The sequence below is a fragment of the Triticum urartu genome, chromosome 7A (genome assembly GCF_056163025.1).
Source record: "Triticum urartu cultivar PI428250 chromosome 7A, HENAU_Tu73, whole genome shotgun sequence".
In the NCBI taxonomy this organism is placed as follows: Eukaryota; Viridiplantae; Streptophyta; class Magnoliopsida; order Poales; family Poaceae; genus Triticum; species Triticum urartu.
Window position 1 is genome coordinate 72,770,617 of NC_141879.1, and position 72,089 is coordinate 72,842,705.

A 72,089-nucleotide genomic window follows, 5' to 3' on the forward strand; every position below is an offset into this window, starting at 1 on the left:
AGTAGGAGTCCTACTGCTACTAGGAGGAGGACTCCTCCTTGGCGCGCCTTGTTGGGTTTCGTAGTAATTTCAAAAAATTTCCTACGCACACGCAAGATCATGGTGATGCATAGCAACAAGAGGGGGAGTATGATCTACATACCTAGTAGATCGACAACGGAAGCGTTTGGTTGATGTAGTCGTACGTCTCCACGATCCGACCGATCAAGCACCGAAACTACGGCACCTCCGAGTTCTAGCACACGTTCAGCTCGATGACGATCCCCCAGACTCTGATCCAGCAAAGTGTCGGGGAAGAGTTCCGTCAGCACGACGGCGTGGTGACGATCTTGACGTACTACTGCTGCAGGGCTTCGCCTAAGCACCGCTACAATATTATCGAGGACTATGGTGGCTGGGGCGCCGCACACGGCTAAGGAATAGATCACGTGGATCAACTTGTGTGTCTCTGGGGTGCCTCTGCCTCTGTATATAAAGGACTAAAGGGGGGAAGGCTGGCCGGCCAAGGAGGGCGCGCCAGGAGAGTCCTACTCCCTCTGGGAGTAGGATTCCCCCCCCCCCCAATCCTAGTTGGAATCGGATTCGCGGAGGGGGGAAAAGAGAGAGAGGGGCCGGCCCCCTCTCCTTGTCCTATTCGGACCAAGGGAGGGGAGGGGCGCGCGGCCCATGTAGGGCTGCCTCTTCTCTTTTCCACTAAGGCCCATCATGGCCCATTTAGCTCCCAGGGGGTTCCGGTAACCTCCCGGTACTCCGATAAAATCCTGATTTCACACGGAACACTTCCGGTATCCAAACATAGGCTTCCAATATATCAATATTTATGTCTCGACCATTTCGAGACTCCTCGTCATGTCCATGATCACATCCGGGACTCCGAACAAACTTCGGTACATCAAAATGTATAAACTCATAATATAACTATCATCGTAACCTTAAGCGTGCGGACCCTACGGGTTCGAGAAGAATGTAGACATGACCGAGACATGTCTCCGGTCAATAACCAATAGCGGAACCTGGATGCTCATATTGGCTCCTACATATTCTACGAAGATCTTTATCGGTCAGACCGCATAACAACATACGTTGTTCCCTTTGTCATCGGTATGTTACTTGCCCGAGATTCGATCGTCGGTATCCCATACCTAGTTCAATCTCGTTACCGGCAAGTCTCTTTACTCATTCCGTAATACATCATCTCACAACTAACTCATTAGTTGCAATGCTTGCAAGGCTTATGTGATGTGTATTACCGAGAGGGCCCAGAGATACCTCTCCGACAATCGGAGTGACAAATCCTAATCTCGAAATACGCCAACCCAACATGTACCTTTGGAGACACCTGTAGAGCACCTTTATAATCACCCATTTACGTTGTGACGTTTGGTAGCACACAAAGTGTTCCTCCGGCAAACGGGAGTTGCATAATCTCATAGTCATAGGAACATGTATAAGTCATGAAGAAAGCAATAGCAACATACTAAACGATCGGGTGCTAAGCTAATGGAATGGGTCATGTCAATCACATCATTCTCCTAATGATGTGATCCCGTTAATCAAATAACAACTCTTTTGTTTATGGTTAGGAAACATAACCATCTTCGATTAATGAGCTAGTCAAGTAGAGGCATACTAGTGACACTTTGTTTGTCTATGTATTCACACAAGTATTATGTTTCCGGTTAATACAATTCTAGCATGAATAATAAACATTTATCATGATATAACGAAATAAATAATAACTTTATTATTGCCTCTAGGGCATATTTCCTTCAGTCTCCCACTTGCACTAGAGTCAATAATCTAGTTCACATCGCCATGTGATTTAACAGCAATAGTTCACATCACCATGTGATTAACACCCATAGTTCACATCGATATGTGATCAACACCCAAAGGGTTTACTAGAGTCAGTAATCTAGTTCACATCGCTATGTGATTAACACCCAAAGAGTACTAAGGTGTGATCATCTTTTGCTTGTGAGATAATTTTAGTCAACGGGTCTGTCACATTCAGACCCGTAAGTATTTTGCGAATTTCTATGTCAACAATGCTCTGCATGGAGCTACTCTAGCTTATTGCTCCCACTTTCAATATGTATCTAGATCGAGACTTAGAGTCATCCAGATCTGTGTCAAAACTTGCATCGACGTAACTTTTTACGACGAACCTTTTTGTCACCTCCATAATTGAGAAATATTTCCTTATTCCACTAAGGATAATTTTGACCGCTGTCTAGTGATCTACTCTTAGATCACTATTGTACTCCCTTGCTTAACACAGTGTAGGGTATACAATAAATCTGGTACACAGCATGGCATACTTTATAGAACCTACGGCTGAGGCATAGGGAATGACTTTCATTCTATTTCTATCTTCTGCCGTGGTCGGGCTTTGAGTCTTACTCAATTTCACACCTTGCAACACAGGCAAGAACTCTTTCTTTGACTGTTCCATTTTGAACTACTTCAAAATCTTGTCAAGGTATGTACTCATTGAAAACACTTATCAAGCATCTTGATCTATCTCTATAGATCTTGATGCTCAATATGTAAGCAGCTTTACCGAGGTCTTTCTTTGAAAAATTCCTTTCAAACACTCCTTTATGCTTTGCAGAACAATTCTACATTATTTCCGATCAACAATATGTCATTCACATATACTTATCAGAAATGTTGTAGTGCTCCCACTCACTTCCTTGTAAATACAGGCTTCATCGCAAGTCTGTATAAAACTATATGCTTTGATCAACTTATCAAAGCGTATATTCCAACTCCGAGATGCTTGCACCAGTCCATAGATGGATCGCTGGAGCTTGCATATTTTGTTAGCACCTTTAGGATGGACAAAACCTTCTGGTTGTATCATATACAACTCTTCTTTAATAAATCTATTAAGGAATGCATTTTTGTTTATCCATTTTCCAGATTTCATAAAATTCGGCAATTGCTAACATGATTCGGACAGACTTAAGCATAGATACGAGTGAGAAACTCTCATCGTAGTCAACACCTTGAACTTGTCGAAAACCTTTTGCGACAATTCTAGCTTTGTAGATAGTAACACTACTATCAGCGTCCGTCTTCCTCTTGAAGATCCATTTATTCTCAATTGCTTGCCGATCATCGGGCAAGTCAACCAAAGTCCATACTTTGTTCTCATACATGGATCCCATCTCAGATTTCATGGCCTCAAGCCATTTTGCGGAATCTGGGCTCACCATCACTTTTTCATAGTTCGTAGGTTCGTCATGGTCAAGTAGCATGACCTCCAGAACAGGATTACTGTACCACTCTGGTGCGGATCTCACTCTGGTTTACCTACGAGATTCGGTAGTAACTTGATCTGAAGTTACATGATCATCATCATTAGCTTCCTCACTAATTGGTGTAGTAGCCACAGGAACGGATTTCTGTGATGAACTACATTCCAATAAGGGAGCAGGTACAGTTACCTCGTCAAGTTCTACTTTCCTCCCACTCACTTCTTTCGAGAGATACTCCTTCTCTTGAAAGGATCCATTCTAAGCAACGAATATCTTGCCTTCGGATCTATGATAGACGGTGTACCCAACGTTTTCTTTTGGGTATCCTATGAAGACGCACTTCTCTGATTTGAGTTTGAGCTTATCAGGATGAAACTTTTTCATATAAGCATCGCAACCCCAAACTTTAAGAAACGACAACTTTGGTTTCTTGCCAAACCATAGTTCATACGGTGTCGTCTCAACAGATTTAGATGGTGCCCTTTTAACGTGAATGCAGCTGTCTCTAATGCATAACCCCAAAATGATAGTGGTAGATTGGTAAGAGACATCATAGATCGCACCATATATAATAAAGTACGGTTATGACGTTCGGACACACCATTACATTGTGGTGTTCCAGGTGGCGTGAGTGGTGAAACTATTTCACATTGTTTTTAACTGAAGGCCAAACTCGTAACTCAAATACTCTTCTCTACGATTAGATCGTTGAAACTTTATTTTCTTATTACGATGATTTTTCACTTCACTCTGAAATTCTTTGAACTTTTCAAATGTTTCAGACTTATGTTTCATCAAGTAGATATACTCATATCTGCTCAAATCATCTGTGAAGATCAGAAAATAATGATACTTGTCGCGAGCCTCAATATTCATCGGACCACATACATCAGTATGTATGATTTCCAACAAATCTGTTGCTCGCTCCATTGTTCCAAAGAACAGAGTCTTAGTCATCTTGCCCATGAGGCATGGTTCGCAAGCATCAACTGATTCATAATCAAGTGATTCCAAAAGCCCATCAGCATGGAGTTTCTTCATGCGCTTTACACCAATATGACCTAAACGGTAGTGCCACAAATAAGTTACACTATCATTATTAACTTTGCATCTTTTGGTTTCAATATTATGATTATGTGTATCACTACGATCGAGATCCAACGAACTATTTTCATTGGGTGTGTAACCATATAAGGTTTTATTCATGTAAACAGAACAACAATTTATTTTCTTACTTAAATGAATAACCGTATTACAATAAACATGACCAAATCATATTCATGCTTAACGCAAACACCAAATAACACTTATTCAGGTTCAACACTAATCCCGAAAGTATAGGGAGTGTGCGATGATGATCATATCAATCTTGGAACCACTTCCAACACACATCGTCACTTCAGCCTTAACTAGTCTCTGTTTATTCTGCAACTCCCGTTTCGAGTTACTAATCTTAGCAACTGAACTAGTATCAAATACTGAGGGGTTGCTATAAACACTAGTAAAGTACACATCAATAACATGTATATCAAATATACTTATGTTCACTTTGCCATCCTTCTTATCTGCCAATCACTTGGGGTAGTTCCGCTTCCAGTGACCAGTCCCTTTGCAGTAGAAACACTTAGTCTCAGGCTTAGGACCAGACTTGGGCTTCTTCACTTGAGCAGCAACTTGCTTGCTATTCTTCTTGAAGTTCCCTTTCTTCCCTCTGCCCTTTTCTTGAAACTAGTGGTCTCGTCTACCATCAACACTTGATGTTTTTCTCGATTTCTACCTTCGTCAATTTCCGCATTACGAAGAGCTTGGGAATCGTTTCCGTTATCCCTTGCATGTCATAGTTCATCACGAAGTTCTACTAACTTGATGATGGTGACTAGAGAATTCTGTCAATCACTATCTTATCTGGAAGATTAACTCCCACTTGATTCAAGCGATTGTAGTACTCAGACAATCTGGGCACATGCTCACTAGTTGAGCGATTCTCCTCCATCTTTTAGCTATAGAACTTGTTGGAGACTTCATATCTCTCAACTCGGGTATTTGCTTGAAATATTAACTTCAACTCCTGGAACATCTCATATGCTCCATGACGTTCAAAACGTCTTTAAAGTCCCGATTCTAAGCCATTAAGCATGGTGCACTAAACTATCAAGTAGTCATCATATTGAGCTAGCCAAACGTTCATAACGTTTGCATCTGCTCCTGCAATGGGTCCGTCACCTAGCGGTGCATCAAGGACATAATTCTTCTGTGCAGCAATGAGGATAAACCTCAGATAACGGATCCAATCCGCATCATTGCTACTAACATCTTTCAACACAATTTTCTCTAGGAACATATCAAAATAAACACAGGGAAGCAACAACGCGAGCTATTGATCTGCAAAATACTACCAGGACTAAGTTCATGATAAATTTAAGTTCAATTAATCATATTACTTAAGAACTCCCACTTAGATAGACATCCCTCTAATCCTCTAAGTGATTACATGATCCAAATCAACTAAACCATGTCCGATCATCACGTGAGATGGAGTAGCTTCATTGGTGAACATCACTATGTTGATCATATCTACTATATGATTCACGCTCGACCTTTCGGTCTCCGTGTTCCGAGGCCATATCTGTATATGCTTGGCTCGTCAAGTATAACCTGAGTATTCCGCGTGTGCAACTGTTTTGCACCCGTTGTATTTGAACGTAGAGCCTATCACACCCGATCATCACGTGGTGTCTCAGCACGAAGAACTTTCGCAACGGTGCATACTCAGGGAGAACACTTCTTGATAATTAGTGAGAGATCATCTTATAATGCTACCGTCAATCAAAGCAAGATAAGATGCATAAAAGATAAACATCACATGCAATCAATATAAGTGATATGATATGGCCATCATCATCTTGTGCTTGTGATCTCCATCTTCGAAGCACCGTCATGATCACCATCGTCACCAGCGCGACACCTTGATCTCCATCATAGCATTGTTGTCGTCTCGCCAATCTTATGCTTCCACGACTATTGCTACCATTTAGTGATAAAGTAAAGCATTACAGCGCGATTGCATTGCATACAATAAAGCGACAACCATATGGCTCCTGCCAGTTGCCGATAACTCGGTTACAAAACATGATCATCTCATATAATAAAATTTAGCATCATGTCTTGACCATATCACATCACAACATGCCCTGCAAAAACAAGTTAGACGTCCTCTACCTTGTTGTTGCAAGTTTTACGTGGCTGCTACGGGCTTAAGCAAGAACCAATCTTACCTACGCATCAAAACCACAACGATAGTTTTTCAAGTTGGTGCTGTTTTAACCTTCGCAAGGACCGGGCGTAGCCACACTCGGTTCAACTAAAGTTGGAGAAACTGTCACCCGCTAGCCACCTTTGTGCAAAGCACGTCGAGAGAACCGGTCTCGCGTAAGCGTACGCGTAATGTCGGTCCGGGCCGCTTCGTCCAACAATACCGCCGAACCAAAGTATGACATGCTGGTAAGCAGTATGACTTATATCCCCCACAACTCACTTGTGTTCTACTCGTGCATATAACATCAACACATAAAACCTAGGCTCGGATGCCACTGTTGGGTTTCGTAGTAATTTCAAAAAAATTCCTACGCACACGCAAGATCATGGTGATGCATAGCAACGAGAGGGGAGAGTGTGATCTACGTACCCTTGTAGATCGACAACGGAAGCGTTTGGTTGATGTAGTCGTACGTCTCCATGGCCCGACCGATCAAGCGCCGAAACTACGGCACCTCCGAGTTCTAGCACACGTTCAGCTCGATGACGATCCCCGGACTCCGATCCAGCAAAGTGTCGGGGAAGAGTTCCGTCAGCACGACGGCGTGGTGACGATCTTGATGCACTACCATCGCAGGGCTTCGCCTAAGCACCGCTACAATATTATCGAGGACTATGGTGGAAGGGGGCACCGCACACGGCTAAGAATATGATCACGTGGATCAACTTGTGTATCTAGGGGTGCCCCCTTCCCCCGTATATAAAGGAGCAAGGGGAGGAGGCAGGAGTAGGACTCCTACTAGGAGGGGGAAGGAAGTGGGGAGGGAGAGGGAAAGGGGGGCGCCGCCCCCCCTCTCCTAGTCCAATTCGGACCAGGGGGGAAGAGGCGCGCGGCCCACCTTTGGCTGCCCCTCTCTCTTTCCACTAAGGCCCATATGGCCCATTACTTCTCCCGGGGGGGTTCCCGTAACCCTCCGGCTCTCCGGTTTTCTCCGAAATCACCCGGAACACTTCCGGTGTCCGAATATAGCCGTCCAATATATCAATCTTTATGTCTCGACCATTTCGAGACTCCTCGTCATGTCCGTGATCACATCCGGGACTCCGAACTAACTTCGGTACATCAAAACTCATAAACTCATAATATAACTGTCATCGAAACCTTAAGCGTGCGGACCCTACGGGTTCGAGAACAATGTAGACATGACCGAGACACGTCTCCGGTCAATAACCAATAGCGGAACCTGGATGCTCATATTGGCTCCTACATATTCTACGAAGATCTTTATCGGTCAGACCGCATAACAACATACGTTGTTCCCTTTGTCATCGGTATGTTACTTGCCCGAGATTCGATCGTCGGTATCTCAATACCTACTTCAATCTCGTTACCGGCAAGTCTCTTTACTCGTTCTGTAATACATCATCTCGCAACTAACTCATTAGTTGCAATGCTTGCAAGGCTTATGTGATGTGCATTACCGAGAGGGCCCAGAGATACCTCTCCGACAATCGGAGTGACAAATCCTAATCTCGAAATACGCCAACCCAACATGCACCTTTGGAGACACCTGTAGAGCACCTTTATAATCACCCATTTACGTTGTGACGCTTGGTAGCACACAAAGTGTTCCTCCGGCAAACGGGAGTTGCATAATCTCATAGTCATAGGAACACGTATAAGTCATGAAGAAAGCAATAGCAACATACTAAACGATCGGGTGCTAAGCTAATGGAATGGGTCATGTCAATCAGATCATTCACCTAATGATGTGATCCCGTAAATCAAATAACAACTCTTTGTTCATGGTTAGGAAACATAACCATCTTTGATTAACAAGCTAGTCAAGTAGAGGCATACTAGTGACACTCTGTTTGTCTATGTATTCACACATGTATTATGTTTCTGGTTAATACGATTCTAGCATGAATAATAAACATTTATCATGATATAAGGAAATAAATAATAACTTTATTTTCTTGTTACGATGATTTTTCACTTCACTCTGAAATTCTTTGAACTTTTCAAATGTTTCAGACTTATGTTTCATCAAGTAGATATACTCATATCTGCTCAAATCATTTGTGAAGATCAGAAAATAATGATACTTGTCGCGAGCCTCAATATTCATCGGACCACATACATCAGTATGTATGATTTCCAACAAATCTGTTGCTCGCTCCATTGTTCCGAAGAACAGAGTCTTAGTCATCTTGCCCGTGAGGCATGGTTCGCAAGCATCAACTGATTCATAATCAAGTGATTCCAAAAGCCCATCAGCATGGAGTTTCTTCATGCGCTTTACACCAATATGACCTAAACGGTAGTGCCACAAATAAGTTGCACTATCATTATTAACTTTGCATCTTTTGGTTTCAATATTATGATTATGTGTATCACTACGATCGAGATCCAACGAACTATTTTCATTGGGTGTGTAACCATATAAGGTTTTATTCATGTAAACAGAACAACAATTTATTCTCTTACTTAAATGAATAACTGTATTACAATAAACATGATCAAATCATATTCATGCTCAACGCAAACACCAAATAACACTTATTCAGGTTCAACACTAATCTCGAAAGTATATGGAGTGTGCGATGATGATCATATCAATCTTGGAACCACTTCCAACACACATCGTCACTTCACCCTTAACTAGTCTCTGTTTATTCTGCAACTCCCGTTTCGAGTTACTAATCTTAGCAACTGAACTAGTATCAAATACTGAGGGGTTGCTATAAACACTAGTAAAGTACACATCAATAACATGTATATAAAATATACTTATGTTCACTTTGCCATCCTTCTTATCTGCCAATCACTTGGGGTAGTTCCGTTTCCAGTGACCAGTCCCTTTGAAGTAGAAACACTTAGTCTCAGGCTTAGGACCAGACTTGGGCTTCTTCACTTGAGCAGCAACTTGCTTGCTGTTCTTCTTGAAGTTCCCCTTCTTCCCTCTGCCCTTTTCTTGAAACTAGTGGTCTTGTCTACCATCAACACTTGATGTTTTTCTCGATTTCTACCTTCGTCAATTTCCGCATTACGAAGAGCTTGGGAATCGTTTCCGTTATCCCTTGCATATCATAGTTCATCACGAAGTTCTACTAACTTGGTGATGGTGAATAGAGAATTCTGTCAATCACTATCTTATCTGGAAGATTAACTCCCACTTGATTCAAGCGATTGTAGTACTCAGACAATCTGAGCATATGCTCACTAGTTGAGTGATTCTCCTCCATCTTTTAGCTATAGAACTTGTTGGAGACTTCATATCTCCCAACTCGGGTATTTGCTTGAAATATTAACTTCAACTCCTGGAACATCTCATATGCTCCATGACGTTCAAAACGTCTTTGAAGTCCCGATTCTAAGCCATTAAGCATGGTGCACTAAACTATCAAGTAGTCATCATATTGAGCTAGCCAAACGTTCATAACGTCTGCATCTGCTCCTGCAATAGGTCCGTCACCTAGCGGTGCATCAAGGACATAATTCTTCTGTGCAGCAATGAGGATAAACCTCAGATCACGGATCCAATCCGCATCATTGCTACTAACATCTTTCAACACAATTTTCTCTAGGAACATATCAAAATAAACACAGGGAAACAACAACGCGAGCTATTGATCTACAACATAATTTGCAAAATACTACCAGGACTAAGTTCATGATAAATTTAAGTTCAATTAATCATATTACTTAAGAACTCCCACTTAGATAGACATCCCTCTAATCCTCTAAGTGATTACGTGATCCAAATCAACTAAACCATGTCCGATCATCACGTGAGATGGAGTAGTTTCATTGGTGAACATCACTATGTTGATCATATCTACTATATGATTCATGCTCGACCTTTCGGTCTCCGTGTTCCGAGGCCATATCTGTATATGCTTGGCTCGTCAAGTATAACCTGAGTATTCCGCGTGTGCAACTGTTTTGCACCCGTTGTATTTGAACGTAGAGCTTATCACACCCGATCATCACGTGGTGTCTCAGCACGAAGAACTTTCGCAACGGTGCATACTCAGGGAGAACACTTCTTGATAATTAGCGAGAGATTATCTTAAAATGCTACCGTCAATCAAAGCAAGATAAGATGCATAAAAGATAAACATCACATGCAATCAAAATATGTGACATGATATGGCCATCATCATCTTGTGCCTTTGATCTCTAACTCCAAAGTATCGTCATGATTTCCATCGTCACTGGCATGACACCATGATCTCCATCATCTTGATCTATATCAATGTGTCGTCACATGGTCGTCTCGCCAACTACTTCTCTTGCAACTATTGCTATCGCATAGCAATAAAGTAAAGCAATTATTTGGCGCTTACATCTTATGCAATAAAGAGACAACCATAAGGCTTCTGCCAGTTGCCGATAACTTCAACAAAACATGATCATCTTATACAACAACTTATATCTCATCATGTCTTGACCATATCACATCACAACATGCCCTGCAAAAACAAGTTAGACGTCCTCTACCTTGTTGTTGCAAGTTTTACGTGGCTGCTACGGGCTTAAGCAAGAACCAATCTTACCTACGCATCAAAACCACAACGATAGTTTGTCAAGTTGGTGCTGTTTTAACCTTCGCAAGGACCGGGCGTAGCCACACTCGGTTCAACTAAAGTTGGAGAAACTGTCACCCGCTAGCCACCTTTGTGCAAAGCACGTCGGGAGAACCGGTCTCGCGTAAGCGTACGCGTAATGTCGGTCCGGGCCGCTTCGTCCAACAATACCGCCGAACCAAAGTATGACATGCTGATAAGCAGTATGACTTATATCCCCCACAACTCACTTGTGTTCTACTCGTGCATATAACATCAACACATAAAACCTAGGCTCGGATACCACTGTTGGGTTTCGTAGTAATTTCAAAAAAATTCCTACGCACACGCAAGATCATGGTGATGCATAGCAACGAGAGGGGAGTATGATCTACATACCTAGTAGATCGACAACGGAAGCGTTTGGTTGATGTAGTCGTACGTCTCCACGATCCGACCGATCAAGCACCGAAACTACGGCACCTCCGAGTTCTAGCACACGTTCAGCTCGATGACGATCCCCGGACTCCGATCCAGCAAAGTGTCGGGGAAGAGTTCCGTCAGCACGACGGCGTGGTGACGATCTTGACGTACTACTGCTGCAGGGCTTCGCCTAAGCACCGCTACAATATTATGGAGGACTATGGTGGCTGGGGCGCCGCACACGGCTAAGGAATAGATCGTGTGGATCAACTTGTGTGTCTCTGGGGTGCCCCTGCCTCTTTATATAAAGGACTAAAGGGGGGAAGGCTGGCCAGCCAAGGAGGGTGCGCCAGGAGAGTCCTACTCCCTCTGGGAGTAGGATTCCTCCCCCCCAATCCTAGTTGGAATCGGATTCACGGAGGGGGGAAAATAGAGAGAGGGGCCGGCCCCCTCTCCTTGTCCTATTCGGACCAAGGGAGGGGAGGGGCGCGCGGCCCATGTAGGGCTGCCTCTTCTCTTTTCCACTAAGGCCCATCATGGCCCATTTAGCTCCCGGGGGGTTCCGGTAACCTCCCGGTACTCCGGTAAAATCCCGATTTCACCCGGAACACTTCCGGTATCCAAACATAGGCTTCCAATATATCAATCTTTATGTCTCGACCATTTCAAGACTCCTCGTCATGTTCGTGATCACATCCGGGACTCCGAACAAACTTCGGTACATCAAAATGTATAAACTCATAATATAACTGTCATCGTAACCTTAAGCGTGCGGACCCTACGGGTTCGAGAACAATGTAGACATGACCGAGACATGTCTCCGGTCAATAACCAATAGCGGAACCTGGATGCTCATATTGGCTCCTACATATTCTACGAAGATCTTTATCGGTCAGACCGCATAACAACATACGTTGTTCCCTTTGTCATCGGTATGTTACTTGCCCGAGATTCGATCGTCGGTATCCCATACCTAGTTCAATCTCGTTACTGGCAAGTCTCTTTACTCGTTCCGTAATACATCATCTCACAACTAACTCATTAGTTGCAATGATTGCAAGGCTTATGTGATGTGTATTACCGAGAAGGCCCAGAGATACCTCTCCGACAATCGGAGTGACAAATCCTAATCTCGAAATACGCCAACCCAACATGTACCTTTGGAGACACCTATAGAGCACCTTTATAATCACCCATTTACATTGTGACATTTGGTAGCACACAAAGTGTTCCTCCGGCAAACGGGAGTTGCATAATCTCATAGTCATAGGAACATGTATAAGTCATGAAGAAAGCAATAGCAACATACTAAACGATCGGGTGCTAAGCTAATGGAATGGGTCATGTCAATCACATCATTCTCCTAATGATGTGATCCCGTTAATCAAATAACAACTCTTTTGTTTATGGTTAGGAAACATAACCATCTTCGATTAACGAGCTAGTCAAGTAGAGGCATACTAGTGACACTTTGTTTGTCTATGTATTCACACAAGTATTATGTTTCCGGTTAATACAATTCTAGCATGAATAATAAACATTTATCATGATATAAGGAAATAAATAATAACTTCATTATTGCCTCTAGGGCATATTTTCTTCACGCCTATAGGGCCGGCCGGCCTCCTCCCCTTGCTCCTTTATATACGGGGGCAGGGGGCGCCCCTAGACACACAAGTTGATCCACGTGATCATATTCTTAGCCGTGTGCGGTGCCCCCTTCCACCATAGTCCTCGATAATATTGTAGCGGTGCTTAGGCGAAGCCCTGCGACGGTAGTGCATCAAGATCGTCACCACGCCGTCGTGCTGACGGAACTCTTCCCCGACACTTTGCTGGATCAGAGTCCGGGGATCGTCATCGAGCTGAACGTGTACTAGAACTCAGAGGTGCCGTAGTTTCGGCGCTTGATCGGCCGAGCCGTGGAGACGTACGACTACATCAACCAAACGCTTCCGTTGTCGATCTACAAGGGTACGTAGATCACACTCTCCCCTCTCGTTGCTATGCATCACCATGATCTTGCGTGTGCGTAGGAATTTTTTTGAAATTACTACAAAACCCAACAATGTTGTCATCGGTGATACTGATATGAAGGAATCAGGGTATGGTATTTTTCCTACCATCCTTTCAGTATTTCAATCCCCTGATTGGTTAATTGACACCGGTGCCAATGTACATGTTTGTGCTGACGCCTCCATGTTTTCTTCTTACCAGGCAACAGGGACTTCACCCGTGCTGATGGGGAATGGGTCACATGCCATCGTTCGAGGTGTTGGTACGGTCGATTTGAAGTTTACTTCGGGGAAGACTGTGCGTCTGAAGAACGTTCATCATGTGCCGTCCATCAATAAAAATCTCGTTAGCGGTTTCCGTTTATGTCGAGATGGTTTTAAATTGGTTTTCGAATCCAATAAAGTTGTAATTTCTAAGTGTGGACAATTTGTTGGAAAAGGCTATGAGTGCGGAGGCTTGTTCCGCCTATCTTTGTCAGATATTTGCACTAAAGTTATTAATAATGTTTGCCACAATAATGAGTCTGATATTTGGCATTCACGACTCTGTCATATTAACTTTGGTTGCATGACGCGGTTAGCCAATATGAATTTAATTCCGAAAATCTCTACTGTCAAAGGCTCCAAGTCCCAAGTATGTGTGCAAGCTAAGCAACCTCGCAAGTCCCATAAGACTGCAGAGGAAAGAGACTTGGCGCCACTAGAGCTTATACATTATGATCTTTGTGAGATGAATGGCGTGTTGACAAAAGGTGGAAAGAGATACTTCATGACGTTGATTGATGACTCCACTAGATATTGTTATGTGTATCTTCTGAAATCAAAAGATGAGGCTTTGACTTTCTTTAAAAACTATAAAGCTGAGGCAGAGAACCAACTTGATTGAAAAATTAAACGGCTTAGGTCCGATCGTGGTGGAGAGTATTTTTCCAATGAATTTGATTTGTTTTGTGCGGAACATGGTATAATCCATGAGAGGACGCCTCCCTACTCACCCCAGTCAAATGGGGTAGCCGAAAGAAAGAACCGAACTCTAACTGATATGGTTAACACCATGTTAGACACTTCGGGTCTATCCAAGGAATGGTGGGGGGAGGCGCTAATGACTGCGTGTCATGTCCTAAACCGAGTTCCCACAAAGCATAATACCATGACTCCATTTGAGGAATGGAAAAGGAAAAGGTTGAAACTCTTTTACCTACGTACTTGGGGTTGTTTGGCGAAAGTCAATATACCAATTCCCAAGAAGCGCAAGCTTGGACCAAAAACCGTGGATTGTGTTCTTCTGGGCTATGCTTTTCATAGCATCGGCTATATATTTTTGATAATAAAATCTAAGGTATCCGACATGCATGTTGGTACGATTATGGAATCAAATGATGCAACTTTCTTTGAGGACATATTTCCTATGAAGGATATGTCGAGTTCATCAAATCAGGAGATACCTACTCCATCTAGTGAGGAATTCATTGTAATTCGTGAACCCACCATTGCGATGGAACACGTTGAGAATCCTGTTGAGGGTAACAATGGAACTCCTATGAGGAGTAAGAGACAGAGGACTGCAAAGTCTTTTGGTGATGATTTCATTGTGTACCTCGTGGATGACACACCCAGGACTATTTCAGAAGCCTATGTATCTCCTGATGCTGACTACTGGAAGGAAGCTGTACGTAGCGAGATGGATTCCATCTTAGCTAACGGTACCTGGGAGATCACTGACCGTCCTTATGGGTGCAAACCTGTAGGATGTAAGTGGGTGTTCAAGAAGAAGCTTAGACCTGATGGTACGATTGAAAAGTACAAGGCACGACTTGTGGCCAAGGGTTATACCCAGAAAGAAGGTGAAGACTTCTTTGATACTTACTCACCCGTGGCTAGACTGACCACTATTCGGGTGCTACTATCACTGGCTGCCTCACATGGTCTTCTCGTTCATCAAATGGACGTTAAGACGGCTTTCCTCAATGGTGAGTTGAAGGAGGAAATTTACATGGATCAGCCAGATGGTTTTGTAATACCTGGTCAAGAAGGAAAGGTGTGCAAGTTATTAAAGTCTTTATATGGCCTTAAACAAGCTCCTAAGGAGTGGCATGAGAAGTTCGAAAGAACATTAACTGTTGCCGGCTTTGTAGTAAATGATGGTGACAAGTGCGTGTACTATCGCTATGGTGGGGGCGAAGGAGTTATTCTTTGTCTGTATGTCGACGACATATTGATCTTTGGAACCAAACTTGATTTAATCAAGGAGGTTAAGGATTTCTTATCTCGCTATTTTGAGATGAAGGATCTAGGAGTAGCTGATGTTATCTTAAACATCAAGATGTTGAGAGATGAGAATGGTGGGATCACACTGCTTCAGTCTCATTATGTGGAAAAGGTCTTGAGTCGTTTTGGGTATAGTGACTGCACGCCTTCTCCAACTCCATATGACGCTAGTGTGTTGCTTCGAAAGAATCGACGGATTGCTAGAGATCAACTGAGGTATTCTCAGATTATTGGCTCGCTTATGTATTTGGCGAGTGCCACGAGGCCTGACATCTCTTTTGTTGTGAGCAAGCTGAGTCAGTTTGTGTCAAAACCGGGAGATGATCATTGGCATGCGCTTGAGAGAGTTATGCGCTATTTGAAAGGCACCGCGAGCTATGGGATTCACTACACCGGGTATCCAAGGGTACTGGAGGGTTATAGTGACTCAAACTGGATATCTGATGCTAATGAGATTAAGGCCACAAGTGGTTATGTTTTTACACTTGGTGGTGGCGCTGTTTCCTGGAAGTCTTGCAAGCAGACCATCTTAACAAGGTCAACTATGGAAGCAGAACTCACATCATTAGACACTGCCACTGTTGAAGCAGAGTGGCTTCGTGAACTCTTGATGGACTTACCTATGGTTGAAAAATCAATACCCCCTATCCTGATGAACTGTGATAATCAAACTGTGATCGTCAAGATAAACAGTTCTAAGGACAATATGAAGTCCTCAAGGCATGTGAAGAGGAGACTAAAATCTGTCAGAAAATTGAGGAACTCCGGAGTTATTACGTTGGATTATATCCAAACGTCGAAAAACTTGGCAGATCCCTTCACAAAGGGTCTATCACGTAATGTGATAGATAATGCATCGGTGGAGATGGGTTTGAGACCCACCGCATGAGTTGTCCATAGTGGTAAACCACTCTATGTGATCGGAGATCTCGTGAAGTAGAAGTGGGAGAAAAACTGTTGGTCAGCTGGGAGGAGAGTATCCCTATATTAATTATCCCACTCCGTGAAGATGCAATACTCTCCTGATCTGCATGGCAGGTTGGTACTTATCTTAATGTGTTCCAAGTGGCTTATTCGGGTAAGCAGAGATGTTGTCCTGCAGAACATCTTCTGAGGAACACACCTATATGAATCTGACTGTTAACAGTCTGTGAGAATTGGGTGTTCTCTAATAAATTCATGAAATGCCCTGGAGTATGACGTATACGCTCCACCCGCGGGGAAGCCTTGCGGCAGCCCAGTATCGGTCAAGAATTTGTGTGAAACTAGTTTCACAGAAAACTTGTAGTTCAAGGCATAGTCCACTATTCAAGTTGTGATCTAGTGTAGCATAAGTCTCTAAGTGGAAGTTCAACTTCACAGTCTCCACTAAGCACCGATATATAAAACAATGTTTTGGAACTAAATGATGAGATGTGCCAATGAGACTTTGTGGGGGATTATTGGAATTTTGCTAGTAGGCCTTTGGCCCAAAGCCCAACTAAAATTCTGAAATTCTCTTGGCCCATTCATGCACACATGTGAGTGGAGTGAGTAAGGCTAAAGTTTAGTCCCACCCCGGAAGTTGAGAGAGAGTTGAACCTCTTTATAAGGTGAGCTCTTCTACCACTTGTATGAGCATGAGAAGAGGAGACCTACACGCGCGCTCCTCCTCCTCGCTCGCCACGCCACGCCTCGTCACGACGCGCCGCGCCGCGCCGCGGGTTGCGGGATTGAGCCGAGCCGAGGACAGAGCTATGCACGTTGTCTATATTTTTGCTGCATGGAAAAATTAATGAGTCATTAATTACTGAACCATTTCCGATTCTTTTGGATCGTGACGACTCGGACGTGGGGTTTACTCCCACGACCTACCCGGCCCGCACTATATAGTCAGGCAGACGTCTACCCTAGCCGCAGCCACTTCGTATGGTTTCTCACCACCGTTCCAGATCATTGCGCCGCCAAGCAAGTCTTCTCCATCCCTCCTTCCGGCGTGCACCGCGAGAAGGGACAACAGGCCTCCGGAACCCCGCCTCTCGTGATCCTGTACGGGAGAGGGACGATCTGGTTTTTGGAGAGCGCACTCGCGCGACTGCTGGCAGCGACGACTTCGCGAACGACGACTTCTTCCTCGACCTCGGCAACCTCGTCCTCGACGACATGGGCGACAACGTCAACGCCGGCGGTGCTGCACCCGCTGCACCGTATGTGATTCTATCCTTCCTGTTCAAGATCGTGGTAGAATTCATGCTTCTAGTATGTGCCCTAGATGTGATATGTTCATCTGCTATACTAGTTCGCATGATTAGTTTAATCTCTGCTGTTGTGGTCATGATTTATATTCTGTTTATTCGGATTAAATCTCGTAGTAATTTGCTCATATTTCCAACAATTCTTCATAGCAACCTCCATAGCTCTAGTTTGGTATGCAGTTGCACAAAGAATACAAAATCAGTTGGACATGTGCTCTTCCATAAATAAGTTTGATATCAGTTAGACAACCATCAGATACGTGCTCCATATATTTTTTACCTGTTAGTATCGTTTCCGGAGCAGCCCCACCCATCATATGTAAAAACTCTGAAAAAACCCACTCGAAGCTTTCGACAGTCTCATCTCTGATCAGCACCCCGGCTAGGAGCACACTCTAGAAATGGTTGTTTACGCCCACATGAGTAGAGATTGTAAAAGTCACATGCCTCTTCTAGAGAATCAAAGCTAGTACCCAGTTTAGGTACCGTCACCTCTCTCCTAGATTATCGGCGAAACTCCTGATTGCATTCTCCAACGCGGACGCCCGCGTCGGACATGGAATCCTTTAGGTACCGTCACCTCTCTCCTAGATTATCGGCGAAACTCCTGATTGCATTCTCCAACGCGGACGCCCGCGTCGGACATGGAATCCTTTAGGTACCGTCACCTCTCTCCTAGATTATCGGCGAAACTCCTGATTGCATTCCCCAACGCGGACGCCCGCGTCGGACATGGAGTCCGCCCCGGAGCCGCTAGCTGATCCAACCCGAACCCTGAAGAAATAACAATGTCAAATGCTGGAATCAGGAAGTTCAAAACAATGCACACTGAATGATCGCCGCATCGTGACAGTTCGGAGCGAACGCGCACCCATCATTACCGAATACACAGCGAACTGAAATACACACGCCCAACTGAATGGCAATGACCTGAACACAATCTAACTAGAAATCCCGCGGCATTGTCCAACGCATCGACTTCAGGAAACTGCTAACCATTACAAACTTCAAAATTGATCAAATATACTCACTGATCTACTGTTCGTTCTGGATTCAGACTGTTACTCACACACACAAAAAAAACCAGATGAAACGAACCTCGTATCTGTCATACATTTCAATGCCTGACTGAAATGCGGCACCAGCACGGCCAGTTTTACGCAACAGACTCATCTTCTTCATACCAATGACCGAACGAAGCTCCACGAAACCACAAATTTCCAGTAGTAGCATGCACTAGGTCTCATGCACCGAACAAAAATCTTGAGCAAGTAGAGATAAGATGACAACCTCCTAAACCCATTTAGTGATTACAACCAAGAAGTTGTTTCCTACTAACCTCTCCTTCCACCCCGAGGCCTCTGGATTCACCTTCTCGGTGGACGTGCTGCGCTTCCCCTTAGCCGGGGGGCCATGCGCGCGACGACGAGCTGCGCCAGCGCATCCCCACTCGCCGCCTCAACCTCAATCGTGGGCGTGGCTGGGGCGTCAGATTCAATCGTCGCCACGGCGTACCCCCCTGGATCCGGCGGCCGATCCGTGCTGTCCATCCCCCCAAGGATTGGGAACCTGCGAAGCTTTGGGGAAAGAATCCGTCAGTGCTCAGCACTCTCCTCCAGATCCATTGCCACATGAGATGAAGGATTCGACGACATCACCTGCTAATCGGCTGCATCAGGAACTCCATGCCTCCAGTGGCGTCGCGCTCCTCTCGGACGACGCCGTCGCCGGCAGGTTCTCCTCCCCGCCGCCCAAGAAGAAGTATCCAGGACCTGCTGCTGGTTCGAAGAGAAGACCCACCCGCGTAATTGCAGCTAGTTGACAGCTGGAAAAAAGCGAGGATTCTGTCCCGTGGCCCAGTTACTATCTGGGCCACCGCCCAGATGTCATAAAGCCACCGAAAGGGTTGCCATCAACCTACGAAAACGGACTGGCCCATTTAGCTGTTACTCCCTCCGTTTCAAATTACTCATCACAGAAATGAATGTATCTAAAACTAAAATACATCTAGATACATCTATACCTGCGACAAGTAATTCAGAATGAAGGGAGTACGTCAGATGTTATTTGGCCACCAAATTTGCAAGCACCCACAACATTGTATCGTTATTAGGCTGGTTGTAATGGGAGTATCATATGTAGTATCATGCATGTCAACTAAGCAATGTTGATGATGTGGCATGGAATTAAATGAAGAAAGAGATACTTGAGTATCATATCATGATACCGTATCATATTAAATGATGTGCTACTTTGTGTTATGCATGACAATAAATGTAGTCCTATATGATATCAACATATAATACCATGCATTACGGATGTAGGTGGTGTTTGGTTCTCTAGTCTTAGGACATTTTCTAGTCCCTAGGACTTTTTGAAAAAGACTCTCAAGGAGGTGCTTATAAGGATTTTTAGCAAAAAGTCTCAAAAAATCCCACCCTGTTTGGTTTGCTAGGGACTTTTTTTAGTCCCAACACAAAAAAATCTCTGAAACCAAACACCCCCATAGTATCATACACACTAATATCATACGCATGATACTAGTATATAATACTCCCATTACAACCAGCCTTAAAGCACAAAGTTTACGAACTTTTAATTTTTTTATTGATCATCGTGGGTGATGTGTGTCAGGATGGAACCAAAACTTTCACAATAAACATCTATCAAATGATTTTCAGTAGCACTTGTTTGAAAAAAAAAAGCACTCATCTCTGTTGGTTTTTGTGCTCATGGAGGGTTATTTCTTCCTACCGTTGCCACTTTACAATTTTATGAAGAATTATGGAAAGGAATGTACAAACATAAATCTATAATAATGTGACATAAATTCAACTCAAAATTAAATACTACTTCAGAAACAAAAAAAAAACACAAATTCATCGTCAATAGTGATGGTTGGCCAAATTAAAGGCCCAACTTCCATTAGCTTATATTCAATGTCGAAGTTGTCTATTACTTGTTCTCGATGTGTGTTGCGGGTTATAATTTGAAAATTGACATGTTAGATGCAAGTTGTGTCTTTGTCCTAGTTTGTTTTTGAAAGTAAATATTCAAAATGTTTAAAGCTGTCAATCGTGCTGGCTGCAACTTCTTCCCTTTGGATCTAACCATATGAGATGCTATCCATACTCTTAAAAATATCACATTCACTTCTTAGGTCTCATTCGTTTTGGAAGATTTTCATAGGAAAAACATAAGAACAAGGATTCCAGTGAAAATTTTCTCATCAATGCATTCAGTTTGTAGGAAACACATACATGAATTTCGTAGAAAATACTATTCAATTCCTGTGTTTCGTGAGAAAATTACACATCCACTCAAAGCACATTTTTGCGTAGGAACGGGGCAAGACAATTCCTTAGGATGGCAAGTGACTAACTTGGATTTTTGGCTCTAGGGAGCATATGCTCCTTAATTAGCAGTAAAATGAATAAAAAGGGTAAATAAAATTTAAAAATTCTGATTTTTTTGTTGATGTTTATGTTAGTGTAGCAAGTGTGCTAGACAATTTTCATGCCATATGGGATAGCAGTGCTTCGTCGGTAAAATAACAAAATTAAGTGTAACATTTGGCGGTAACATTTGACGTTCAACTTAATTTTTTTGCACAGGTCAAAATGCTTAAATTTGTCCCCTGGAAATTTACATGTACCATTTGGGTGTGATAATGAATACTTCTATTTTTTTCCAAATATTTTTTACATTTCTAAAATCCGTTTTTGGCATGCAGGAGCATGTGCTCCCTAGAGCCAAAATGAATTTCCAGGCAAGTGCCATCATATCAATCCTATCAAATTCCTGTACTACTTCTAATTCCTATGTTTTGGTTTCCCACAAACCGAATAGCATCTCATCTATCTATCTCAGAAACCAGCAAGTATAAACAGAGGCTAGATGAGATGAGGCTGCCCTATCCACACTGTACTGTAAGTAACAGCAAGTGAAGGCCTCTGAGCTTGACACAGAACCCCTTTTGTGTGAACCTGAAGACAGACATGTGTCCAGGGCGCAATGGACGCACTGAATTAAGATCAAACCAGCAAGTTCAATGAACATGGATGAATTTTAGTTGGAATTTATTACAAAATAATTGCAGAGCAATCGCCAAGGGCAAATATGGACGCTATACAAGAAGCTCCAAGCCTCTAACACGTACACACACTACTGGCATGGTGTAACAGTCAACTGAAACTATCATCTGGGTGTCTCTATACCTATTCCAGACATGCGGGGCCCAGTCGAGAACATGATCGATGACAGAGGATCATGAAACGCCAAAGCTGCAGGTACCGATACCAAATGCTCAGTCTCGCCGTCCGTCAGCAGCAATTTCTCCCTCCAGGTGCTCCGCAGAGCCTTCAGCTTGTCAGCCACCTGGGTCATGGAAGGCCTCTCTTCCCCCCTGGTGCTCAAGCACATCCTCGCAAGCTCAGCGACTTCTCTCAGCAGCGCCTCCATCCCGGCGCTTAGTATGCTCGCGTCCAGGATGCCATCGAGGCTCACCTCTTTCATCGCGAGCAGGAAGGACGACGCGAGGCTCTTGCCTTCCTTGGGGCCGTCGTGGTAGATCGCTGTCTTCCCCGTGATCAGCTCCAGCAGCACAATGCCGAAGCTGTAAACGTCGCTCTTCTCCGTGAGCTGCCGTTCCTGCAGGTACTCGGGATCCAGGTAACCCAAGGTCCCCTGCACCAATGTCATGAACTGAACCTCATTCTTGGGGAGTGTCCTTGATGCCCCAAAGTCAGTCACCTTCGCCATGTAGTTTTTGTCCAAGAGAATGTTCATGGACTTGACATCTCCATGCACTATGGGGTGGTTCATGGACAGATGCAGATATGCGAGTGCTTCAGCAGATTCTTGAGCGACCCTGAGCCGGGTGTCCAGCGAGGGAGGTGGAGTCCCATGGTTACGATGGATGAATTCAAAAAGAGTGCCATTCGGGATGAATTCATAGACTAGTATGGGGACTTCCACCTCTAAGCAGCACCCTAGAAGCCTGACCACATTCCGGTGGTTGGTCTGTGAAAGTATGATAATCTCCTGCACAAATTCATCAGTTTCGGCCACATTCATGATCTTGGAGCGCTTCACGGCTATTACTCTTCCATCCTTAAGAACACCCTTGTACACAGTGCCGTGACCGCCCCTGCCCACTTCTCTGCTCTCGTCAAAATCATTCGTAGCCTTCTTTAGATCTTCCTGTGTGAATATCATCAATGTATCGACCTGTTTTGACATAATTTGATGGTATAATATCTGACCACCATTCTGATCAAAGAATCTTTCCTTCTCTTTAGTCAGCTTCCTTTTCTGATGCTCAGCCCGTAGAGCGAACATGCAAACCATGAGGAAGACGACACCGGCGGATGTGCCTGAAAATCATGACGGTTCCATTAGTTCAACTAGTGACATTACCCACATTTGGCAAAAATAGTTCCAGATATTGTGCCATCTCACCATTGCTTTACTACATGATACCTGTACAAACTGTACTCTACTTGGACTTATATGACTGGCATAAAGAAGTATGAAAAAGCTTTCTATTTATGCGCAATTATAACCCCATACCTAAGGCCACCTTCAGAGCTTTGTTTGGGTCAGCTTGAACGCAGGGTATGCTCTTTGGATCATCGCTCCTAAATCCTGATGAGCATGAACAGGTGTAGCTCCCAACGGTGTTTCTGCAATTACCTTTGCAAGGATACAAGGACTGGTTTGGAGGTTCGCACTCATTGATGTCTGCCATTTCAAGGAAGTGAGGAGAGCGTCAACATGAATTCTGCAAGATAAAGGAGCATAGGTTAATTCTGCGAGATGCATATACATACCTTTGCACCCTCCTTGTAAGTAGGGATTGCCTTCATAACCTTGAGAACAGTTGCAGCGGTAACCGGGGCCATTGGACACATCAATGCAATCGCTGTTCATGGCTTGGCAGGCATACTGTGATCCCATCTTGCTGGTTTCAGAACAACTTCCATTACCAACAACCCAATCGAGTACCAAAGGAACACCATCTGTATATTTACGTCCAAAATTTGTAGAGTTGATATAAGAACGATCAAACTTGAACCAATCATCCTCAGCAACGAATGAGTAGGTGCATGGGCTGAAAGACTGAACGGTAGAGTTGTATATAGCTGATACTGGTATGGATTGGGCGAGGAAGGCGTTGATGTTTCCTGAAACAGGGGCCTGGCAGCAACCCATGCCAGAGCACTCTGTGCCATTACCGATGCTGCTTACGTCCATGCAGGATGAAATGCATGAGTCAGCGGTGAGGTACTCAAGCTGGTTCTTGCCCTTGGCTTGTCCCACAAGCATTGCAAGTCCACCACAGCCGATTGATGTCAACTTGTTCTTGGTGTTGGAAACCGTATGAAAAGGATCAAGAGTTAAGATGTCCAAACCACTGGTGCTATTGCTGCCATTGCTGAAGTTGCATCGTGATGTTATATGTGGATTCTGAACACGAACCTCACCCAAGGTAAGACTGATGTCCAGTATCCTAAGTCCGTTTGAGCCCAGATATGCCCCGGTCCCATTGCATGTGACATTAAAGGGTTCTTGGAAGCAGCCTTTTCCGGTGCCAAACGGGTACGGGATGCTGATGTTGCCACACTTATCTGGGCAGCCAGGCCGTGCCATGCTGATGCTCCCAGAGGACGCAGCCCCATAAGCGGTAGTACTCTGGTCTAGGACTAGGGTGGCGGCAACAAGTAGTAAGAGCTTCTGACCTGTAGGCAATGAACAAGAGTTATCATATAAATACCGTTCTAGCTGGGCTGGATGCATGTTATAATTAATGATATGGGTCATTTGGCCCCCCAAAATAAAAAATAAATCCTAATACAGCATACGAGTAGATAACAAATATTTATTCTTTCAAAATATGCTGAAGCCATTCCTCCAGTCCAAACATCATTCAGGGAAAATCCCTTACAAGTCGAATCATACAGCGCAGCCCAGTAGTAGTTAATTAAGTTTCATCCCACAACTACAAAAGTTTTTGACCCAAAAAAATATTTGAATTAGATGAAGAAAATAGAGCTATTCCTCTTATAAAATAAAACATAAACTCTACATGTGTTTGTTAATTATTTCTAATTTCGAATCTTTTGTCATCACGAAAAAAATCAAATTTGGTATAGATAAAAAGAAACAAGAATATGAAGAATCGTACATTTATGCTGGGGAGTAGACCAAAAAGGAGAGTTGCTAGTTCCTACTAACTTCAGACTGCATGTTTCTTTACATTCTCATTAATGCCAGAAATTGTAGCGAAAGTAGTACCTCCAATCCAAGATAACATTAGTAGCTTTTCAGTTCGCATTTGTTTTTCATTTGGGTTTTCATATGCAACTTTTCAGATGAAATATTTTTATTAATTGTTTATCGGCAACAATGTAAACGAAAATTAGTTACAGACTTAAGTGACCCCTTTGTTTCTACACTTGTATAAAGCTAAAATGACACAAATGGGTGGGTGGGGATAGGAGTATAGGACCATCACATTCTTGCCCACTAAAACACATGTTCTTTAGCGATTTATATTTGATGTTTTTCATGTTGTCCCCTTTTCATGTTTTTGTTCTATTTCAAAGTTTGAAACAATTTCCTTTTGAGAAATAATAACCTTCAATATAACTGAAAAACACCCTAATCCCTATTTGCCACCGTAAAGAGCCTATTTCTACATGCCACTGCTTCGTGATTGATTCCTAGCTTATACTCTGAAGCCACAAGCATCCATCTCAGCTCAACCATTGAGGGCACAAAAAGAAGTCCCCCGCCCTGTTTCGCACGAATGTATGCAAGGTACTAGTAAACTAGAAGATAATTCTACCACAGAATATTGATTTATTTATCTATAGTTCAAGCAATGCAATATGTAAGAATTATCTATATTGTGCGCTCTATTGCACTGTACTGTAGGGCTAGGGTTCCCCGTACCTTACAGAGTCTGGTAGCCCTGAGAGTAGAGCAGCGCGTCAGCCAAATACAGCCGCGGAGGAGAAAGCATAGCGCTCTAAGGCGACGCCCGCGGGTAGCGCCGGATACCCGGATCCGACGTGGCGGCGCCGACGCCGACGCCGGCTGGAGGAGCCAGACCTCCGGCTGGGAGAACTCGCCGGAGGTGGGGCAGGACCCTGAGGATCCGTACGGGCGGCGGTGCGCAGGTGGAGCGGGTATTTCCGTCGGCGGCGCCAGGCATCTCGCCGGCGAGGCGGCGATGGTGGGTGGGCAGTCATTTCGCTCAGGTCGGGTGGAGACGCGAGAACTTTTTCTTTTTCCGAGAAAAAGGAGACGCGAGAGCTATGTTTCGCTCGTACTGATTTTAGACGGCTATTGGGCCTCCCTCAAAAAATGACAACTATTGGGCCAGCCCAACACTGTAGCTGATGAGAGTATTTTTTTACCTGTGGTTTTTTTATTGTCTAAAAAAATAACGGTTTTTATTTTTCTTAATTTTTTAACACATGTCTACCTTTTTCGAACACATTGTACATCTTTTGTATATAGAATGAAAAAAATTTATAAACATTTAACATTTTTCAAATGCATGATTAACATTCTTCAAATATGTGTTTTGATGAATATTTCTTTCACACACATTATACATATTTAGTATAAATCTCAAATTATTTTCTATATGCGTTTAACATTTTTCAAATACATGTTTTGATATTTTTTCGAATACGCGTTAAACAACTTCCAAATACACACTGGAACATATTTTGAATCATACGAATTAGTTTTAACTGAACATTTTCTATTATTGTATAAATATTTTTTTAAATGTTACAAGCATATTTCTGAAACGTGTGAACATTTTTTAATGTAACATACATTTTTGAATGTTATGAAACGTTTTTGAATTACACAGACAATTTTATACATTCATAATTTTTTTAAATTGTCACGTACATTTTCTTGAAACACATGAACATTTTTGAGTTTTCACATATTAAATAAATTATTATTTTTCTGTAATATACGTATTTTTTTTCTGTAATATATGTATTTAGTTTTTCCCCAAAATATAAACAAAAGGAAAAAGGGACAAAAATACTACATACATGAGGTTGGCATGACATCAGCATGATGAAACACATGTTTACTGGGCCGGCCCACTACCTGCTCGCGGATGGCGACACGACCTTGTGTCTCGCAGGAAGCGTGACATAGACTCACCCGGGTGGAGGTGTTAACTTGCCTTCGGGGGTACATCGGTCATTTACAAAGTGAAACGTTGTAATCACTTTCTACTGGGGGGGGGGGGGGGAGGGCTTTCTGATTTGCAGGATTTTTGAAACGCATGAGCAGGAAAAAAATCCAGTATTGGAGTGACATTGTCCACTTGAATTCTAGTATAAGATAACAAACTACAAGAATTTGAACTAGAGAGTGTTTGATGTCATGGAAAAACACAAGGAATTGTATTAAGAATTGTATTTTGATTCGTACGATTGGATACTATAGGATTGTATTAAGAAGTTGGCTAGTGGAGGAGGTTGTGTTGCGGTTGATTTTCCTTAATAACGACCAACATGTGTGGTAGCCATCGCAATCACTGGGAGTCACGGCTTGTAGCAAAGGGAGAACAAATGGTTCCGGCGTCACAGCACTGCGTGGGCACCCTTGCAGCTATGGCGGTCACCTTCGCCAGCACCGGTGCTCGCTACTCTGTCCTTGCAAGACTGGTCATCGATGTCGCCAACGTCGGCACTTGCCACTCCCATCACCCAATGGTCGCCGTTGTAGTGCCATGGTCGCTAGCAGTAGCATGGTCACCACTCGCAACATCAACAGCCGCTGTCAGCCCTTCCAACAACACCAGGTAGCCCCTGTGTCACCAACTCGCAGTACTACTTCGTCGGCCCTTGCACTCGTGCAAGCTTGTAGTATCAACGCTAGGGAGAGATTAGCGGGACGAGGACTTGGCTAGTGGAGGAGGTTGTGTTGTGGTTGATTTTCCTTCAGCCTCGCAACTAGCGATGAGGAGGAGGAGCAACATCTTGTGGTCGATGCTCCAACCCCTACACCTGCCGCGACGACCTGTCGGATTTGGATGAGGAGGAGGACAACGACTAGACGGCGCCGCCGATGGACTAGTGTAGGTAGTACTAGTATCTAGCAATGTCGAATAGCGACAATGCATATTTTGAAAAAGGCCGCTTATTAAAAATATTTCAAATTGCAAAACATATGTAATGCGATGAATTTTGGCCACTAATATATAGTTGGTAATTTAGTTATCGTGTTGACACATGTATTTGGTTAGATTAAATGTCATTTAAATTGCTCCTATAAATATAATATAAAGCAAATAAAAAACAAACAAACAAAATGGTTACAGAGGCAATCGTTTGGTGATTCTATGTTTGCGCACGAGCCTGGCAGACTCCAAACACTTATAAAGCGTGCTTTACATAACGAGTGACAATACCAAATATGACGACTCTTGCTTAAAGTTACTCCTGTGAATTGCTAGAGAGAGCAAGAAAAACTCTTACATGCAACAAGCGAGCAGCAACCCATGATGATCGGAGCTAGCGTCGGCCACCGAGTTTGTCCCTCCCTCCGCCGGTGATGCGCGCGTGTGTCTTCGTCGGGGCCGGCCGGGCGTGTGAGATGGAGCCCAGCGAGAGAGATGGTAGTGCTTATGTACGAGCTGGATGAGATGTAGTCAAGCATGCCCTCCGTGTTTGGGAAACGGAGTGCCGACCAAAACCGTGTGTGGTGGCCAGGCCAAGAGGGGGGCTGCCGTTGAACACGTCCCCTTGACACGTTCCTCCGCACGTTGTTGTTACATAAAATAGGAGTAGGTAGGCGGATACATGCATGCATGCTTTGTTGCACGCTGCTCTAGCCCTTTGTCTCCGTTGTTCACGTCACCATGTGCGTGGAGTTCTTTTGTTGGCACGAGAAGGATTGTTTGTTACGGACCCCTCTCGCACCAATCTCCGAGGAGCGGCGGTGAAAGATTGCAAGCATGTGCTGCGTGGGATGATGCTCCGACCAATAATATTATCTTTCAGCGAATTTTATACTAGTATTTTGTTTTAGGGACGAGTGGTTATTGCAGGCTTCAAAATCTGATATGGCGACAGCGTTCGCAGTTGTCATTTTCTTTCACTGTTGGCTCAGTGCTATTTTTTGTGCTCCCGACGTGTTGACACCGTCGTCAGGCATGCTGACTTCACGTATCTAGCTTTGAAGCATGTGTCACGTACACGCGATGGGAACCTAGCTGAGAGAAACGTTCTATATGTCAATTTGGTACTAGGTCGTTGGTGATGGGTAGCATAACTGGTTCCTCTTCCTTGATCTACATTAATTAAATCTATATACAAAAAGAATCCTAGTTTGACTAGGACATAGAATGAAGGAGATAGGAAAACAACAGCTGTTGTATACACTACAGATATATTCCTTTTACATACGACCCCCCACAAGGGGCTAAAAATTGTATTAAGGTCAACGAGCGAACAAGCTCGGTGATCTTGTGGATGCATTTTACTCTTGGATTTATTGCAAAATCATTACAAAGCAACCGCCAAAAGGCCTGAATGAAAGGTACTCCCTCCGTTCCATAATTCTTGTCGTGATTATAGTTCAAACACAAGAAATTGCGCCATCCCAGAGAAAATGTTGAAACTGGGTTGACACCTTTGTTTCTCAAATTATTCAGGCGGATGATCTAGTCTCTAGCTTGTTTTTCATACTTGTGAACACCTTCTAAAATAATTTAGACAATTTCAAATTCCTCTATAACACTAAGCTCTCTTTTAAAGAGCTCACATTCAATTGAGGTCTCTAATTGAGATTGGGTCACTCAATTTTGACCGAATAAACAATTTCTCAAAGCTTTCTCATTCAATTCTTTTATACTATACACTATGCTCCTTAGCTTTTAATGCATCACAATTAATTGATGTCTTCAATTTAGAATTGGTTCAACTCGATTTTGATCGGGTCAACAATACTAAGCTCCCTAATTTTTAAGGCCTCACAATCAGTTGAGGTATCCAGTTGGAATTGGTTCACCCGATTTTGATCGGCTCAACAATTTCTCAAACCTCTCCCATTCATTTCTTTTATACTATACAGTATGCTTTTTAATTTTTAAGGTATGGTAATTAATTGATGTCTTCAATTTAGAATTGGGCCACTCGATTTTGACATGGACAATAATTTCTCGAAGAGCTCTCCCATTTAATTATTTCAATTCACCATGTTCCCTAATTTTGAAGTTCTTTCATTTGATTGAGGTATTGAATTTTAGGTTTGGTTTACTATTTTGATCGGGCCAATGATTTTTCAAATCAATCAGCAGAACCGGTCTACACAAACATATAAATCTCGCGTACCCTCCCATCACCTAGAAAAAAATACACCCCACCATATGATACTGTAGCACCAATATAGTACATGCAGCTACCGACGTAGAAATTTCTCACATAAATATGAGTTTATTAGTGGATAACACAGAATCACACCACGAAAGGCTCACCAAATGACCGTGTTACAAAAAAAATACTCCATCATTTTCCCTACCCCGCCAAACTAAATATTCCATCAATTCGAAAATATAAGGGGTATTAGTTTTTTGGAAAGTTTAATTCCTTTAACCTTGACCAAGTTTAGAGCCAAAAATATCGACATCCACAATATTAAAAAAATGGAAATTCATTTCATGATGAATCTAATTATATCGATTTGATATTATGGATTTTGATATATTTATCTACAAAGTTAATCAAACTTAAAAAGGTTTGACTTTTCAAAAAAGTAATACACCTTGTATTTTGAAACAGAGTGGATATTCTTTAAGATACTCAACAACATCAACAACGTAGCAAAGCGCGTCCAACCCTTCTAGTAATCATTATAGACAATACTTGGTTTTTTTATGGGAAACCTTCGATTTATTCATCTACAATCATGACGGTACAACGAACACAAGAAATAATAAAAATTACACCCAGATTCATAGACCACCTAGCGACGACTACAAGCACTGAAGTGAGCCGAAGGCGCGCCGCCGTCATCGTCTCTCCCTTGCCGGAGCCGGGTACAGATTATTGTAGTAGACAGTTGGGAAATCGTCGTGGTAAGGCCCCATAGGACCAATGCACCAGAATAACAACCGTGGCCGATGAAGAGAAGTTTAGATCGGAAGGATACAACCTGGAGACACATGAACAAAGACGAGTAAAGACTGGATCCGAGCGGATCCACCAAAGACAACCACCGACCGAATCCCGTGAGATCCCCCGGAGACACACCTCCACACGCCCTTCGACGATGCTAGACGCACCACCGGGACGATGGCTAGACGGGGAGAACCTTATTCCATTTTCAAGAAGCCACCGCCGTCGCATCTTCCTGAGCAGGACACAGACTATAACAAAACTTGAAGAAGCACCTAAAAACGGAGCCCTCCTCCCGCCGGCAAGGGCCGTGATCCACCGCGCACTACCGGGACAATACGTAGTTCAAGACTAGTTCACATCACAACATCACGCATACTGCATCAAGACTAGTTCCCACAACAACGACGCTAAGTTTCCAACTCAAAATAAAAAAATGCCAAGTTTAGCTGCATGAACGTTATGAGCTACACCGGCCTTGGTTTCACCCATGGCGAAGTTGCAAGGCCAATCATTCAGACAATCTTGTCCAGTACAATGACATGGCGCACATTGCGAACCCAACACATGAACGAAATAAGAAGATAATGAAGACCAGCCAGAGACCAAAGACAAATTCTATAGCCAGCCCAAGACAAAAATACTTTGGATCGTCTTCATGCTCCGAGTGATTCCTGGAAATGGGAGGCCCTCATAGATAGCTGTTGCTGATGTTTGATGACGCTGGATCGACGAGTGACTGCAACTAATTGCCCTAAGGGTATTCTTCCTAAAAGATTAGTGTATGACATGCTCAACTTGCTTAAAATCGTGATGTCTGAGAGACCGGAAGGAAATTGCCAGAGAGTTCGTTGAACCACAGGTCGAGAGACTTCAATTATCGTAGTGAACCGACCATCTCCGGGATCCTGCCGGACAACTGATTATGGGAGATGTTTAGGTTCTTCAGTAACATGGGAAGTCAATTCATCTAGTAATTAACAAGCGAAGTCAATTCGGTGGTGACGAGATAGCCAAGAGGAGATGGGAAGGGGGTGGTAGCAGCTAGGGTTGCACCCGAGCCACCCCCTAGGAGCAAGCCCGGCGTTCTAATATTAACTTCAAATCATGAAATCAATCACAATTTGTAAAGTATGCTATCATCTAAAGAACGTGTACTACATGGGCCGCTCGTGTCCAATAGTTGGGTTTAAAGGACGATGTTCACACGAGATGGTTGGCGTAAATGGATGGATACGAAAACATATATTATTCCCCGCTAAAAAAAAAGATGGTCACTTTGTTGAATCTATAGGCGACTGTAGAACATGCACCTATGTAGCCATTAGGCCTCTCTTTTTTAGGTTATGCAAAATATATTTGAGTAATGTATTTATGTGTGTAAACTTATTGTGCCCTAATGTATCTTCCCAGAAGTACTTGAGGAGTTGTTGGCCAACCTACACAATGCGGTGTCCTTCTACTCTTACTTGTTTGACGAAAAAGGTTGTCGGTTCATGGGGGAGCAAGATATATGTCGTGTGGCATTGTCGTCCTAATGACATGCCTCGATCATGCCTTCTAGGATGCACATGTTGTACGCTCATCAACGAGAATTGTGTGCATGTACTACGAGCTTTTTGCACTCTAGCATTCGCTAAGGAGGACATTCTCCTTATAGAGACTACCACTCGGCCTGGAATAAAGTTACCTTTAATGACTGGTGGTTCTCAGGTGTCCCCCAACTGAAGTGAGGTTGCCGTCGAACATAAACAATTGACTAAGAAATATATAGTGTGGTCTCATGAGGGAGGTCCCTAACATAAGGAGGGAGGGGGGGCATTGCTCCCTAATCCTAACCTAAATAGTTGTCCGTAGAGTTAGGTATCCATTAAGTTTTGCGCAAAAAAAGGTATCCATTACGTTATTTTTATTTTGAATTTTATTACTGTTATGTCATGTGCTGCAAAACATATTTTGTCAGTGTATTTATGTATTATATCTTGGAACTTCTCAACTGACTATAATTTTATGTTATCCGAACATCCAACTTCTAAGCAATGCTTTGGATTTATTTATTTTTTATTTATTCTATGTCCGCTTTGCTTAAAATTGGGGTATTCAATTTTTTGCAGCATTTGCATATTTCCAAATGAGTTGCTACAACTTGGTTGCTCTTCAGTTTCCAAGGAACTAAAACTTGAGCCTCTCCACTACGCCAACTCAATAGTTTTTCAAAGAATATTTGACTTGAATGACATTGAAAATTATTAGCAGTCATTTGATTGGGTACAACTAAGAGAATTACATACATGCATGTGAGACAAGAGCTAATTCTTTCAAAATAATACATTTTTAAATTAATTTTCAGAAATATTACACCAAAATTATTATTTTCAAAAATAATACATAGTCGGCCATCTGGTAGCCGACTGGGTCCAGTCGGCCAGGAGGAAGCCGATATGTGCCCCGTCGGCAGATGCCGATTGGGGACCGACAGGACCCAGTCGGCCAGCAGCAAGCTGACTGGGTTTAAATATTTTTGTGAAACAATTTGAGAAAACTTTTTTGGCTTTTGCATTTGGAACTTGAATTTCAAAGTTGGGTTAATGCAAAAGCCAAAAAAGTTTTGTCAAAATTTTTCACAAAAATGTTTAAACCATTCTCCTCAATATTTTAAAATTTATAAAAATAAAAAATAAATTTGGATAAATAATTTAAAACCCTATATATATTCACCAGAAGCTATCAAATACAATTGTAAATATGTGATATTCCAAAAATTATGAAAATTTATATGTGGCTTGTTAATATTGCTAGTAATTTATGCAAAAAGTTTCAACACAAACCAAATTCATTTGATAGATAGAATAAATAGAAAACAACAACTAACACCAAAAACAGTAAAAGAAAAATATGGGCACATGCACCTATCGGCCAGCAGTAAGCCGACTGGGCAGGACCTATCGGCTTCCTCCTGGCCAATTGGACCCAGTCGGCTACCAGATGGCCGACTATGTATTATTTTTGAAGAAAATAATTTGGCGTAATATTTCTGAAAATTAATTTAAAAATGTATTATTTAGAGAAAATTAGCGAGACAAAATGCATTACCTAACTTGGGTCCTTTTGTGAGCACACAAATTCGGTCCTCTCGCGTTTCTTAGAGACGAGAATTCCAAAATCCACCTTCTTCTCCACAAAGCACACGAACACAAAATAACATAAAATTGTTTAAATGAAGCTTTAGAAGGAAGATGTTTCAACAATTTAGATTATATTATAAGTTTGTTACCATAAAAGCATCTTCGATGGATGTATCATCCCGATACAGATTGCTAGGACCCAAGAGTTGTCCCAGTTATATCTGTTGATGAGGTCCTGGAGGACATGCTTGGGCGTATGTCCCTTGGTTAAGTCCGCTTTTCGACGAACCTCTAAAACATATATAATGCCTACACGCATACATGTAATGAATATAGTTAGAGCATTTGAACATGATGGTGTCCAATTAAACCTACTTACCCCTTTTTTTTATTGCGGGTAACTTTGAGATCATGAATTTCTGTCGCAATTCTCATCAAGATGTTCTTAACCAACTTCTCATGCCAAAAATGAGACACCGAACATGAGGTGAATTATCTTAATATAAAGGAGAAAATAACAATGAAACTTGACGTTCAGTTTTATCTTATTGCAAACATTCGGTAGTGCACCGAAACACAACACTTGTGTTTTTCATGGTAGCATCCTTGATCTCTTTGACAACCTCTTTGGGACACTATGTGTCCTTTTGTGCAAGTAGTGCATCATGTATACATGATAACAGGATACAAATGATGATTATAGGGGAACCGGCTCCTCTACCGTGCAGTAAGCACGGCGCAGGGATGCTACAGTATCCAGAGGTAGTGTAAACATGAAGGCACGACGTGGGTAGATCTGTTTACGCACTGTAGCATGTGCTCTGTTTACGCACTGTAGCAAAAAGAGATCTGAGCCCTTTACACTGCAAAGTCATGGGACTGTAGCATCCCTGCCGTGCTCACTCCACGGTAGAGGAGCCGCCTCCAATTAGGATAGGGTACATGACCTCCAACATAGACAACTAACTAAGAAATGTAGCATATGTTTTTTTTTTTGGTGGGGGGCAATGCCCCCCTAACCTAACTTAACTATTTGTAAATACTCGTTCTTAGGTCGGAAGGGATATGTTCTGTCATTTTAAAATTTACAAAAATTATGAGTGTGTAACATCCCGAATTTTCAATTTAGAATGTTATACACTAGATCATCATTGCATATCATATTTATTGCATTTTGGTTGATTCTAGAAATTTCACGCAACTCAAGGACCCTCGGAGAGAGTTGGGGATTTCGTTATTTTCATATTTGAGTTGTCTCAAATTTTGAAAATAGGATCATTTGATTTTATTTATTTTATCTTCAACTATTTCTATTACGAAAATATGAGAGAGGGAATAAAATGACTTTCCCAAAATAAAGAAATATTGAGGATTTAATAAAAAATCAAATAAGGATTTATTTTGGTTTTATTTGCTATTTTATTCGAATTTAGGAAAAATGCGCGTTTTTCAAAATTGCATTTAGGCCCCAAACAAATGTTCATCCTGTGCGGCTTGATTTTAGAAACCGGGAAAAATTTATTTTGGGATTTTTGGAGTCCGTTCAGTATTTCTTTTGTTTTTTCCGAGCGTAATTATTTATAAAAAAAAAGTCCGAACCGACCTTGGGTCGTAACCGGCCAGGACTCCTCCTTGCCGGGCCTTTTTATAGTGCCCCGAGGCCCCCAGCCGAAGCCCAAGCCGCGCCCCCGCCCAAACCCTAACCCTAGCCGGCCCCGCCGCCGTGCCGCCGCCCCGCCGCCGCCCGCCGAACCCGCCGCCGCCCGCCGAACCCGCCGCCGCTCGCCGGACCGTCGCTGCCGCCGTTCGCCGGAGTCGCCGGAGGTAGTTCTTTTTCGCCTCCGGTTTTTCTCAAAAAAAAACCGTTCGGTTTTTCCGACGGTTTGCCCGTTTTTTTAGTTTCGTTTTTTAAATATATCGGTTTTTCCGGTTTATTTAAATAGTGAGCGTTCGCCCGTTCGTTCATTTTAACGAACGTTCGTCGTTTTTTTTTCTTGGATTAAATTCGCGATTTTTCTGATCACGATTTCTAATCCGATTTTCGTTTTAGTTTAACTTTTCGCTTGTTTATCGGAATCAGGCGATTCAAGCGCCTGGAGTTTCGTCTCGAAACCCTCTTTCCGTTTTAACCAACTCAAACAAGTTTTTGCCACTGTAAAAATTGCCTTAGATCCAGAATAGTAAACGAAGCCTGTTTCTTTTGCCGTTTGTCTTTCGTTGCTTCGTTCGATTTGATTCTTTTTGCCAACCGGAGTTCTTAAGTTGAACTTTCTGGTTAGATCTCTTATTCGAGTTTTACCTGTGCATTAGATGAGTACTTATTGTATGCTTGTTTGTTTATGATAGAGTACCCGGAGTGCGCCGCTTGCTACTTCGAATCGCTAGGTTTCCCGGATCATCAGCAAGGCAAGTAACACTTTGATCATGCTTTCCAACTACCCAGTTTTATTGCATTAGATAAATCCTCACACATTGCATGATTAGGATCTAATTAAATTGTGAGTTTGGGAAGTAGTTGAGGTAGTACCCATTACCTGTTATTATCAAACATTTGGGAGTTACTTCTACGTTTGCTTATTATGCCATGCTATACTAGTAGACGTGGATTGGGTGAGTGTATCCATGACAGATGTGAGATGGTTAATTAATGGTTTACTTAAGGTGGCAACTTAAATACACATCTGGGTAGATTGGGGCACCTGGGTATTCCAGCGATTGCCTGTTTTTTCTTTGGACCGCCACCCAGGCTCAAAGGGATCATGGGATTATTCATGCTAGAAACTTCCGTGTGCAGCCACAAGCTATTATGGGCTCTAGCGTAGTTGACTAAGTTGTGCGAACTCTTACAGTGGTAGACCAGCAGATGTAGGGGATGTAGGTTGGTACGGTCTACCCGTTCGTAAGGTGCTAGCGCTTCTGAAAGACCATGTCTCGGTCATCCGTTTCTCAAACACCATGTAGTGCGAGAAATCCAACGGAGGAGATCGAGTCTTGTGGGGAAAAGTGCACAAACCTCTGCAGAGTGTATAAACTAATCATGGTTAGCCGTGTCCCCGGTTATGGACATCTTGAGTATCTAGTACCTGAATTATCATGTGAATCTCAACATGTTACTATAAAATTAATTTTGTTGGGTTTTGTTTAATGATGATGCTTAATTGGGATTGAGAATGCTGTCAACCATTCTCAATGTTTAACAACCACCATGATAGTTAAATAAAATTTATTCCTTTGCAGTTGGGAAAAATTGGCTTTACGCAAAACTGTAACCATAGAGCTTTCCACCAGCCAAATATGCATATAGAATAGCCTATTTCATTCCATTACTCTCTATGTGTTACTTTGCCAGCATATTCCATGTGCTGACCCGTTTCGGGCTGCACGTTAATGTTGCAGACTTTTCAGACGACGATTAAGGAGTTTTAGGTCGTGGTTCTATACTCAGTGATGCCGTTGGAGTTGATGGACTCACTTATCTTCCAAGCCTTCCGCTGTTATCGTTATTAGATGGCCTTAAGCCATATTTATTGTAATAAGTTCTCTTTTGAGACACTCGATGTAATAAGTGTGTGATTGCTACTCTGTTATAAATCCTTCAAGTACTGTGTGGTGTCAGCATTACTGATCCAGGGATGACACCTGAGCATAGAGATTGGACCGTTTGAGGTCTGGTCACTACAGAGTGTTGAAGAAAAGCAAAGTCCATAACATTAAGAAAAATTTAGGAGAGCGTTAGAGATAATTATGCTATTTTTGGACTATGATGGCACTTTGATGCCGATTGTGAAGAATCTTGAAAAGACCTTCATGTCTGAGGAGGTAATTCTACTAATCTTAACCAATACTTCATTTTAATGAGTCTATAAATTTTCATTTTCCTCATTTTGAAATTTCCAAATGCACGATGGTTAGAGATGTTGCGTTGCTGTTCTCTACTTCAGTCGTCACCAGAAGCGGTTGTGATAAGGTAATATCATACTAACGAGTCTATGCATTTTTGATTTGGGATTCTACACATGTTTAATCATTGAGTCGATATACTTTGCTATTCATGTTCATGTGAAAGAGTTTATGCAACTCGACCAACTGCCCTATGCATGGAGGGACATCCAACTAGTAAGCGAGTATTTACTTTTGCAATACCTAAATGTAGTCTATTTTCTGCATAATGGAAGCTTTTATTACCGTAGACACTGCTCATAGATACATCAAGAGTATAATCAAGTTTTAATAGTTGAAGCTTGGTGAAAATTTTAAAACTTACCAAACGTGTTCAAAAGTGGTGTTCTTTGAAAGCCCTCGTTGCAAGGGATACAAATATGCATCGAACATGGATATGGTGCCTGTATTTCTTGTAAAATGTCATGTTACAAAAAATGATCAAATGGAAGAAATACAAGAAGTTGAGGAGGAATCATTTAGAGTTAAATACTTTCTGGTGATGATAGATGTTGAAATTAATTCCCCGGCCAATAGATTTGACGAGCTTAAGCCATTGGGGGCGGGGGTATTTAGCTTCTTATTCTGCTGAAAATGTAAAGTCCTTGGATGATAATGATCTGAGAAGATGTCACACTAATTTTGCAAAGACTTTTTCTCATGACAACTCAGCAGACGTTGACTTATATGGTTTTGTTTCTGAATTGAAAGTGTTGCAGATGACATTGCCAAATACTCTCATGTCAGATGATCATATATTTGGGTTTGTTAGATTTGCCGAATGTTATCCAAATGTCTCAATTGCTTATCACATTATATTAATGGTGCATGTGACTATAGCATCATTTGAATGAAGTTTCTCAAAACTGAAGTTACTGAAAAATTTATTTGAGGTCAACTGTGTCACAAGAAAGACTATTACCATCGTGGGACTTGAACCCAGGTCTCTATCAGGCAAATATGACTTTTTTAGTGAAAAATGACTTTTTAATGTTTTCCATTGCATTTGTGTTTACTTATTCATTCCAAAATGACATCCAACTACGTCAGGCCGGCTCAGGGAGGAGCGGCAGTGGCGGTGCGCGTCGACATGGTTTGGAGGTTGAAGACGAAGGACATCTCAAGGATTTCGTTGCAATTTTCATTTTTGTTGAGATATTGTCCGGTGTTTCTTTTAATGTTAGGGTCCTTTTTGCAAAAATAAAGGAATGACTTTTCAAATGCACTCTAATGACAAGTAAGTGATTAATTACACTTATTTGTTAACATCACATATTAACATGCATGCAAATGACATGAACAAACATATGGAACCATGCAAAAACTACAACCACTTTATTCCCCAGTCTAGAGGCTAATAGTTCTTATTAATTTTGCAATTTAACAAATAAGAGTTCAAATACAAATATTGAAGGCGTCATCCTATAAATTCAATATAAAAAATATAATTCACAAAAACTCAAAGACATTAAACTATGCAGATTTGACTAAATCTCGGCATGGTGTAGGCATTCCTAACATATAATGGGTAAACCTATGTTTTGTGGCCTCATACATGTATCAACAACTTCTTATGTTGCCTACTTCAAACAACAATAGCATTAACTTCATGTCGGATCCCATAGTTTGCAGTAAGACATTTACAACTACGACCAAGATAACAACATGGTCATGCTATGAATTCATGCCATGCACTAAAATATGGAAAGACAAGTGGAATCAACTTAAATGTATTTTTGAATGACCAATAAAGAGAAACTGAATGTAAGTTTATACTTGCTTTCAAATAATATGATAAACCCCACTGTTAACATGCATCCAAATTGTGGAAAGGCTCCCTCACTTGCATGTGCATAAGGGTGGTGTAAGTTGGATATAGGTACTACATAGCTTGAGCTCAAGTTTGGTTTTCAATATTGTTGTGACCTATCCTAACACAAACAAAGAGAAAATCCTCATGGTCCACCCCTTTCGAAGCTGGACAAATGGCAAGATGGCGTGGGGCCCATGGATCGGGGTTTCGTCCGAAACAGTGCAAGCTAGGATATAGTCAAATCTTTACGTATTATTTACCTTGGACAGTGTCGATCAATTCATCAATCTTGGTAGTCAGCTCATCGTTTATCTCCTCAGAGATGGAGTTCACCTTTCTTCTGGTTTTCTTGCAAGTCATAAAGTAGTTTCTTAGCTTATTCAATTGGTCGTCCCATCATGATTCCTCCTACAACTGTGTCTAACATGGATTTGTGGATTTTGACATGGGGTTAAGGGCATTATAAAATATATGAATAATAAGTAACTTTTTTCACCCCCATGGTTCGGGAAGTTCTTATGGCCTCCTTCATGCGGTCCCATGCTGGTGCTAGCGCCTCGCGATCTTCCTGCTTAAAACCTGTAATCTGCGATCGTAGTTGCATTATGTTTGTATGGGCAAAACTTAGACATAAACATGTTTCAATATAAATTGCACGAAGTTATAATTCCTATAGGAAAAGCTAGAAGTAATCATTTCCTTTTTCTTTTAAATAATAAGAAAATAGAGCAACTTCAAAGTGTCAGGTTCATAATGTTTAATATGTGGCATGTCGCACAGTTCAGTAAAAGTATGCAAATGCATACCGACATCTTCGTATGTAGAGCCTCAAAATTGGTTTTGTTGAACCACAGTAGCAAAATAGGGCTTAATTTCAAATTGTTTAGTAGCAACATTGGGTAATGCGGTTGGTGCACTCATAAAGTTCTCATCGGGAGTTGCAAACTCTCCGAGTTTCTTAGGCATGCTATTTTTTGGATTTTTGATTGAAACAAGAACTAGAAAAACAAATGGAGAAAAAAAGAAAAACAGAAAAAGAATTGAAACAAAAACTCTACTCCAATGACTAATGACAGCCCTTCCCGACAATGTCACACAAAAACATGGTTGATGACCATTTGTGATACGGTTTCGAATTGCAGATAGTCATCTTACCTTTTACCCAAGGAGTGATCTTGGGCATAGAACCCACGGTAGGATGTGCTTATGACAAAGATTCAAACAATATATTGTTCTCGTAAAAATTTCTAGGGTCCACACCTTTTAAACAACCTTTTAGATGTAAACAATAATATTGAAATGGGCATAGGTGTGAGGACTTACATACAACATTGTACTTGTGAGCGGGGCCTCGTCTTGGTCTACAACAGGCTCTGGCAGACACCCGTTACGTGTGCTCACGACACGATGAAGTGGGGGATGTGTCCAAAGTACGTAGTGACTACTTCATGAAATGAATTGAGAGTCAGTTGTCCAACTTTGTAACTCACCTCCTGTTTAAGTGCAATGAAGTGGCCGAGTTATGGCGCCTTTCTGGACGAGATTATTGTCGGAGTAATGGGCCACGGGTAGGCCAACCCGAGTCCTATAACCTTTCAAGACATCGGGGCAGGCTGCGCTCCTCAAGACCCCAGGACAAAGAGCCGCCCCCTGAGGAGTCGACGACAAGGCGGCCGACTGCCCGCTCACGACCGAGTCCCAGGGACGACTTCCAGAGAAGCCGGCTTTGGGGAGTCGGCCTGCGACTCCAACAAACCCCATGACCTCATCAAAGGGGACAAGGCAGGGGCGTGGCTACAGCAAAGCCCACCCTCGCCCCTCACCAAGGGCAGGCATGGCCACAGCACGCCGTACCCCGAAAGATCTCCGTGCGGCGTGGCACTGTTGCGATGCCGGCCCTGACATCAGCACCGCAGGGCCGAATCCTGCACCCACAACGGCTTGTCTGTACGGCCTGGAGGCAGCACGGCCCACCAGTCAGTGAGACCTCGGGAGACGGCGGGAGAACCACCAGTCGGACCCGTCGGGAGTCGTCCCGAGGGAGTCGGCCGAGCCCTCCCCCGGGGCCCACGCGCCATTGATCAAGATGAGATGGGGAGTGGCAACATTGATCGTCCGCCAGGCGCCGGGGCTGTTGCCACGACCTCATGATCAAGCCCGCGTCGTCAGAAGTATGGCTACCGTAATCAGCAGCCGGCAAGACCCACCCGTGGCGGACGCGGCCTGTCGGCTCTGTACCCGGCCAGTCGGCGGGGCCCGCCAGTCGGCGGGCCCCAGCGGTCAGCAGAGAAGACGGAGGCCAGAGACACTGACGGCTGGGCCCGCGCCCAACCGAATTACCATTGTACCCCTGGGGGGTAGGCCTATATAAACCCCCCAGGGCACCCATGCAAAGGGTTGGAACCCATTAGCTCTAGACCAAATCATATAGGAGGGAGAGAGCTAGTATTGCCCTCTCCCACCATCAGAAAACAGCTCGAGGAGCAACCGTGTAAGCACTTTGCCATAGTGATCATGCGGAGACCCCGCAGAGCAGCAGTAGGGGTATTATCTCCCTGGAGAGCCCCGAAGCTGGGTAAGATTCGTCGGCGTGCATGTCTTCGCCTCATCCCGTTTCTAGGCACCGGCGACGTTCTACTCGCCCCCACCATGATAAGCCATCCGTTGGCATATGTCGCACCAAACCCCCGACATTTGGCGCCCACCGTGGGACCTGGTGCACCGTCGTCCGGAGATCTGTTCTCGATGGGAACCCTTTTCCTCCCTGGCGAGCGCAGCCAGCCAGGCATGCCAGATGGAGTTTGCGCCGGCGCGCTAAGCGGCGTTGAGATCGCCTGCGCGGTCAGCTCCTTGGCCGAACTCGTCGGCGAGGTCCGCCTCTCTAACGAACCTGCATCCAAAGCAGGCACGGATGGCCCCGAGAACCTCCTCGCGGGCCTCCTCGATCAACTCCACGTTTCCGGCGAGCCTGCCGTAGACTTGGAGTCCGTAGGCTCCACCGACCCGATGCTGGTCGACTCCGACACCGCATTGCTCGACGCGTTCCCCACCAACGTGGTGGTCTACGACGAACCTCTCCCCCACGCAGAGAGCGACGGAAGCGCCGTCACTGAGGTGCTGGTCATCAGTCATGACGAGTTCCCCGGCGGAGGAGCGCCCGACTCACTCGGCGCGGTGCTGCAAGACCTAACTGCGCCCATTTCGGAAGACGCTGACGCGGAGACGTTGGAGGCGCGCCGCCTTCAGCTCGTCGAAGGCACGAAGAAGCTGGCCAGCATGAGGCGCTTGTCAGAAGCCTACCGGCGGGAGATGGATCGCGCCGTCGGCGGCTCGCCGGCCCCGGCGGAGCCCAGCCGCCTTAGCGTAGTCCGGCAGCGCGGCATAGCCATCGCCAACCTGTTTGGGGCAAGCCGCCCTGTGTACGCTACACCAGCAGAGAACATCCGAGCCGCCCAGGCAGCGGCGGATGAGTTGGACAATTTCAAGGGCAAAGAACGCCGCCTCATGATGGAGTGAGTCCAACGGCTTCTCGACGCGGCCGCCGCGCAGAACGAGGCTGGCTGCCACGCGGAGGCGCCTCAACGGCCCAACGACGACCTTCACCGAGACCAAGGTGCGACGTCTCGGACACCGACTGCCGGCGGCCGAGGAAGAAGAGACAAGGAGCTGACTGTCAGCCATAGTCGGACTCGCATTACCATAGAGCGCGACCGAGACGGCCGCCCAAGGGCAGTGGAACGACAGGACGACTGTGCGCCTCCCCCTCCCCGCAAGGAGAGGCGAGTCTCCCCGCCGCCTGTTGACCATCCGACTCTCGGTGACCGCCTTGGCCGCCAAGAGGAAGTTGGAGAGAACGACGCCCGCCATCAGATCGACCGACTCCACCGATCCTTAGCACTGGAAGAAGAAGACGAGCTGGGTCCGCCTTGTTTCGGGCCCCGCATTCGGGACGAGCCCTTTCCCAGAGGGTTCACGCTCCCAAGAGACACGCCCAAGTATACCGGCTCCGTGAAGCCATAAGACTGGCTAGTCGACTACTCCACGGCCGTCAGCATAGCAAACGGCAACAAGCGTGTCGTCGTAAAGTACGTTCCGCTCATGCTCCAGGACACGGCCCGGACATGGCTGAACAGCCTAAAGCCCCGCAGCATCAACAGCTGGGTCGACTTCACCGAAGCGTTCGTCCGCAACTTCACCAGCACGTACAAGCGTCCTCCCAAGACTCGTCAGCTCTCCTTGTGCGTGCAAGGCCCCGACGAGTCTACTCGTGATTACCTCACGCATTGGGCTGAGCTCCGGAACTCCTGCGAGGGCGTGCACGAGGTGCAGGCTATCGAGTACTTTACAGCCGGGTGCAGGGAAGGCACCCTCCTCAAGCACAAGCTCCTCTGCGACGAGCCAGAAACCCTCGACGAGCTACTGATCATAGCGGACAAGTACGCCACGGCCAACTCCTCCATGAAGGCGGAAATTCAAATCAGCACAACTGGCAAAGTGGCTCCTCAAGCTCCAAGAACTCCGGCGGCAGACGCCGGCCGGCGACAACAGCAGGGCGACAACAAGCGCAAGGCCCCGCAGCCGGCTTCCAGCAGCCGGCAGGTCACGACCATTGAAGCCCAGCAGCCAGAAGAGCAGCCCCCGCCCAAGCGACAGAAAGGCGGCAAGCCAAACTGGTTGCCGGCCTTCTCCTATGAGCAGACCTTGGATGGACCTTGCAAGTTCCACAGCAGCGTAAAGCCGTCAAATCACACCACCCGAAAGTGCCACTGGCTCACCAGGATCAACAAGGGAGACGGCCTCCTGCCTCCCCCGCCTGCTGGGCAGCCGCCTCCGCCTCCGCCCCAGCAGCCGACAGTCAGGCCAGTCGGCGCAGTACAAGACGAATACCCTAAAGAGCATGGAGCCTATGTGGTGTTCACCAGTGTGGCTGATGATCGACGCAGCAGGTGGCTGCAGCGACAAGAGGTGAATGCAGTAGCGTCGGAGACGTCAGAGTTCATGCACTCGTCTGAGAAGCCCATCAGCTGGAGCAGGGATGACCACCCAGAGGTGATGCCGAGTCCGGGCTCCTACCCCTTGGTCCTGGACGCCACCTTTGCTACGGACAAACGAGCCGCACATTTCTCGCGAGTTCTGATAGACGGGGGCAGCAGCATCGATATCCTGTACAAGGACACCATGGAGAAGTTAGGGATCAAGCAAAGACAGCTTCAGAACAGCCGAACTGTTTTCCACGGCATTGTTCCTGGGCTTTCCTACTCGCCAATCGGCAAGATCCTGATGGACGTCCTCTTTGGGGACAAAGATCACTTCCGTAGAGAGCCCGTTTGGTTTGATGTGGTGGACCTCGAGAGCCCATACCATGCGCTACTCGGCCGACCCGCCTTGGCCAAGTTCATGGAGATCCCCCACTACGCCTACCTCAAGATGAAGATGCCCAGTTCCAGGGGAATTCTGACTGTGGCCGGTGACTACCGGAAGTCGTCTGCCTGCGCGGCTGAGAGCAGTCGGCTGGCCGAGTCCCTGGTAATCGCGGCCGAGAAGCGGCTCCTTGAGCAAGTTGTGGCGACGGCCGGCAAGCAGCTAGAGGTATCACCCAACCCGAAGGAGTCGGAGGCTGAAGGTTCGTTCAAACCGGCCAAAGAGACAAAGAAGATACCCTTGGATCCGGAGCACCCAGAGAGGTACGCCGTCGTAGGTGCAAACCTCAACAGCAAATAGGAAGGCGAGCTCGTTGATTTCCTCCGTGAGAATCGGGACATCTTTGCATGGTCCCCCAAAGACATGCCAGGTGTACCGACGGAATTCGCCGAGCACAAGTTACATGTCCAATCTGATGCAAAGCCGGTCAGGCAGCCCCTGCGCCGCCTATCAGAAGAGAAGAGAAGAGTTGTCGGAGAAGAGATAGCCCGACTCCTAGCAGCCGGCTTCATTATGGAAGTGTTCTTTCCAGAATGGCTAGCAAATCCGGTCCTGGTACTAAAGAAGAACAAGCAGTGGCGAATGTGTATTGACTACACGAGCCTCAACAAGGCCTGCCCCAAGGACCCATTTGCTCTACCAAGAATCTATCAGGTGATAGACTCCACAGCCGGATGCGAGCTGTTGAGTTTTTTGGATGCATACTCAGGATATCACCAGATCAAGCTGAGCCCGGCTGACAGACTGAAGACCGCCTTCATCACGCCGTTTGGAGCCTTCTACTACCTCACCATGACGTTCGGCTTAAGGAATGCCGGCGCCACCTTTCAGCGTTGCATGCAGAAGTGCGTCCTCAAGCAGCTCGGCAGGAACACCCACATTTACTTGGACGACGTGGTGGTGAAGACGGAAAAGCATGGGACACTGCTGGAAGACCTCAAGGAGACTTTTGAGAACCTGCGCCGGTTCCAGATCAAGCTCAACCCCGAGAAGTGTGTCTTCGGAGTACCAGCCGGCCAGCTGCTAGGTTTCCTGGTCTCTGAACGCGACATAGAATGCAACCCAGTAAAAATCAAGGCCATTGAGAGAATGGAGGTACCCAGCCGACTGCTGGATGTGCAGAAGTTCACCGGCTGCTTAGCGTCCATCAGCCGATTCATCAGTCGGCTAGGCGAGAAAGCTCTCCCCTTATACCAACTCATGAAGAAGACCACTTTTTTCGAGTGGAACCATAAGGCGGACGAAGCTTTTCACCAGTTGAAGAAGATGCTGACTACTCCACCCATCCTGGCGGCTCCGACTCCCAAGGAACCTATGCTCCTGTACATTGCCACCACCAGCCGAGTAGTCAGCACAGTCATTATAGTGGAGCGCAAGGAGGAAGGCAAGGTGCTGCCTATCCAGAGACCGGTATATTACCTGAGCGAGGTACTGTCGACCTCCAAGCAGAACTACCCCCACTACCAGAAGATGTGCTATGGCGTACAATTTGCTGCCAAGAAATTTAAGCCTTACTTTCAAGAGCATCCAATCACGGTGGTCTGCACGGCCCCACTTGACGAGATCATCGGTAGCCGAGATGCTTCTGGTCGAGTGGCCAAGTGGGCCATAGAGCTGGCTCCTTACACCATCCACTACCAGCCCCGCACCGCTATCAAATCACAAGCACTGGCCGACTTCCTCGTCGACTGGGCCGAGACCCAGTACCTGCCTCCAGCACCCGATTCCACCCATTGGCGGATGCATTTCGACGGCTCCAAGATGCGCACTGGCTTGGGAGCCGGCGTCGTCATCATCTCTCCCAAAGGCGACAAGCTCAAGTATGTGCTGCAAATCCACTTCGTCGCCTCCAATAACGTCGCCGAGTACGAGGCGCTCATTCACGGGCTCCGGCTTGCCAAAGAGCTTGGCATCCATCGGATCTTGTGTTATGGCGACTCGGACTTAGTGGTCCAGCAATCATCTGGCGACTGGGACGCAAAAGATGCAAACATGGCGAGCTACCGTTTCCTCGTGCAGCAACTCAACAGGTATTTTGAAGGGTGCGAGTTTCTCCATGTGCCAAGAAATGACAACGACCAAGCAGATGCCTTGGCACGAATAGGCTCTACCCGACAAGCAATACCATCTGGCGTCGCCCTTCAACGCCTCCTTAAGCCATCTATCAAGCCTTCACCAGAATCAGACTCCATTTTTGTGCCGGCTCCTCCCGAAGACGGTGGATCCAACTCCAGAGCTCCGACAGTCGGAACGAGGATTTTTGTGGAAGACCCAAAAGCTGCCACAGCCAAACCCGGCCCGGGGACTACGGTGGCGGACTCGAAGACTCCATAACTCGGCCCAAGGACCGCGCTAGTCGGCCTGGGGACTTCATCAACCCAGCAAGCGGCTGTTGACTCCAACCCGCCGCCTCCCAGCCCAACTGCCCTCGTCCAAGTCGCAGTTCTGGCAGTCGAAGAAGTAGCAGCACCCTCATGGGCCCAGCCCATCCTCAAATTCCTGGTGAACAAAGAGCTGCCGACAAATGAAACTTCAGCTCAGCAAATACAACGCCGGGCGGCACCCTACACCATAGTCAATAGAGAGATGGTCAGGCGCAGTGTCACTGGTGTCTACCAGCGCTAGGCCAAGCGATTCTCAAAGACATCCATCAAGGCGAGTGCGGCCACCATGCGGCTTCAAGAGCACTCGTCGCCAAAGCCTTTCGACACGGTTTCTTCTGGCCAACTGCCTTGGAAGAGGCCAAGGAGCTGGTCCAAAAATGCAAAGGGTGTCAGAAGTTCAGCTCCAAGCCGCACCAGCCAGCTTCTGCACTCAAGACCATCCCCATTGCCTGGCCTTTCACAGTTTGGGGTCTAGACATGGTGGGACCATTCAAAACAGCACGAGGTGGTTTAACTCACTTACTTGTCGCAGTGGACAAGTTCACCAAGTGGATAGAAGCAAAGACAATCAAGAAACTGAATGGTCCGACTGCCTTAACTTTCATCTCCGATATCACAATTCGGTACGGCATACCACACCGCATCATCACCGACAATGGCACAAATTTCGCCAAAGGCGCCTTGGCCCGTTTTTGCGCAACACAGGGCATCCGACTGGACCTAGCATCCATCGCCCACCCGCAGTCAAACGGCCTCATCCTGTCCGACATCAAGCCTCGGTCGATCGAGCCTCTAGAGCGCTCGGCTGGCTATTGGCTCGACAAGCTGCCAGCCGTCCTCTGGAGTCTGCGCACGACTCCAAACAAGTCAACCGGCTTCATGCCCTCCTTCCTCGTCTACGGTGCTGAAGCCGTCATCCCAACGAACATAGAGTTCGACTCCCCACGAGTCACCATGTACACCAAGGAAGAAGCAGAAGAAGCACGACAAGACGGCGTCGATCTGCTGGAAGAGGGCCGGCTGTTGGCACTCAGCCGGTCCAGCATCTACCAGCAGAGCCTGCGCCGATACCACAACAGGAAGGTCAGGCCAAGATCTTTTCAAGAAGGCGACCTTGTGCTCCGGCTGATCCAGCGAACAGCCGGCCAGCACAAGCTGTCGGCGCCTTGGGAAGGCCCTTTCATCATCAGCAAAGTACTGGACAACGATTCCTACTACCTGATCGACGCTCAGAAGCCCTGAGCACGCAAGAGGGACGACTCCGGCAAGATGACAGAGCGGTCATGGAATGCAAATCTCCTTCGAAGATTTTATAGTTGATGCAGTATGTACCACGCTACCTTTTGTATTAAAGTACCAAGACTTCGGGCCCCCCGAGGCGAGCTCGGGGACTGCCCTCTTTTGTCTGTATGATAAAAATTATGACTGCGAGTATGTTACTCCTTTTTTTGCCGTTTGGCACCGGGCTCGACAAGTCAGCCCGGGGACTTGCCGCCTTGCACTATGAAATGCTTCCTGCAGTCGGACAAGTAGTGTGTAAACGCCTAAACCGTCTCCTGTTAGAAGCCGCAGCTCGCAGAGCGACTGTACGGTGGGCAGCAGTAAGGTAGAATGGGCATTCACATGAAAAATGGCTAAGGACTCAAAGCATAAAACATAGCTCAAGACAGCTTCCAGCCTTTCTCGCAAACCGACTCTCGGATAGTCGGATTGACGTCTTCTATCTAACTTGCTCAAAAAAATCTTGAAAACGGCTAAGTACTTGCTTTCCCAAAGTAGCCTAGCACTTGATCCAGCGACAGTCCGCAGAGCGGCTGTCCGATTGGCAAGGCAGGCAACTAAGAGAAAGCGGCAAAGGAAAAAAGCCAAAAGAGCATTGAGCAAGAAAAGATAGAACTCAGATAAATATATTTACATAACATAGGCCCTTGGCCGAATTGTCGAGTAGAGGTTCAAAATACACCCCGCGGGTGGAATTGTGCGAATTAACAAAGTTCTTCAAAGACTACTGAAGCAGAAAAAACAAAGATATAGCGGCAGCTTAGGAAGCAGCAGACGGACTCGGAGGGTCGGAGGAGGCGCCAGCGCCAGGCGTCGGGGCGGCCGGCTGGCTAGTCTCGGCTTGATCGCCTCCGGCAGCAGTCGGGTCGGTTGCACGCGGCTCGTTGCTAGAGGCACGGTCGAGCTGAGGCTGGCCGTCTGCTCCGTCTTCTGGTGCCTCCGCCTCGCCACCGTCCTCCGCCTCGCCCTCTTCCTCGACGCTGGAGCCAATCACCTCCGCCGAGTCCTCGCCGTAGTCTGGGTTCATCCCAAACCACTCCGGCGGTACCTCCTCGCCGTCTTCAGACCGCTCGAGGACGAAGATGCTGGTGTCGGTGTACTCGGCGATCGCTGTAGCACGCTTGACGAGGGCGTCTTCCGCGGCCACCAGCTCCGGCTGGGCCTCCGACTGAAGCGTGGCCATCCAGTCTAGGTCCAGCCCCGGATACCATGCCTTGACGAACTCCAAGGCCCGGCGCGCTCCAGCTCGGGCCGAAGAGCCCTTCCAGGCCTCAAGACGACCAGCCGCGACCTCCAGCCAATCGGCCGTCAGGCTGGGGGTGCGCGGAGCCTGCATATCCGGCCACAGGGCGACAATCGCCTGGGCACCGACACGCTGAAGCCGGCGCAGCATCCGGTGAGCCGGCCGGAGGCGAGCCTCGATGCTCAGGATGTGCTCGTCAAGAGTTCGCGGGGCATCGGCGGCAATCTCTGCGCCCTCCGCCCTCCGACCTTCACGGTCAGCCTCGATGGCTTGGATGGCGGCCTGCGACTGCCCAGGGAAGAAGTCCGCAAAGACGCGAAGAAACGAAGAAGCTAGTCAAAAACTAGGAGTCAGCAAGACTTAAATCGGCAGCTCAAAGAAAGAAAATAAAGAGGCTCACCATCAACGATGTCTTCAATCTCGTGGAAGCCGGAGGACAGCAGCGCCTCCTTGTCAGACCAGGAGGAACGCTCGCTCGCGAACTCGGCCAAGAGGGCGGTTTCTGTCTCCTCCGCCTCCCTCTGCGACTTCACAAGCAGCTCCTTCTGCTCTGCCAATTGAGTGGCCAGCAGATCGCGCTCCGTGGCGAGCTTGCTGCACTCCTCCTCTTTGGCGCGCAAAGCAGAGTTGGCGTCGCTCAACTGCTGTTGAAGAGCAGCGTTGGCCCTTGAGAAGAAGGAAGAAAGAAGGCGTCAAGCCACCAATAAAGAAGGTCGCCGGGGAGATCCGGCCCGACTGCTCAGCGCGCCCCCGTGAAGAAGGAAAAGGACTTACTCCGGCTCTCCGACAGATCGGCGGTCCGCTTGCCCAGCTCTTCAACGTTACGGTTGAAAGCAGTGACGCGGAGGTTGTGGTAATCCTGCGACGAACATTTCAGACAAAAAGTTAATACCCAAAGTTCATCAATTGGAGTTCCGGGCTGCCTGCTCAGCAGCCAGCCCGAAACTCGGGGACTACACCCAGTGGGTGCGCTGGCGCGCCCCCATAGAGAGGAACAAGAAAAACAAAGGCCAAAAGGAAAAACATACCCGGACGGCTGCCCGCGACGCCAGGTACGCCTTGGTGCAATTCTGGAGAGTGTCGCCCTCGGCACGAAGCTTCGCCTGGACGTCCAGAAGCGCCTGGTTCAGTGGCCATGTGCCGCCTCCTCGCACCCACCCAATGGGCGCGGCGCTCGTCGCCTCGGCGTCTGGGATCGCCGAGCTGGCAGCGCCGGTTTCCAGGGGACGGAGTGCCGAAGTCGCCTTCTCCAGACGGTGGTGCGTTGGTGAGCCGACTTGGAGGAGTAGCCTCGCCACGGCCTCGTCTTCGGTCGGCGGCACCGGAGGGCCCGCCGGCTACTCGCCCTGCGCACCTTCAGACGGCGGCGGAGGCGGTGGCGGAACGTTCGCATCCGGCGTACAGGGGTCGCCGCCCTCCCCCTCCACGACGGGGTTCTCCCCGCCGGCTTCCCCAGTCTGCCCCGTGAACTCTGGAGGCGGCGGCGCAGAGTTCAACGGGGTGATGAGCACTGCCAACTGGCGGCGTGCGGCTTCCTTAGCCTGCTGCTTCGCCGCGGCGGCGGCTTCGGCCTCCGCTAGATTTTTCTTAGCGGAGGCGTCCGCCCTGTCGGCCTTCGCCTTCACCAGGCGGAGGGCCTCTTCTTCATTGCGCTTCTCCTGCGCATTCCGCTCCGTCGCCTCCCGGAGGTCAGCCAGCGGGGTCAATCCGCCGAGTGGTGGCGGACGTCTCCGCTGACCCCATGACGGAGGCGGCGGTGACCCTCTCAAGAGAGAGGGGAGCCCTGAAGCAAGAGGGGACTCAGACAAATCACGAAGAAAGAATAAAACTTTGAAGACAGAATACTTACGCGGAGACCAACAACGGCTTCTTCACTTCCTTACGGAAGCGGATGGCCTTCGCAGCCACCTCGTCCTGCCGGGTCGCCGCAGCCGAACCCTTGGGCTTCTTCGGCCGACTGCCGAACAAAGTCGGCACGGCCCTGCGCTTCTTCCCGCCGCCTGGAGCGCCCGACGCGGCAGAAGAACCCGCGCTAGGTTGGCTGGCTCCTGGCCGATGGCGAGGGGTGACTTCTCCCTCGGCGTCGTCGTCAGGCCAGTTGGCGAAAGTGGCCGAAGGCCTGAAGTCGCCCGCTGTTCCTCCTCCTCCCTCGGCGTCATCTTCTAGAGCCGCCGCCCCCAGATCGGGGTCGTCGACGTCGCTCTCCGCCCGGTCGGCGAGGAACTTGCGGGCCGGCCCCGAGGTGCCGGCTGGTGGGTGAAGGAGGGGATTCTAACCTAAGCCGACTAGTCAAAACAAAACTCAGCAAGAATAAGACAATCCAAAGAAAGAAAAGAAAGGCGACTCACCACGGGCGGGGGGTTGGCGCAGGAGTACGGCTCCTTGCCGAATCGCCAGTCCTCCAGGAGCCTGCTGTCTGAGAGGTAGTTCACCATGAAGGCCACCTCTTCGTGAGGCATGTCCTTGGTGCACATCCGACTTGGGTCGCGGTGCCCGCTCATCTGGCATATCATATGAGGGCGGCCTTGGAGTGGGAGAACTCGGCGCGAAACAAAGGTGGCCAGCAGATCTGGACCAGTCAGACCCTCCGACTGCATCAGCACTCGGAGTCGCGTGATGGCACCGGCTCCCGCAGGCGTCAGTGACTTGGTCCGGTACGACCAGTTGGGCAGTCGCCCAGCCGGCGGGCCGGCTTCGAAAGCCGGCAAGTTGACCCAGTCTCCCCTCGCGGAAGCGTTCTTGACGTAGAAGTAGGATCTCTGCCACATCTTCACCGACTTGATCAACGAGATGGAGGGGAAGGGATTGTCGGCCCCCGACCTTCGCACGACGATGAAAGCGCCGCACTGAGCCGACACGCCCGCAGCCTGGGTGCCGAGCTTGGAGAAGAAGAACTCCCCCCAGAGCTCGAGGGTGGGGAGGACTCCGAGGAAGCCTTCGCACATGGCCACGAAGGCGGACAGCAGCACCACTGTGTTGGGGTGAGGTGGTGCGGCTGGAGGCCGTAGAACTCCAGGAAGGACCGGAAGAAACTGCTCGTCGGCAGCCCCAGCCCGCGCAGGCAGTGCGAGCGGAAGATGACCCGCTCGCCCTCCTGCGGTGCGGGGGAAATCTCCCCCTTCGGCGCAAGACGCACCTGCATGCGATCCTCGCCGGGAGGTCGACGGGTCCGGCGGAGGAACTCAATGTGGTCTTCATGAACTTCGGAGCCGTCTCAGGTGCCGGAGCGCACTGGGGGAGGCGCGGCGGCGGAGGAAGAACTCATCGCGAGCTGTCGCCGCAGCGTTCGCCGGAGCTTGGGCGTGCGGCGGAGAGAAGAAGAGAAGAGGAAGGAGGAGAGCGAGTAGCAGCAAGGAGGAAGAGAACGAGGAGTAGTGGGGAGGAGGGGCGCGCGAGCCCCCCTCTTCCCCCTACTTATAGCCTCGTGGGCTGCGAAGCCGAGGGGCGGACGTGGGGATTTACTGCGCCCACAACCCCACGACCCCCACGATCCACGATAAAGTTACTGCGCGCAGTAACTCCACGGGAATCCCAACCATCCACCGGGGCCGCAGCGGAACCGCTCGAGCGCCGAGGCGCGGTAGTGGCGGGCCCCACCTATGGGCCTGTCCCGTCGCGCGCGTAGGCTGGCAGGACGGCCTAGCCACGTGCCCTCGCGTGACAGGCCAAAAACGGGCGGCGGCCTGGAGGCTTAGCTAGCACGCCACTTAAATCCCGCCGCGATGTTCGAAATATTGAGCGAGTCGGAATTGAGTGAGTCCGAGTTGAGCAAGTCTGACTCCTTCTAGTCGGCCCGGCAGAAGTCAATCAAAGACCATGTGTTGAGCACCCGGAAAGAGAAACTGCTGAGGCTTCTCGGCCGATTGTCCGCGGCGCCTCACCAGCTTCGGGGACTACTATCGGAGTAATGGGCCACGGGTAGGGCAACCCGAGTCCCATAACCTTTCAAGACATCAGGGCAGGCTGCGCCCCTCAAGACCCTAGGGCAAAGAGCCGCCTCCTGAGGAGTCGACGGCAAGGCGGCCAACTGCCCGCTCACGGCCGAGTCCCAGGGACGACTTCCAGAGAAGCCGTCTTTGGGGAGTCGGCCTGCGACTCCAACAAACCCCATGACCTCATCAAAGGGGACGAGGCAGGGGCGTGGCTACAGCAAAGCCCACCCCCACCCCTCACCAAGGGCAGGCATGGCCACAGCACGCCGTACCCCGGAAGATCTCTGTGCGGCGTGGCACTGTTGCCATGCCGGCCCTGACATCAACACCGCAGGGCCAAATCCTGCACCCACGATGGCTTGTCTGTACGGCCTGGAGGCAGCAGGGCCCACCAGTCAGTGAGACCTCGGGAGACGGCAGGAGAACCACCAGTCGGACCCGTCGGGAGTCGGCCCGGGGGAGTCGACCGAGCCCTCCCCTGGGGCCCACACGCCATTGATCAAGATGAGATGGGGAGTGGCAACAGTGATCGCCCGCCAGGCGGCGGGGCTATTGCCACGACCTCATGATCAAGCCCGCGTCGTCAGAAGTACGGCTACAGTAATCAGCAGCCGGCAAGACCCGCCCACGGCGGAAGCGGCCTGTCGGCTCCGTACCCGGCCAGTCGGCGGGCCCCAGCGGTCAGTAGAGAAGATGGAGGCCAGAGACACTGACGGCTGGGCCCGCGCCCAACCGGATTACCATTGTACCCCTGGGGGTAGGCCTATATAAACCCCCCAGGGCACCCATGCAAAGGGTTGGAACCCATTAGCTCTAGACCAAATCATATAGGAGGGAGAGAGCTAGTCTTGCCCTCTCCCACCACCAGAAAACAGCTCAAGGAGCAACCGTGTAAGCACTTTGCCATAGTGATCATGCGGAGACCCCGCAGAGCAGCAGTAGGGGTATTATCTCCCCATAGAGCCCCGAAGCTGGGTAAGATTCGCCGGCATGCATGTCTGCGCCTCATCTCGTTTCCAGGCACCGGCGACGTTCTACTCGCCCCCACCATGATAAGCCATCCGTTGGCATATGTCACACCAAACCCCCGACAATTATGAAGAGGGCATGCAACGTCGACAGGGCAGGTGAAGCTGTACTAGAATTTTTTTTAATTCAAACTCTTGTACAAGACCTTGGTTTTCTCGGTCAGAATAATATACATGAAATAATAGCCATCTCCTCTTGGTACCTTTGGTAGGAAAGAAGGAAAATTTCCCATGGTGAGCAAACACATAATTCTAATCAAATAGTATCAACCATCAAAGCTTTAACAACAAATTTTGTCCCCTCATTGGATCCAAAGGCAACGACAAAGAAATATGGGTGGCTGAAACTACCAGCTGGTTTTGTCAAACTTAATTTGGATGCAAATTTTGATCGTGACCTCATAAAAGGTGCATCTAGACCAATCTGTTGTGATTCATCTAGTAATTTCCTAATTGTAGCTAACTGGAAGATCGACGTCTTCGTGGATGTACTATCTGCTGAAGCTATGACATTCCGTTGGGGTTTATCTGTAGCCCGAACAGTGGGATGTAACAAGTTGTTGATCAACTCGGACAACTTAGAAGTTGTGGAAACTATGAAGAATGGTGGCCCATCAATGGGGAAAGTGGTAGCGATTGTTGATGACTGCTACAATCTTGCTTGCAAGTTTCCTCCTACTATTTTTTATCATTGTAGTAGAGTAGCTAATGACGTAGCATATGAGTTAGCCAGGATGGCCATGACAGTTCCTTATCCCCAATTCCAAACACGTTGGTCAGCCCAAGCCCAAAATGGCATTGGTACGACCGTGAGTTAATTGATCGATGTGTACATACTTCTCGTTCCATGTTGTTCTACTCAAGAACTCCACTCCACCCCTCGCCACTTCGTCAAGCTTTTTCCATCGAGCCTCCTATGACCGGCTGTAACGCCCCAGACACACCCGCCGGTGGTCGTTACTCCTGGCGGGATCTAGATTGGCCTCACAGATCAATACTAGTCTTTTCTACGCACTTTATCCTCACTCGTGCGCACCCGGGAGCAACTTCCCGGTCGGTCACCCATCCTGACACTACTCCAAGCTGAGCACGCTTAACTTTGGAGTTCTGTCCGAATGGGATCCCAGAAAAGAGGGAATTCCTTATTTATATGAGTAGTCTATCATCCCTAATAAGCCAGGCCATCACACCGGCGGTGACGCATGCTACAACCAGATGATCCGCTGCTGTTAAGGCATATCTCTCTCAATGTAGTTTTGGTGATTGATGACAACATATTTGTGGACTAACCTTGTGCTTTGAGCATTTCAGAGATTCATCCTTTGGCTCGAGACATTTTCTTTCCCCTCAGAGTGTTTTTCAAGACGGTGTAGCTCTTTCGTTTCTTGTTGGTGGATTAGTTTCGTAGGAGTCACCGTACCATCAAGAGGGGGTCCGCTTTGGTATGGCTAGGGTGGAATCATCAGGTACACTTTCATTTCACACCCTTTGGGCCTTCCCGCGTTGTTGGAGGTCTTATTCCCTGCTGTTTGGGCAGTCTTTAGCCCCAGCGGTAGTACCGCGGTGCCCAGCGGTAGTACCGCTTGTGTGTCCTCAGTGGCAGTACCGATGCGGTATCGGGCCACTACCGCCTCGACTCAAGGGGGGCACTTCTCATGTCAGGTTGAGCGGCACTTGCAGCGGTAGTAGGTGCAGTAGTACCGCTCGAGAGCAGTAGTACCGCCCTGCCACCGCGGCAGTACCGCGCTGGGCCAGTCCCTCCTCTATCTTCAAGCCATCTCTGGCTGGGCGGTAGTGCCGTAAGGGGGAGCGATAGTACCGCTGGGTCCAGCGGTAGTACCGCTGCCCACTGCGGTAGTACTGTCCTCTGCGGGGCTGTTTAGTGGGGTAACCGTTGGATTGTTCCCCTCACTATAAAAGGGTGTCCCCTTCTTCTTCATTGACCTACCTCTTCCCCAAAAGCTCCATTATTGCTCCAAGCTCCATTTTCGCCCGATCTCTCTCTCTAGCCAACCAAACTTGTTGATTTGCTCGGGAGTAGTTGAGAAGGCCCCGATCTACACTTCCACCAAGAGATATTTGATTCCCCCACTAATCCCTAGCGGATCTTGTTACTCTTGGGTGTTTGAGCACCCTAGACGGTTGAGGTCACCACGGAGCCATAGTCCATTGTGGTGAAGCTTCGTGGGGTTGTTGGGAGCCTCCGATTGAGTTGTGGAGTTTGCCCCAACCTTGTTTGTAAAGGTCCAGTCGCCACCTCCAAGGGCACCAATAGTGGAATCACAACATCTCGCATTGTGTGAGGGCGTGAGGAGAATACGGTGGCCCTAGTGGCTTCTTGGGGAGCATTGTGCCTCCACACCGCTCTAATGGAGACGTACTTCCCCTCAAAAGGAAGGAACTTCGGTAACACATCCTCGTCTTCACCGGATCCACTCTTGGTTATCTCTTACCTTTACTTGTGCAAACTTATTAGTGTTACTTCTCTTGCTTGCGTGTATGTTCGTTGCTGTTGCACCATATAGGTTGCTCACCTAGTTGCACATCTAGACAACCTACTTTGATGCAAAGTTTAATTTGGTAAAGAAAAGTTAAAAATTGTTAGTTGCCTATTCACCCCCCCCCTAGTCAACCATATCGATCCTTTCAATTGGTATCAGAGCCTCGTCTCTTTACTAAGGACTTTGCCATGCGAAGAGTATGGTTGACACCGTAGACGGTGTGGAGGAGCACTTCGGTGTAAATCTGATCTGATCTCGTCTACGGGTGATGGGGGAACCTCAGTCTCCCGTGAGGAATTCAATGTAGCCTTGGAGATATTGAAAACCTTAATGACAACCGAGGTTGAAAGCATGTTTACTAAATTCATTGAAGGGCTTAAACTATCCACCGCACCATTGAAAGTGGGTGATCCCACCGACAAGGTGACGGATGCTATCTTAGACAAGGGGGAAGCTAGTAGTGAAAAGGCTCCTTATTCTAGTGGTAAAAATGGCACCGGCATCTTTGCCCATGTGGAACCACCACTTGTTTATGGTGGACCGATTCCTTCCACTCATTTGAATCATGCCGCCCCCCCCCCTAAGATTGTGAAAAATGAGGACTTTGATTCTTGGGTTTATCGCTTTAAGCGTCATTTAAATCATGTGAACACTAATCTTTGGAGAATCATTGAAGAAGGTTTCCATCCGCATGATCCAAGCAACTTCACTCCTCGAGAAGCCGCGGATAATCAATTCAATGAGAATGCTCTCTTCATCATTCAAGATGCAATTCCACCCTAAGATCTACCTCATCTTCGGCCCTTTTCCTTGGCCAATGATGCATGGCTTTGTGTTGTCTCTCTCTACCGGGGAAGCGCAAGCATTCAACGCTCCAACTATGAAGTAGTGCAAGATGAAGCCGATGAGTTTACAATGAAAGAATATGAAGAACCTCGTGGGCTTTATCAGAGAGTAACCAAACTCACGGTCTCACTCCGAGATCACGGGATCAAGGACGTGGATGACAATTGGATCAAGCGCAAACTCCTCAAGGCAATGATGCCTTACCACAAGGCCATGTCCTCCGTCATTCGTCAAAGGCCGGACTTCCACACTTTGACCTCAAGTGAAGTGTTGGATGAGTTTGTGGCTATGAACATCTTGGACAAGACCGCCGACAATGCGGTGCTTCGCTCTCAAAGGGCAAAGAAGCTCAACCTTGCATTGAAGGCCAAGGTTTGCGTTGAAGAAGAAGAAGAGGAAAGCAACCCCGAAGATACAAAGTATGCTTATCATGAACACATGGCACTTGCTTCAAGGCAATTTTGGATCAAGAAAAACTCAAGGCCAAACTTCAACAAGAACAACTCAAGTGGCACAAAGAGCAAGCAACGTGTAAGGACTTGCTACAATTGTGGCAATGTGAGTCATTTTGTTGCGGAGTGCCCGTATGAGAAGAGGGAAGACAATGGTGGCAAGCTCATTCAAAAGGACAAAGCCAAGTTTTTCCCCAACAAGAGAAACTTCACCAAGAAAACCCCTCACAAGGCGTTGGTGGTTCAAGAAGAGTACCATGAGGATGATGATGATGATGAAGATGGTGAGTCGGTTGCCATGGCCTCCGTTGCCATTGCAAAAACTCCATGAATATCTCTCTTCGACTCACCCAATGAGAACATCACCGCCAAGTGTCTCATGGCTAAAGCCACCAACAAGGTAACTCCCAACATCAAAGCTACCATCATTAATAATCCTTCCTTGACGGATTGCATTGATGAATGTGAGGGACCTAATGTGGAGGAAAATGAGTTTGAGTCCTTTATGGGTAAACTCAAGGGTAAAACCAAGAAGCATTTTGTTGCTCTCTTGGAACAACTTGGTGAAGCCAATGATGTGATCGAGGCTCATGAAGATACTATCTCCAAGATGGAGGGGCATAGTCGTGACTATGCCTATGAGATTTCGGATCTTTCCAGTGCTCTTGAGGAAGAGCGTGGTCTTCGTTTGCCTCTTGAGGAGTCACACAATGTTGATCATGCTAAGTTAAAGAAAGATTTAGATCATGCTCTTGTTGTTTCTCGTGTGCTAAACTCCGAGAAGGCCAAACTTGGGGTTGATCTTGCTAGACTCAAAGAGGAGTTTGATCTACTTGACAAGGCTCACAAGGTCTTGAAGGGTGCTCATGCTAGCCTCAAAGAGTCTCATGATCAACTTCAAGTAAAGCTAACCAAGGAGAAAGCCACTTCTCCTCATATGATGTTAATTGATAATGCAAATGCTACTAACCCGTGTTGTGAGCATGTGCATCTTGTTGAGGAGAACGCTAAGCTAAAGGTGCAACTTGAGAAAGGTCTTGTGTCTTGCATACAAGGCGAGAAGAGCCTCAACGACCTCTTGACCAACCAAAAGGGAGTTGTGTGCAAGGAAGGGATTGGGTACGTGCCCAAGTCCAAGAACAAGAAGAAGAATGACAAGGTCAAACGACCTCCTCCTCTCAAGTAAACCTTTGTGAAGGAGGGTGAGGGTGCTACTAAGGAGAAGGAGAAAAACTTCATGAGGGGTAGTGATGCCAAGAAGGGAAATGCTCCCCTTCCCAACAAAGCCGGCGACTTTAATCCTTCCTATGTGTTGTGCCGCGCTAGAGATGGGCATGTTTATGCCAAATTTATTGGTTCTCCTTATTAGTACATTGAATGGTCTATTTGGGTTCCTAAGACCCTTGTTACTAACATCAAAGGACCCATTACAAAATGGGTACCTAAAACCAAGCATTGATCTCTTGTAGGTGTTTGCTTCCGGTGGGGGATCATGGTTGCTCGATAGTGGAGCTACTAATCATATGACCAGAAGCAAGGACTTGGTGGTGGACGTGCAAAAGATTCCATCCCTGCCCACCAATGTCGATGGTGATGCCTCATCTTCTAAGGTATCGGGACTCGACAAAGTTGTCATTTCTCATGATCTTACGATCGAGAAGGTCGTGCTTGTTGAGTCGCTTGCATACAATTTACTTTCCGTTTGTCAACTAGCACTCATGGGCTTTGCCACTTTCTTTGATATCGATTCCGTGGCCCTCTTGTGGAGCAAGACTCTTAAAGTAGCCTTTGTTGGGCATGTCGAGAACGGTCTCTATGTGATTAACTTTTCGAAGTGACCCACTAAGACCGCTGTCGGTGTCAAAACCGGCGGATCTCGGGTAGGGGGTCCCGAACTGTGCGTCTAAGGCGGATGGTAACAGGAGGCAGGGGACATGATGTTTTATCCAGGTTCGGGCCCTCTTGATGGAGGTAAAACCCTACGCCCTGCTTGATTTATTCTTGATAATATGAGTAGTACAAGAGTTGATCTACCACGAGATCAGAGAGGCTAAACCCTAGAAGCTAGCCTATGGTATGATTGTCTGTTGTCCTACGGACTAAAACCCTCCGGTTTATATAGACACTGGAGGAGGCTAGGGTTACACAAGGTCGGTTACAAAGGAGAGGAGGTATGCATATCCGTATTGCCTAGCTTGCCTTCCACGCCAAGTAGAGTCCCATCCGGACACGGGATGAAGTCTTCAATCTCGTATCTTCATAGTCCAACAGTCCGGCCAAAGGATATAGTCCGACCGTCCGGAGACCCCCTAATCCAGGACACCCTCAGTAGCCCCTGAACCAGGCTTCAATGACGATGAGTCCGGCGCGCAGTGTTGTCTTCGGCATTGCAAGGCGGGTTCCTCCTCCGAATACACCACAGAAGAGTTTGAATACAAGGATAGTGTCCAACCCTGCAAAATAAGTTCCACATACCACTGTAGAGGGAATAATATTTCCACAAATATAATCTGCTGACACGTTTTGGCAGCATGACATCACGCCATGGCCTGGTAATTATTCGAACTGTTTTTCTTTAACCAGCCCCACACATAACGCGAGGCGGTTTCTTGACACGTCTTGTCAAAGCAGAGATCGTGTTCCCCTTATTACGAGATTCCCATCAATACGGGTGTGGGTAACCCAACCGCGCCACCAATTATGGCGCTTGGGGGATAAGCGAGTTTTACCAGGCCGGTGGGGGGCGCATAGTTTCGTCTGCCCTTGTAAAGGGATAAGGTTTCACCTTTTTCTACCCACGCCTTCTTCCTCCTTGCTCATCCATTCTCGCGCACTCGAGATCCAACACCCAAGTCCACATCCTTCTCCTCAACTCTCTCGAAACATGTCTGGAGTGGGAGGCAAGTGGATGGCCTCCTCCGTCACGGAGGGACACATCAAAAAGCTACGTGGAGCCGGATACTTAGCAGCGGATATCGCGCACCGGCTGCCAGCCGCGGGGCAGGTCGTCCCTACCTCAGAACCTCACGAAAGGGTGGTTTTCCTCCCCCACTTTGTCCGCGGACTGGGGTTTCCCCTCCATCCATTCGTCCGCGGCCTTATGTTCTATTATGGGCTGGACTTTCATGATCTGGCCCCGAATTTCATCCTCAACATCTCGGTGTTCATCGTTGTGTGCGAGGCTTTCCTCCGCATCCGGCCCCACTTCGGCCTATGGCTGAAGACCTTCAATATCAAGCCGAAGGTGGTTGGCGGCCAACAAGCGGAATGCAGTGGAGCCATGGTGGACAAAATGCCCAATGTTATATGGCTCGAGGGCTCCTTCGTGGAGACCATAAAGGGGTGGCAATCGGGGTGGTTCTACATCACCGAGCTACGCGACACCAACTGGGTGGCGGCCCGATCCGGAATCCCCACGCGGCTTTCTTCCTGGAAGGAGAAGGGCCTGTCCTGTGGTTCATCGGTGGAGCTAGAGGACTCCAGAAGTGTATTCGGAACATGATAAGCAAGAAACTTAAGCTCGTCAACATAGTCCAGGTCATGCTCTTCCGCCGGATCCTCCCGTGTCAACAACTGGATTTCAACTTATGGGAGTTCGACCCGGCCCAGCACCAGACTCTACACGAGCTCTTCGACATGACGCATAAGGACGTCTGGAGGGTGCTGTTCAAGGGCGCCGAGGTCCCTCCTTCTCTTACCGAGGACCGCGGGCTAAGCGCGAAGCGCCCTGCGAATTTGGTAAGTTCTGTACATCTGGTAGGATATTTATTTCCCATAGCTTAACCATGTGCGGGGTCTGAGCTCCCATGCCTTTAACAGGACTGGGTGGAGACATCGGAGCAGATTAACTGTCCGGCCCCTCTGCCCGAAGACCCTGTGGACGCTCTCCTGACGGAGATGCGGACTCCGGCTCCTTATGAGGTGCCGGAGAAGACCAAGAAGAAGGCCAAGGGAACCCGAAAGAGTTCCTGACGCCAGGTGGTATCGGACTCATCGTCCGATAACACCGAGACGCACTCCTCCCGTGAAAACGAGGAGAAGGAAGATGAAGATTCTCCCCCTCCAGCCGGGGGAGACAAGAAAAGGAAGGCCGCCCCAACCGGGGAGGCCGAAGGGTCCAAGAAGGGAAGGACTCTCCTTCCGGACTAATCCACCACCGCTGCCGACGGCGAAGACGAGTGGCTGCTCAGGGCCAAGCCCCTGGCGAAGTCGTAAGTATTTGGATACCAGAGTAACTCATAGCATACCTTTGTCGCACTGCTTCTCCTAACGTCGAATATGATTATGCAGTCCGCCCCAAGCCCGTATCGACGTATCATCGTCGGACGGTTCCTTGGACTCGCCGGACATGAATAGTGATACATTTCCAACCGCCTCCTCTCCTTGCCCTACGGACAATGCCGAGGTATTTTCTCAAGGGGCACCGAGCCGGGGGGAGATAGTCCCGGAGGCGCCTCAAGGCGACCTTCCGGACTCCAGGAGCAAAGGGAGCAAGGCTCCCGGGGGCTCCAAGTTCGGCCCTTAGCCAAACACAGCGCCGGAACCTCCAGTGGTTCCGGACTCGGGCAGGCGGCCCCTTCCAAAAGGGGCAAGCCATCCGTGCTGGTGACCTCTGTCCATCCAGAGGCACCAAACGACCTGCTGGGAGCGCTTCGCGGCGCTTCCATCGACGAAGAGCACCGCACTATTATGAGTGCGGTGATCAACAAGGTGCGGTCCGCCAAGAGCGGACTGACTGAAGCCCGTGCCAGCCTTCTAACAGGCTTTGAGGTAAGTATTTAAAATATAGGAAAATATTACTGCATAGACAGTAGCCCCTAATGCTCTGTTTGGTGTTCACAAAGAAAAGCCGAATAGAGGATCAAATAATATCTGCAGGAGTCTAATATAAGTATGTCTGTATGCGTATGCAGGCTTCGCTGCTGACCTCTGCCGCACTGACTGCAAAGGTCGCCGCACTGAAGCAGGACCTCGAGCGGTTCGAGAAAGAGCTTGGCCTTGCCAAGAGGCAGCTCGAGGAGAACAAAGGTAAGTAATACCTTGTCTATATAAAAAAGAAAATGTGGTTGCTAAATGACAGGATCATCATGAATGTGCCAGGGGCCACGACCGAAGTGGCGACCCTGAAGCAAGCGTTGTCTGAGGCCGATAACAAAGCGGCCGAGGAGCGCACCGAGTGGGAAAAACAAGAGGCATGGGTGGGCGAGGTGTAGCAAGAGCTCCAGGCTCTCGTGAAGAAGCACGAGGCTTTGGAGCTTGACTCGAAGACGCGAGATTCCGAGCTTGCCGCGGCCCTCGAGAGCACAAAGCATGCCAAGGCTGAAGCCCAAAAGGCCCTCCAAGAAATTGAGGCGATGAGGAAGATAGTGGTGGGTAAGGCATTCAATATGCAAAGCAAGCATGTGAAAGTAAATTACTTGTTACTTACCCGAGTCCAGAGCTCTCCAGGAGCATTCACAGATTTGCCCCGCAGCGTGTCAGATGCCGCGAAATATTACTAGGCCGAGGAGGGAAGCTCGACGGAGAAGTTGTTCTGGTCTCAGTATACTAGGACCGAACACCCGATGCGTATGAGCGACCAGCCGAAGCAACTGGTCGAGCTGCACAAGGCGGTCGAACAGGCCATGAAGGGCTTTATAGTCCGGATGTGGCCTGGCGACGCCCTTCCCAATAGCTACTTCGGCCTGGTGAGGCGGCTTGTCGATGCCTGCCCACGGCTAGAAGTCATCAAGCGGTCCGTCTGTATCGAAGGTGCCCGCCGGGCTTTTGCCCGTGCAAAGGTGCACTGGGCCAAGATGGACGCCGAGAAGCTGGTGAAGGAGGGGCCGCCGCAGGGCAAGTAGCATCGCCACCCCAAGATGTATTATGAGGGTGTCCTGAAGGGTGCCCGTCTTGTGGCGGACGAGTGTGCGAAGGATGTAATTTTTGAATGAACTTGCTCGTGTGATCCTGTATTATGAAAACTTGTTCATATGCGCTATGCAACGCTTGTTTGAATTTAAAATATTGCCTTCTGTGCGGCTGTTTATCAAATCTGAGAAATGGCCAGTCGTCGGCTTCTGCCCCCATGCCACGAGTGCTGGGGTGTTTGGGATAAATCTGAGCACTCTTTTTCCCATTGTTGGGTCCTTCGAGGGAGGTGCTCAGCCCAACGAATAAGGCAATCAGACTATAATGCTTTATCACTCTCACTTAGCCATAGAAGTCTACAATTTTAAATTTTGGCGAAGCCCCTAGTGTTCGGAAGGCCGAATTCGGGGCGCTATACACGCCTTAAGCCAGACAAAGCCGACTCCTCGCTCTAAGCGGCATAAGTCTTTAGGGACTCGAGACCTCTCGGACAGCGACCAGCTCTCGCCTTATCATGACAGTCAGTTTTAGCTTTCTCTACTGAGGTGCTTAGCCCAGATGAATCGGGGCACAATCGCAGTAGTTCTCCCAGTGCTACCTTAGCCGATATAGCAGAACATAAGGTACCAAAACATGGGAGCCGGGCAAACCCAACTATTGACCCAAGACATGATTCGGAGCTGATGCATATAATGCTATAAGTTCGGGGTGCCGCATTGTCGAAAGTGTTCAGACTTCTCACGCCGTATTATGGGGTATGCTTAAGCCCCTGGCGTATTGGCCGTACCAGAGTGTACGAGTGTTGAATGTCATGAATGAACATATATATATATATAAATAAGAATAGAGAATGCGATAATAGTCTAGTGCTATGCATTGTTTATTCAATAAGGTGCGTCGAAGCAGAATGATACAAGTAGTGCGATAAGCAAAAAGTAGGACTATTTGACATGTCCCCTCCAAGGGCAAGCTGAGGAATTGTATTTAAAGCAGGTATTTCACTCATTATCAGAAGCCACCTGGGAGTTCCGTGGTGCGACGTAGCTTTCTGCCTCCTTGGTTGTTGCACCGTGTGTTCGGCAATCATACTGCCGGACAGGGTTTCCAGAGATTAAAGTCCTGAAAGAGAGAAAAATAACAAAGCAGGAAGCCCCTAGTGCGGTTGAGCCGCATCTTGGGGCGTGCCGTAGTCGTGCCCCCTCCCCACCTGTGCCCATGGTATTTTCAATGCGTAATTATGTACGCGTGGCACGGATTTCACCATTTGGCTGGGACTGGGGCGGGGGCCGCATTGCTATGCGAGCTCGGAACGTGCCAGGCGGTATTGTTGCCGATTACTCCGGGCGCGCTTGAAGGTGTCTGGGTCTTTAATCGCCGAACTGGTGGATTGCCTTAAGAGGCTACTTTGTGCTTCTGCTGCGAGGGCCGCAGTGTGCTCCTCCGTGCGGAGAGAGTGCTCTGTGTTTCCATTGACTGTGATGACCCCTCGAGGTCCTGGCATCTTGAGCTTGAGGTATGCATAATGCGGTACCGCATTGAATCTCGCAAATGCGGTTCGCCCGAGCAGTGCATGATGGCCACTGCGGAATGGGACTATATCGAAGATTAACTCCTCGCTTCGGAAGTTATCCGGGGATCCGAAGACCACTTCCAGTGTGACTGAGCCTGTGCAATGGGCCTCTACACCTGGTATGACGCCTTTGAAGGTCGTTTTTGTGGGTTTGATCCTTGAGGGGTCTATACCCATTTTGCGCATTGTGTCCTGATAAAGCAGGTTCAGGCTGCTGCTGCCGTCCATAAGGACTCGAGTGAGGTGAAATCCGTCAATGATTGGGTCTAGGACCAGTGCACCGAATCTGCCATGATGGATACTAGTGGGGTGGTCCCTGCGATCGAAGGTGATCGGACAGGAGGACCATGGGTTGAACTTGGGGCGACTGGCTCCAACGCATATACGTCCCTTAGCGCACGCTTCTGCTCCCTCTTGGGGATGTGGGTTGCGTATATCATGTTCACCGTCTGCACTTGTGGGGGGAACCTCTTTTGTCCTCTGGTGTTCGGCGACCGGGGGTCCTCCTCGTCATCGCTATGCAACCCCTTGTCTTTGTTTTCGGCATTTAACTTGCCGGCCTGCTTGAACACCCAACAATCCCTGTTGGTGTGGTTGGCTGGCTTGTCGGGGGTGCCGTATATTTGACACGAGCGATCGAGTATACGGTCCAAACTGGACAGGCCCTGAGTGCTTCTTTTGAATGGCTTTTTCCGCTGACCGGGTTTAGAGCCTTTGAATCCGGCATTGACTGTCGTATCCTCGGTATTGTCGCTGTTGATGCTGCGCTTGTGTTTGTTGCGACGTGACCTGCCATTGCCATCCTTGGTATCTGAAGTACCATGGTTCTTTGATATATTATTGCTGCGAGCCAGCCAGCTGTCTTCTCCCGCGCAAAAGCGGGTCATGAGTGTCGTGAGGGCTGCCATAGATTTTGGCTTTTCCTGGCCAAGGTGCTGGGCGAGCCACCCGTCGCGGATGTTGTGCTTAAAAGCTGCTAGGGCCTCTGCATCCGCACAGTCGACGATTTGATTTTTGTTTGTCAGGAACCGTGTCCAGAATTGCCTGGCCGATTCCTCTAGCTGCTGAATTATGTGGCTCAAGTCATCGGCATCTGGTGATCGCACATAAGTGCCCTGGAAGTTGTCGAGGAATGCGGCTTCCAGATCTTCCCAACAGCCAATGGATTCTGCTAGCAAGTTGTTGAGCCAATGCCGAGCTGGTCCTTTGAGTTTGAGTGGGAGGTATTTGATGGCGTGTAGATCGTCACCGCGGGCCATGTGGATGTGCAAGAGGAAGTCATCGATCCATACCGCAGGATCTGTTGTGTCGTCGTATGATTCGATATTTATGGGTTTGAAACCCTCTGGGATTTGGTGATCCATTACTTCGTCTGTGAAGCATAGGGGGTGTGCAGCGCCTCTTTACTGGGCTATATCGGGACACAACTCAAATGAGTCTTGTCTGCTGTGTTCAGCCTGGCCAGATTTACTTTTACTGTATCCGGCGTGACGGTTATCGTCTCACATAGTGGCGCGCCCTCGTGATCCGTAGATCGATCTTGCGTGTTTTGCTTTGTCCTCCAATACGTCTCGCAGGTCTGGCGTATTTCCCCATGCCTTGACATTTTTATTTGAGTGGCGTCGGGTGCGGGCTGAGCTTTTGGCTGGAATGCCTCTTTGTCGCGGCCGTGAGGTGGCCGATCAGTCGCGTCATACGCTGGAGATGTAGGTTTTGGTGCTTCCTCCTCCAGTCGGGGTAGCAATTTGCGCTTTGGGTAACTCTTGGAGGGGCGTTCGAGTTTATATTCCTCGGCCGCAAGGACTTTAGTCCATCTGTCAGCTAGCAAATCTTGATCAGCTTGAAGCTGCTATTGCTTTTTCTTAAGGCTATTTGCCGTGGCTATAAGCCGGCGCTTGAAGCGCTCTTGTTCGACGGGATCCTCAGGCACGACGAATTCGTCGTCGTCTAGGCTTGCCTCGTCTTCGGAGGGAGGCATGTAATTATCATCCTCCGCCTCTCCATCTGCCGCTCTCTCGGGAGGGCTGGCTTCTCCATCCTTCTGTTCTAAATCTTGCTGGAGGCGATTGTTGTCATCTTCGGCACTGTCCGGAGTGCTATTATCTCCTGTGCCGGTATCATCGCTTTTGCCTTGGCGAGACTTAGAGCGGCGCCGCTGACGTCGACGCTTGGGTTGCTTCTTGGAGGGGTCATCCTTTGTTGTCCCGTCGCCATTGCCTTCTTTGGGTGTGTCCACCATATATATATATATGTCATATGACGAGGTGGCTGTCCAGTGCCCTGTGGGCAGTGGTTCTTGTTCGCCTCCTGCATCATCGTCCATGCTGTCGATGTCTTCGGAGTCGAAGTCGACCATGTCGGTCAAATCGTCGACAGTGGCTACTAAGTGGGTGGTGGGTGGGCAGCGAATTTCTTCGTCATCCGCATCCCAATCCTGCCGGACATAGTTCGGCCAGGACTCCCCTGACAAGGAGAGAGACCTTAATGAGTTCAGTATGTCACCGAACAGCGAGTGCTAAAAAATATCCGTGGAGGTAAACTCCATGATCGGCGCCCAGTCGGATTCGATAGGCACGGGCGCAGGCGGTTCGGAGTCCGTGGCCGGGGAAGGATCCGACAGCTTGGCATCACGGCTCTCGTGAAGGGTAAGGTCGATACTCGGCTCGATCGCCGCTGAGGATACGGCCTCCGTGGCGGGGTCTATCCACCCGTCCATGGATGGCGCAACTTGTTCCGAATTAAGGGTCGGAGCGGTTGCCGGTGCGATCTCCTGAACACTGTCCAACGGTAGAGCTAAATCATGCTCATCGTGACCGTGCGGCGCACTCGGCAGGGGCTCGAATCCATCGAAGATCAAGTCTCCGCGGATGTCGGTCGTGTAGTTTAAGCTTCCAAACCTGACCTAGTGGCCAGGGGCGTAGCTCTCGATCTGCTCCATATGGCAAGCGAGTTGGCCCACAATGCGAAGCCACTGAATACAAAGATCTGTCCGGGGAGAAAAGTCTCACCCTGGACTGCATCGCTATCGATGATTGAAGGATCCATCAAGCCTAATGATGACGACACAGAGGAACTCTCAATGAAAGCACCAATGTCGGTGTCAAAACCGGCGGATCTCGGGTAGGGGGTCCCGAACTGTGCGTCTAAGGTGGATGGTAACAGGAGGCAGGGGACACGATGTTTTACCCAGGTTCGAGCCCTCTTGATGGAGGTAAAACCCTACGTCCTGCTTGATTTATTATTGATAATATGAGTAGTACAAGAGTTGATCTACCACGACATCAGAGAGGCTAAACCTTATAAGCTAGCCTATGGTATGATTGTCTGTTGTCCTACGGACTAAAACCCTCTGGTTTATATAGACACCGGAGGAGGCTAGGGTTACACAAGGTCGGTTATAAAGGAGGAGGTATGCATATCCGTATTGCCTAGCTTGCCTTCCACGCCAAGTAGAGTCCCATCCGGACACGGGACGAAGTCTTCAATCTCGTATCTTCATAGTCCAACAGTCCGGCCAAAGGATATAGTCCGGCTGCCCGGAGACCCCCTAATCCAGGACTCCCTCAACCGCGACATGCCTAATGGCTAAAGTTGACGTGGGATGGCTTTGGCATCGCCGTTTAGCCCATATCAATATGAGATCTTTGCAAAGTCTTCTCAAGGGGGACCATGTCCGTGGACTAACAAATGTTAGTTTTGCCAAAGATCGTGCTTGCAGTGCTTGCATCAAAGGAAAGCTACATGAGAGGCTCACCCTCCCATGACTATCTTCTACTCGAAGAGGCCTTTGGAGCTCCTTCACTTGGATCTCTTTGGACCTCCATCCTTTGATAGTCTTGGGGGTAGAAAATATTGCTTGGTGATTGTAGATGACTATTCAAGATACACTTGGGTATATTTTTTCAAGAGGAAGAGCGAGACCCAACAAAACGTCATCGACTTTGCAAATGAAGCTCAACGACAACACAATGCAAAGATCTTGACAATAAGAAGTGACAACGGCTCCGAGTTCAAGAACTACACCTTGGATGAGTTTTTGAGTGATGAGGGAATCAAGCATCAATATTCCGCACCTTATACCCCTCAACAAAATGGTGTAGCGGAGAGGAAGAACCGGACGTTGATGGATGCGGCAAGGACCATGATGGTGGAGTTCAAGTCTCCCTACAACTTTTGGTCCGAAGCCATCAACACCGCGTGCCATGCATCTAATCGGCTCTACCTCCGCAAAGGCTTGAACAAGACTCCATATGAGATACTCACCGGTAACAAGCCCAACCTCAAGTACTTCCGGGTGTTCGGGTGTAAGTGTTTCATTCTCAAGAAAGGTGTTTGTTTGTCTAAATTTGAGGCTAGAGCTTATGAGGGCATATTTGTTGGTTATGCTACAAACTCTCATGCTTACCGTGTTCTCAATAAGTCCATGGGACTTATTGAGGAAACATGTAATGTGGAGTTTGATGAGAATAACGGCTCCCAAGTGGAGCAAAGTGGTACTTGTGATGTAGGTGATGAAATTCCTCCCCAAGCCATAAGAAGAATGGGTATTGGTCATATCCTACCCATTGAGGAACCCCTTGTGGCCGAAGGAGAAGGACAATGTTCTACTCAAGTGGAACCTTCACCAACACAAGACCCACACGCTTCCGAAGAACAAAGTGAGGGCCCTCAACCTCAAGAACAAGACCAAGGACAAGATCAATCTCAAGATGGTGTTGTAACATCAAGTGATGCCCAAGGTCAAGCTCCCTCCTCCGAGCAAGTTCAAGATCAAGATCTTCCACGAGATCAAGAACAAGCTCAAGACGACGCTCAAGATGATCAAGTGACCACTCCTCGTCTCACCCCGAGGAGGAATTGGAGCGTCGTGCCTCCAAGGTTGCTTCCAAGCTCTACACCAAGGATCATCTCATGACGAATGTGCTTGGAAGCTTAATAAAGGGGGTAAGCACTCGTAGACAATTAGCAAACTATTGTGAAGATTACGCGTTTGTCTCTTGTGTTGAACCCCAAAAGGTCTATGAGGCGCTCGAAGATCCGGATTGGCTCAATGCCAAGCATGAAGAACTCAACAACTTCGAGCGCAACAAGTGTGGAGATTGGTGCCAAGGCCAATGGGGAACCACAATGTCATTGGAACCAAGTGGATATTCAAGAACAAGCAAGATGCTCATGGGATTATCATTCGCAACAAGGCTCGTTTGGTAGCACAAGGCTACTCCCAAGTCGAGGGTATCGACTACGGTGAAACCTTTGCTCCCGTTGCTCATCTTGAATCCATTCGCATGTTGATTGCATATGCTTGTCATCATAACTTTAAGTTACAACAAATGGATGTGAAGAGTGCTTTTCTTAATGGTCCTATTAATGAATTGGTTTATGTCAAGCAACCCCCTGGGTTCGAGGATCCCTACTCTCCCGATCACGTGTATCAACTCGATAAGGCACTCTATGGCCTTAAACAAGCCCCATGTGTGTGGTATGACCACCTTACCGAGTTGTTACAAGACCGTG

General features: G+C 47.5%; 1 protein-coding gene across 3 annotated transcripts; it reads right to left on the minus strand.

Moving 5' to 3' along the window:
• Positions 1-22,031: 22,031 nt before the first annotated feature.
• Positions 22,032-28,678, minus strand: LOC125522479 (wall-associated receptor kinase 2). 3 transcript variants are annotated; one of them, XM_087535450.1, is made up of 4 exons: positions 28,551-28,678; positions 23,862-24,770; positions 23,602-23,772; positions 22,032-23,405 (listed from the first exon to the last, which is right to left on the minus strand). In XM_087535450.1, the coding sequence occupies exons 1-4, from the start codon at positions 28,573-28,575 to the stop codon at positions 22,228-22,230; spliced, it is 2,283 nt and encodes a 760-aa protein (XP_087391576.1). In that variant the 5' UTR covers positions 28,576-28,678; the 3' UTR covers positions 22,032-22,227. The 3 variants fall into 3 exon arrangements, with proteins under 3 accessions (XP_087391576.1, XP_048543496.2, XP_087391575.1); XM_048687539.2 differs by lacking the exon at positions 28,551-28,678 and adding an exon at positions 25,987-26,284; XM_087535449.1 differs by lacking the exon at positions 28,551-28,678 and having other exon boundaries at positions 23,862-25,919.
• Positions 28,679-72,089: the final 43,411 nt, after the last annotated feature.

What these genes read in the sequence shown, in the direction of transcription:
- LOC125522479 (XM_087535449.1), bottom strand. Translation starts at nt 24,852, where the DNA reads ATGACCCATATCATTAATTATAACATGCATCCAGCCCAGCTAGAACGG. An exon ending in CTTACAAGGAGGGTGCAAAG is followed by an intron (nt 23,773 to 23,861) that starts GTATGTATATGC and finishes TTGAAATGGCAG; the next exon opens with ACATCAATGAGTGCGAACCT. An exon ending in AGCTCTGAAGGTGGCCTTAG is followed by an intron (nt 23,406 to 23,601) that starts GTATGGGGTTAT and finishes CATGATTTTCAG; the next exon opens with GCACATCCGCCGGTGTCGTC.